This window comes from Ovis aries, chromosome 11 (assembly GCF_016772045.2).
Source record: "Ovis aries strain OAR_USU_Benz2616 breed Rambouillet chromosome 11, ARS-UI_Ramb_v3.0, whole genome shotgun sequence".
NCBI lineage: Eukaryota > Metazoa > Chordata > Mammalia > Artiodactyla > Bovidae > Ovis > Ovis aries.
The window spans coordinates 20,515,873-20,587,798 of record NC_056064.1 but is presented as its reverse complement, the minus strand read 5'-3'; the positions used below and the strand labels follow the sequence as shown (position 1 = coordinate 20,587,798).

The 71,926-nt window shown below is 39.9% G+C and overlaps 2 protein-coding genes and 1 non-coding gene across 5 annotated transcripts; 2 read left to right on the top strand and 1 right to left on the bottom strand.

The window, feature by feature from the left end:
* Positions 1–11,096: 11,096 nt before the first annotated feature.
* Positions 11,097–11,205, top strand: LOC114117036 (U6 spliceosomal RNA). The gene has a single exon (XR_003590831.1). It is a non-coding gene; the product is annotated as a U6 spliceosomal RNA (small nuclear RNA).
* Positions 11,206–21,894: 10,689 nt separating this feature from the next.
* Positions 21,895–49,345, top strand: NUFIP2 (nuclear FMR1 interacting protein 2). Of its 3 annotated transcripts, XR_009595516.1 has the most exons (5): positions 21,895–22,260; positions 26,908–28,632; positions 38,972–39,004; positions 39,969–40,047; positions 40,876–49,345. XR_009595516.1 is itself a non-coding variant. In XM_027975186.3 (4 exons), the coding sequence occupies exons 1-4, from the start codon at positions 21,984–21,986 to the stop codon at positions 40,926–40,928; spliced, it is 2,088 nt and encodes a 695-aa protein (XP_027830987.1). In that variant the 5' UTR covers positions 21,895–21,983; the 3' UTR covers positions 40,929–49,345. The 3 variants fall into 3 exon arrangements, 1 of the variants encoding a protein (XP_027830987.1); XR_009595515.1 differs by having other exon boundaries at positions 38,972–40,719; XM_027975186.3 differs by lacking the exon at positions 39,969–40,047.
* A 617-nt stretch (positions 49,346–49,962) lies between these two features.
* On the bottom strand, positions 49,963–56,998 carry CRYBA1 (crystallin beta A1). Its single transcript, XM_060395296.1, has 6 exons — positions 56,834–56,998; positions 55,174–55,238; positions 54,052–54,170; positions 52,598–52,739; positions 50,705–50,847; positions 49,963–50,243 (listed from the first exon to the last, which is right to left on the bottom strand). The coding sequence occupies exons 1-6, from the start codon at positions 56,862–56,864 to the stop codon at positions 50,096–50,098; spliced, it is 648 nt and encodes a 215-aa protein (XP_060251279.1). The 5' UTR covers positions 56,865–56,998; the 3' UTR covers positions 49,963–50,095.
* Between the last annotated feature and the right edge of the window lie 14,928 nt (positions 56,999–71,926).

Here is a 71,926-nt window from a genome sequence, read left to right as displayed (position 1 = left end):
GAGCAAGATGACATCAAATAACAGCTATTTAGAAGTGTGGTAGACCCTGTTTGTTGGCTACCCAACTGTAGTTACCTTTTTCGATTCTTCCTTGCTAAGAGAACCCCAGTTTTATTAAGATATGGATATATAGGTCCTTCATATCTCTAGGATGTGAGTATTTATTGACCTAAGGGAATCATAACTTTAGGCTTGGACATGTAATGAAATTCTAGCTAGTGATACATGAAAACAGGTCTTCTGGGTGCTTTAGGGGAAAGGGGTATGTTTAAGGGAAGATTTTTTTGTAGGAGTGTCATATTATTAACAAGGAAAAACCATTAAGTTTCTAGAAACATCATGTTAAGCTTCATGTGTGAACTAAATAAGTGATCAGTTCACTATCTTCTTTTATGAGCTCAAATTCCACCCAAATTTGTGGAAATAGGGTACATGTAAATCTGTTAAGGCAGAGAGATATTTCTCTTAGGGGAACTAGATCTGCCTTAGAAAATCAGTGGGCTAAAAATTTCTCTTGGCAGACTTTCTCAATTAGGCTGCTTTTGATTACAGGAAACAGAAAACTCCAGCTCAGATTGTTTAAATAAGGAAAATGTATCATCTCACATCATAGGCAAGAGATAGGGTAGTTACTAGGCTGGTTAGTTTAGCAGCAAATAACATTATCAGGGATGGAGGATTTCTGTATTTTTTCCCCCCCTAACTTTCTGCTCTTCAGTGTATTGGTATTTGTCCTCAGGCTTATCTCCTCATGGTTGTTGCAAAATGGCTGCCACGCTTCCAGGGTACCACATGTAGACATAATCACATCAAGTGGTCTATTTAATGCCACATTTTGGCACTTTCTGTTGGTGATTTTCCTACTTAATATGTCCTCCAAGCATATTGCTGAAGTGCTGTCTACTGTTCCTAGGTGCAAGAGGGCTGTCATGAAGGACAGATGGACAAAATAAACATTAGATACAGGCACGAGTTATAAGGTTGTTGGCCATGAGTTCAATGTTAAGGAATCAATAATATATAATAAATATGGCGTCTTTAAACAGAGACACACATAAACCAAGATTATGTATTGATCCATTGATGAAAATATTATGACTAGAGGTTTGAAGTAACCTAACGCTCTGTTTCCATTAGGAGCAATGGTTTGATGGTCATTAATTTGGTGTTTGTGGCCACTTCATAGAATATATCGATAACTAACAAAAAGAATGAGAATTGACACACTGGACTCTCATAGGGTTGATACAGCAGGGCTTAACTGAAAGCTATGGCATGAAACTGTTCAGCATTATGCCCCGCACATTTGGGGTGGGGATGAGACTCTGGATGCATTCTTGTCAGTCTGATTGTGACACTTGTCTAAGTACCATGCAGTTTAAAGCAGGAGTATAGAGGGAAAGACTTGAAGATGTAGAAACTTCACAATAATACTCTAGGCTAAGTCACTGGATTCCCCTTGAGAAAGTTTCAAGTAGACCACCTTCTTGCAAATAACAGTTTACTTTCACAAAAATAGATGACTTAGCTCGTGATCGTCATTAGTCTTCTGGAATTGAATGACAATTGCAAACGAGTATAGTTCTCTCTTCACCTTCGTAAACAGGTGGGTAGCTCCTACTCTTTTTCCTCAGGATGTGCATTTGTAACATCATAAAAATGGCAAGCATTTGACGGATTAAATACAGTGAAATTTAAAAGAGGTTCAGGAAGGAAATCCATTAATTCTCATTTTGAAGATGCTGAAACAAGGTCCAGACATAAGCAGCGAAGTGATAAACCCGACTGAGACCTGAGCTGCTGCCACCTGCGCATGGTCTCATTGCGCTGTGCTCTGTTCTCACTGGAATGAGGAAAAGTGGAGTCTAGACATGCCTTTCCATAAGAGATTGCACTGGTCTTGCAATTACTCCTAAGGCTTCAAGCTTTTTTCTACCTTATGGCGTTTGCATACGCCACTTTCCCTTCCTAGAATACTCCACTCTTCCCCTAACTGTTGCTCATCTTTTGACTGAAATGCCACTTACACTGAGAGGTCAGGTCTGACGACTCTCTTCACCTACCCTGAAACATCTCCTCCCTCAACTCCCTTCTTTAAAAAAAAAAAAAGATTGATTTATTTATTTGGTTGTGGTGTCCGACTCTTTGCTACCCTATGAACTATAGCTTGCCAGGCTTCTCTGTCCTTGGGATTCTCTAAGCAATAATACAGAAGTGGGTTGCCATGCCCTCCTCCAGGGGATCTTCCCAACCCAGGGATCAAATCTGTATCTATTATGTCTCCTGCATTAGCAGGGAGATTCTTTACTACTGACACCAACTGGGAAGCCCTAGTCTCTCTCAATTTGCAGACTGATGTTTGGTACAGATACATGTACCAGAACTGATTCAGTTTGTAGGGTTTCAGGCTTAGAAGTTCTTACTGAAATAAAGTTTGATTTCATATTATTTTGGAGTCACTCCAGGCATTCACCATTCAATGTGAATAATTCAATATTATTCTGGAGTAACTCCAAGGCATTCACCATTCAGAGGAAAAGACATTTGTTTTGTTTTGCTAAAACTGGACCCAAGCTATATGAAAGACACTTCTGTATTTATAGATAACTTTGTGCCTTTTAGGTGTTTAAGAATGGATATTGCTTTTGGACAGTTATATTTTTCTATTTATGTTGATATCCAACAGACTTTTTACTATGTATTTTAATTTTAATTAATCTTTTTTTATGATTGTAAAGCAAGCATATTCTTTGTAGACATTTTGGAAAATGCAAAAAAGCATGGAGAAGAAACATATAAAGAAATTTTTTAAAAATCTGCCTTTTACTACCTAGAGACAACCATAGTTTTTTTTTAATTGAAGTATATTTGATTTACAAAGTTGTTGGTTTTAGCGATAACCATTGTTAACAGTTTGATATAGTTCTTCTTGGCCCTATTTCTATGTGTATGTGTGCATAGGCACACAGCCATATTATAAATATTATACATGACACATACACATATGTATATTTGCAAACATGTTATGTATATTTCATATATATGTACATACATATATGTATAATTTATGTGTATATATATAAATAATATACACAAATATATAATAGTTATTAAGTGGTTATGTCAGATATCTTTATTTCCTTTTATACAGTTTTTCTCTCGTAATCCTTTCAATAGCTTTATGAGAAGATACTATTATTCTTACTTTGCTACTGGTAAGCCACTTCAGTCGTGTCCGACTCTGTGTGACCCCATAGACGGCAGACCACCAGGCTCCCCCATCTCTGGGATTTTCCAGGCAAGAACACTGCAGTGGGTTGCCATTTCCTTCTCCAATGCATGAAAGTGAAAAGTCAAAGTGAAGTCGCTCAGTTGTGTCTGACTCTTAGCGACTCCATGGACTGCAGCCCACCAGGCTCCTCCATCCATGGGATTTTCCAGGCAAGAGTACTTTATAGATGAGTAAATTGAGGCTGAGAGTATTAATTTGTTTGACTAAGGTCATTACTCAGTAAATGGTGCATTTGAGATACAAATCTAGATCCAATTCTAAAGTCTATCACCTTAACCATTATGCTGTATGAATGCCTGTACTTTTCCATGTCTTAAATAAAATTGGAATTGCTATAGAAATAATTTTGATTTTTTTGACCTTTTATTATATTTTCTATATAACATTTCATTATCTTCTACTAACCTAATTTTAATGGCTTTATGATACTCCATAAGATTATTGAAATAATAGCTGAATGAATGAAAATATCATTTATTACGTGCTACTTTGGTAAAGAATGGATTGGGTAGATGCTCTGGTGTTTCAGATTCTTCCTGTCATCTTATTTTCTTAATTTGTTTCATATTCTGCAATGATTTTTTTTGTTTCTCTGTCTCACACTATATGGACTATGTAGGTTTTGCTTTCGAATTTTGTGTCATGCTTTGGAAGTCACACATCCTGTTTTTATTCTCAAAATGCTTACCTCTAGATTAAAGAAAAATACCTTATTTTCAATATCACAGTGAAATAATATCCCTTTATTTCTTTTGATAAAGATGGTGTATTTAGCACAATTTTTTAGCACATTTTTATTTCCCTTCATTTTTTTACATTCCACTCCCTTCCACTCCTCCAGGCTTGTTTTTCATGCAATTTGGCCTTTTTGACTAAGCATCTGAATGCAGAGTTCCAAAGAATTGCAAGGAGAGATGAAGGAAAGCCTTCCTCAGCGATCAATGTGGAGAAATAGAGGAAAACAACAGAATGGGAAAGACTAGAGATCTCTTCAAGAAAATTAGAGATACCAAGGGAACATTTCATGCAAAGATGGGCTCGATAAAGGACAGAAATGGTATGGACCTAATAGAAGCAGAAGATATTAAGAAGAGGTGGCAAGAATACACAGAAGAACTGTACAAAAGAGATCTTCATGACCCAGATAATCACAATGGTGTGATCACTCACCTAGAGCCAGACATCCTGGAATGTGAAGTCAAGTGGGCCTTAGAAAGCATCACTACGAACAAAGCTAGTGGAGGTGATGGCATTCCAGTTGAGCTATTTCAAATCCTGAAAGATAATGCTGTGAAAGTGCTGCATTCAATATGCCAGCAAATTTGGAAAAGTCAGCAGTGGCCACAGGACTGGAAAAGGTCAGTTTTCATTCCAATCCCAAAGAAAGGCAATGCCAAAGAATGCTCAAACTACCGCACAATTGCACTCATCTCACACGCTAGTAAAGTAATGCTCAAAATTCTCCAAGCCAGGCTTCAGCAGTACATGAACTGTGAACTTCAGATGTTCAAGCTGGTTTTAGAAAAGGCAGAGGAACCAGAGATCAAATTGCCAACATCTGCTGAATCATGGAAAAAGCAAGAGAGTTCCAGGGAAACATCTATTTCTGCTTTATTGACTGTGCCAAAGCCTTTGACTGTGTGGATCACAAGAAACTGTGGAAAATTCCGAAAGAGATGGGAATACCAGACCACATGACCTGCCTCTTGAGAAATCTGTATGCAGGTCAGGAAGCAAGTTAGAACTGGACATGGAACAACAGACTGGTTCCAAATAGGAAAAGGAGTACATCAAGGCTGTATATTGTCACCCTGCTTATTTAACTTCTATGCAGAGTACATCATGAGAAACGCTGGGCTGGAAGAAGCACAAGCTGGAATCAAGATTGCCAGGAGAAACGTCAATAACTTCAGATATGCAGATGACACCACCCTTATGGTAGAAAGTGAAGAGGAACTAAGAAGCCTCTTGATGAAAGTGAAAGAGGAGAGCAAAAAGTTGGCTTAAAGCTCAACATTCAGAAAACGAAGATCATGGCATCTGGTCCCATCACTTCATGGGAAATAGTTGGGGAACCAGTGGAAACAGTGTCAGACTTTATTTTTTGGGGCTCCAAAATCACAGCAGATGGTGACTGCAGCCATGAAATTAAAAGACGCTTTCTCCTTGGAAGGAAAGTTATGACCAACCTAGATGGCCTATTCAAAAGCAGAGACATTACTTTTCCAACAAAGGTCTGTCTAGTCAAGGCTATGGTTTTCCCAGTGGTTATGTATGGATGTGAGAGTTGGACTGTGAAGAAGGCTGAGCGCCGAAGAATTGATGCTTTTGAACTGTGGTGCTGGAGAAGACTCTTGAGAGTCCCTTGGACTGCAAGGAGATCCAAGCAGTCCATTCTGAAGGAGATCTGGGATTTCTTTGGAAAGAATGATGCTAAAGCTGAAACTCCAGTACTTTGGCCACCTCATGCGAAGAGTGACTCATTGGAAAAGACTCTGATGCTGGGAGGGATTGGGGGCAGGAGGAGAAGGGGACGACGGAGGATGAGACGGCTGGATGGCATCACCTACTGGATCGGTGTGAGTCTGAGTGAACTCCGGGAGTTGGTGATGGACAGGCAGGCCTGGTGTGCTGCGATTCATTGGGTTGCACAGAGTCAGACACGACTGAGCGACTGAACTGAACTGAACTGATCCCTCTTGGAAAAAGAAATTTCTTTCCTACATTATGTACTTTCTCTTATGAGAGTTATTTTAGACATTTAAATAAAGTTCTTTTATGCAGAAGTTTTTATGCTCTGACTCTTTCTTCCTCCTTATTCTTTTTTTGGCTGCACCACATGGAATGTGAGATCTTAGTTCCCTGACCCAGGATCGAAGCCACAACACCTGCATTGGAAATATGGAGTCTCAACCACTGGGCTGCCAGGGAAGTCCCTCTTCTTCCTTATTATGACTTTTCATTCAGTAGTACATGTTTGAGAAGTTTTTTCTTTCAGAGCAGGTAACTGGGTAGTGTCATTTTTGAGCACTTTGTATCTTAGTACTTATTCCCAGATGACTCAGTGGTAAAGAATCCTCCTGCAAGTGTAGGAGACATCAGAGACATGGGTTTGATCCCTGAGTCGGGAAGATACCCTGGAGGAGGAAATGGCAATCGACTCTAGTATTCTTGCTGGGAAAATCCCCGGGACAGAAGAGCCTGGCAGGCTACAGTCCACGGGATAGGAAAGAATTGGCCATGACTGAGTGTGCGCCTGCGTGCGCGCGCGCACACACGCACTTATTTAAGAGGCCTTCACAACTTTATAACAACTTTGCTGAGTGTAGAATTCTAAAATCATAAACATTTACCCTCAGAATTCTGTCGGATGTGCTTTATTGATTTGTGTCTTAGAGTGCACAATTCTGAGGCCAGTTTGAATTTAGTACCTTTGGAGATAATCTGCTCCCTTCCAAATTCCCTCCTCCTTTCCCAGCCTAAATTCTTGAAGGCTTTTTTCTTTACCCCAGAAATATTTTAAAATGTCACCTGGCTGGTCTAGGTGTTGATTTTGTTTCATTCATTTTGCCAGCAGGTTTAAGTCTTAGGAAAATTATTTAATTATTGCTCCTATTCCTATTCTCTTTCCTCCTTCTGAGACATTCAGTCAATTTACTCAGTAACTATTCTGTGCTAGACACTAATTTGGGTACTGGGGATGTATCACCAGGGAACATAAATGCTTACATTTTTGTTGTTTGGAACTCCTGACTCTGTTGTCTATACCAACCACCTTTGTTCTGATTTTTCAAGGAGACCTCATCCTTTGAGCTGAAGCATATTTTTGCAGTCCTATGGGTTTTTTCCATTTGCACATCTTAACATGGAGAGGTCTATATGTGTCCAGCTTTGGTTAATATTTAAGTGGAAATTGCTGAGGGTTCTGTCAGAGACTGAAGCGAATCTGAGTATATGCACCGCCTTGCTCTCCATCTGCTTTCATCTAGCCTTCAACCTTGAGTAAGAGGTTGTTCATGGAATTCTATTGGGGTGATAATATATTTTACAGAAGTGGAATATTGAACTGACCATTCCTCCTAATTGAGCCCTCCTACATTCTAACTAGAAGACAGTCCTCCAAGTTTCTGGCATATGGAAGGTTTTCCCTCTATTTTTATTCCTTTGATCTTTTCTATGTGAATTTAGAATGAGGCAATTTAGAAGTCTGTCCTCACAAAGACATTTTTATTTAAAAACCACAAAGTAATATTTTTTCCTCTGTGTTAAGAGGGTTAGAAGAAAATGTTCACGACTGATAATTATATGTAGTTTTGAATTTTTTCATAAAGGGTCTTAAACCCCTTGGGAAACTACATGGCCTAGAGAAGTCGGGGGAATGGAGTCTGACTGTGGTATGTAATTTCACTGTGGCTTTGAATAAACTATCTGAACCCCAGGTTCTCTAATCTCAGACCTTCTTACATCATAGCATGACAGGGAAAGTACTAGAAAAAAATAAATGTGGAAGCTGTTTGAACTCTTCAAAGATAGAAACTAAGGAAATCTGAGGACGTTTTGTTGTTTGAATGCTATTATAGCTTTGAGCACTTTCTAGCTAGCCTGAAGAGTATCTGCTGGGGGCATAACAAATGAGGTCTGGTTGCTGGGAAGCCTAGGTATGCAAAGCAGTTCTGAAGTACAGCCAGGAAGCCGCACTGCTTTGCACGCTGTCACGTCATGTAAGATCCAAGAGGGTGTTAAATGTGGACCCATTTTTCTGTTAGGTCAAATAACTATGCCTGGTTAATGTGAAATTAGTTTGTTTCTCCTCTTCACGGAAATGAAGGCTTCTGGGTGGGTGAATCATGCCTTAATAAACAACTTTTGTACTTCTGGCCAGCACAGGCAGCAGATGTTGTCTATCTTTGTGAGATGACTTGGAAGAGCACAAAAAGAAACATCTGTATGGTGGTTTCCGAAGCTTAAAGAAAATATCTTACTGCCTTCGGGCCAAACTTTTCAGGTTCTACCGCTTCCTACTATGAATCCTTTCTGTATTTTATGACTCAATTTCTTTATGAAACTCCTGTAAGATTCAGTATTAAATTTCCCTAATCGTGGGAAAAAATATTGCCTATATTAAGGTCCATGACACTGCAGCTGTTTTGGCACTATGGAGATAAATGGCTATGTCATTAGTCTCAGACAAGTGACTTTTTTTTTTAAATAATGGACATGAAATGGAAGAATAAGAATTTTTCCCTCCTAAGCAACATTGTGCGAATACATTATACTTGTATCACATAGACCAAGACAGAATAAGGTGCCTTAATTTAGTCAACAACTGATTAATCGCCTGGTGTGTGCCAGACACGACACTAGGGGCTAGATATACCTTAGTGAACAAGACACAGTTCCTGCCCTCAGTTCAGTTCAGTTCAGTTCAGTCGCTCGGTCGTGTCCGACTCTTTGCGACCCCATGAATCGCAGCATGCCAGGCCTCCCCGTCCATCACCAACTCCCGGAGTCCTGCCCTCACGTTGCCTCAAATCTAGTAGAGAAGATCAATCAAAATATATTAATTGGGATAAAGTGCTATGAAGAAACTATGTAGGATACAATAAATGCAAATAAGAGTAGGAGAGGAGATGAGCAATTATATACCTAAGAATTGGACAACTTATAAGAAATGGACACGTTTCTAGAAACGTACAAGCCACCAAAACTGAATCATGAAGAAACAGATATTTGAACAGACCAATCCCTAGAAGTGAAATAGAATCTGTAATTTTAAAACTCCCTGCAAAAACAAAAGGCTATGACCAGATGGTTTCACTAGGGAATTCTATCAAACATACAAAGAACTTATACTGATCCTTCTCAAACTCTTCCAAAAGACTGATGAGGAGGGAACACTACTAAAGACTCCACACAAAAACTACGAGAATGTATAAGCGAATTCAGCCAGGTAGCAGGATACAAGATTAACATAAGAAATTGGCTGCATTTCTCTTTTTTTTAATTAATTTATTTTTTAATGGAAGGACAATTGCTTTACAGAATTTGGTTGTTTTCTGTCAAACCTCAACATGAATCAGCCATAACTATACATATATCCCCTCCCTTTTGAACCTCCCTCCCATCTCCTTCCCCATCCCACCCGTCTAGGTTGATACAGAGCCCCTGTTTGAGTTTCCAGAGCCATACAGCAAATTCCCTTTGGCTATCTATTTCACATATAGTAAGTTTCCATGTTACTCTCTCCGTACATCTCACCCTCTCCTCACTTCTCCCCAAGTCCATAAGTCTATTTTCTGTGTCTTTTTCTCGCTGTCCTGTAAATAAATTCTTTAGTACCATTTTTCTAGATTCTGTATATATGCATTAGAATACGATATTTTTCTTCCTCTTTCTGACTTACTTCACTCTGTATAATAGGCTCTAGGTTCATCCACCTCATTAGAACTGACTCAAGTGCATTCCTTCTTATAGTTGAGTAATATTCCATTGTGTATATGTACCACAACTTCGTTATCCATTCATCTGTTGATGGACATCTAGGTTGCTTCCCTGTTTTAGGTATTGTAAATGTGCTCCAATGAACAGTGGGATACATGTGTCTTTTTTGATTTTTGTTTCCTCAGGGTATATGTCTAGGAGTGGGATTGCTGGGTCATATGGTGGTTTTATTCCTAATTTTTTAAGCAATCTCCATACTGTCTTCCATAGTGGCTGCATCAATTTACATTCCCACCAACAGTGCAAGAGCGTTCCCTTTTCTCCACACCCTCTCCAGCATTTATTTTTTGTAGACTTTTTGATGACGGCCATTGTGAATGGTGTGAGGCGGTATCTCATTGTAGTTTTGATTTGCATGTTTCTAATAATGAGTGATGTTAAGCATCTGCTCATGTGTTTGTTAGCCATCTGTATGTCTTTGGAGAAATTTCTGTTTAGGTCTTTTTCTCACTTTTTGATTGAGTTGTTTGTTTTCCTGGTATTGAGTTGTAAGAGCTGCTTATATATTTTGGAAATTAATCCTTTGTCAGTTGTTTCATTTGCTATTATTTTATCCCATTCTGAGGGTTGTCTTTTCACCTTGCTTATAGTTTCCTTTGCTGTGCAAAAGCTTTTAAGTTTAATCGGGTCCCACTTGTTTACTTTTGTTTTTATTTTCATTACTCTTGGAGGTGGGTCATAGAGGATATTGCTTTATGTCATTGAGTGTTCTGCCTATGTTTTCCTCTAAGAGGTTTACAGTTTCTGGTCTTACATTTAGATCTTTAATCCATTTTGAGTTTATCTTTGTGTATGGTGTTAGGAAGGCTGCATTTCTTTATATTCACAATGAAATATCAGAAAGGAAAAGTATAAAAATAATCTTTTAAAATTGCATCCCCCCAAAAAAACTTACCAATAAACCTGACCAAGAAGATGAAATACTTATATGCTCAGAACTATAAAACACTGATAAAGAAAACTGAAGATGAATTAAATAAGTAGAAAGATATCCTATGCTCTTGGATTGGAAGAATTAATATGTTAATAATGGCCATACTACCCAAAGCAATCTACAGATTTAATGCAATCCCTATCAAATTACCCATAACATTTTTCACAGAACTGGAACAAATAATCCTAAAATTTATATAAAACCATCAGTTCAGTCGCTCAGTCATGTCCAACTCTTTGCGACCCTGTGAACCGTAAAGACCCACAATTGCCAAAGTGACCCTGAGGAAAATGAATGGAACTGGAGGCATAACCCACCCAGACTTCAAACAATACTACAAAGCTACAGAAATCAAAACAGGGTGGTATTGTGCTTGCTTTGGCAGCACATATACTAAAATTGGAATAATACAGAGAAGATTAGCATGGTCCCTATGCAAGGATAACAAACAAACAAACAAAAAAAACAGTGTGGTATTGGCACAAAAACAGATATATGGATCAATGGAACAGAATAGAGAGCCCAGGAATAAACCCACATGTACAGTCAATCTTCAACAAAGAAGGCAAGAATATACATAGAAAAATGACAGTCTTTTCAGCTAGTAATGTTGGGAAAGCTGGATAGTCACATGTAAAACAATGCAATTGAACACTCCCTCACACCATATGTAAAAATAAACTCAAAATTGCTTAAACACTTAAATATAAGGCATGGTATCATGAAACTCCTAGAAGAGAACATAGACAAAATATTCAGACATATACCAATATTTTCTTAGGTCAGTCTCCTAAGGCAATAGAAATAAAAGCAAAAATAAACAAATAGTACCTAATTAAACTTACAAGCTTTTGCACAGAAAAGGAAACAATAAACAAAATGAAAAGACAACCTATGGACTGAGAGAAAATATTTGCAAATTATGTGACCAACCAGGTTTAATTTCCAAAATACACAAACAGTTCATACAACTAAAAAAAAAGATAGACATTTCTCTAAATAGGCATATGAAAAGATGTTCAACATTGCTAATTATTAGAGAAATGTAAATCAAAACTTCAAAGAGGTACCACCTCACATCAGTCAAAATGGCCATCATTAAGAAGTCTACCAATAAATGCTGGACGTATGATCCTGCAGTCCTACTCTTGGGTATATATCTGGAGAAAACTCTAATTTGAAAAGGTACACGCAGCCCAATGTTCATAGCTGCACTCAGTCGAGACATGGAAGCAACCTAAATGACTACAGACAGATGAATGGATAAAGATATGGGGTGACCCCCTGGAGAAGGGCATGGCAACCCACTCCAGTATTCTTGCTTGGAGAATCCCATGGATAGAGGAGCCTGGCAGGCCACAGTCCATGGGGTTGCAAACAGCCAGACCCAACTGAAGTGACTTAACATGCATGCACATGTGATAAATTTGAAATGCCTGTGATGTTTCTAAGATAGAACAGAAGGCAGCTGAGAGTCTAGAGCACAGAGGAGAGGATTAGGGACATGTTTTAGAAATAACACTGTAGGGATAAGATTTTAGACTTGGAGATGGGTGAGATCTCCTAGGAAGAAAGAGTAAAGGGAGAAGAAAGGAGAGCTAGAGGTTGAGCCTGGAGAACTAGCCAGGTGTAGAGCTATGCCACTAAAAGAAATGTTGAAGGCAGTTAAGAGGAGCATGTGGTTTGGAGAGGTTTCCCCAGTGGCTCAGCAGTAAAGGATCAGCCTGCAATGCAGGAGCCATAGGAGATGCAGGTTCAATTGCTGGGTCGGGAAGATCCCCTGGAGGAGGAAAATGGCAACCCATTCCAATATTCTTGCCTGGAGAATCCCATGGACAGAGGAGCCTGGCAGACTACAGTCCATAGGGTCACAAAGAGTCGGACATGACTGAAGCAACTTAGCACTCACACATGCGTGGTTTGGAAGAGAAACTGATGATTTATATCTGGAACTTGCTAAGTTTGAGGTGGACACTAGAGTCTTGTTATTTCTAGTGTCATGCCTGGGCAAAATGCGTAGGTCCCCTTCAGAATGTGAATGCCATATTTATATTTTACTTTGTGATTTGGTCTTATGATATCTCTGTGAATTTTCAAAATAAAACATTACTAGTCATGTTCATGATGGAGTTTGGAGCAGTAGAAACAATTCTGCTAAGATCCATGACACTGCAGCTGTTTCTGAATTATAGAGATAAATAATTTTCTATGTCATCAGTCCTAAACAATAAGTGGCTATTTCATTTTGAGTAATGGACAGGAGATGAAGAAAGAAGAATTGTCCAACATTGAGCCAATGTGCTTTACAGGAAGAACACAAGCTGGGAATGCAATTAAAATACATATATATTGAACATTCACCATGTGCCAGGTTCTGTGCTGGGTTTTGGGGATAACTCAGGGAACAAGACATAAAAGTCTTATATTTTAAAAATAAGTAAGGGAGATGGGAAAAATTAACCTGCAAATAAAATAACCACCATGTGTGGCAAATGCTGTGAAAGAAACAAACAGATACAGGAAATGCATGGGAGAGGTGGTATGGCACTTTGACTCTAGAGAGAGTCTTTAGAGAAATTTTCCTTGGGTAAGTTTATTTAAGTCGATTTCTGAAGGATGAGGGGTCATATCAAGATGTGGGGACATGGTTTGCTATTGATAAATCACCAAATTGTTTGTTTGCAGAATTTGTCCCTGAAAAGTTATAGCAGGCTGAAGAGCTCATACTAGAATACGGGCAGTATGGGCACACTAAGGGTGGGGGAAGCTGTTGGAAATGCCTCCACGGGTAGTATCTTATCATTGACATTGTTTAAAATTGTGTGCACAGGGTGAAAACAAAAAGTAGACTGACACTTAGTCAATTTTACTATTATTTAAAAATTTTTTTACAGACAACGGCCCCATCATGGGCTGAATGATGGCCCTCAAAAAGCTGTGTCTATATTCCAATTACTAGAACCTGTGAATATTACCTTACATAGTTAAAGAGTAAATATTACCTTATATAAAAAGATGTGATTAAGGATTTTGAGAACATGTATCAGATTATCCTTTCATAAGCTGAATGCAGATATTAGATCGAAAAATTAAGCTACCCAGTTCTTAAAATAAATAGATACATGTTTTAATAGAGTTATCACTGTAGAATTCAATGCCATGTTGGGAGAAATGCTTTTTTTTTAAATTTGGCTGCACTGGGTCTTAACTGCAGCATGTGGGATTTAGTTCCCCAATCAGGGATTGAACCTGTCTTCCCTGCATTGAGAGCACAGAGTCTTAACCACTGGACCACCAGGAAGTCCCCAGGGAGAAATGTTTCTTACATACAGGTTTGCTTATGGCCAAGTTACTTAACCCAAGTTAACTTGCCTGGCCATGTAGGCATTTTTCTTCGTTTGTTTGTTTTTAATATTTATTTATTTAGTTGTGCCAAGTCTTCATTGCAGCATGTGGGATCTTTAATTGGGGCATGTGAATTCATAGTTGTGGCATTGTGGGATCTAGTTCCCTGGCCAGGGATTGAACAATGACCCCCTGCATTAGGAGCATGGAGTCTAAGCCACTGGACCACCAGGGAAGCCCCCATGTAGGTGTTTTATATTGTCATTCCTATTGGAGAAGGAGGCCTCCTGATAGCTCAGGTGGGCCCTCTCAAAGCAGGACTACACTCCTGGGCCTGGTCACAAGTTTAGGTTTAGATATTAATACTTATCAGCATTAGGAAGACTGAATCACACTTACCAAACTCACAAGGCCAGCAGGTGACAAAATTCGTGTTTAAAAATATTTACTAATTTAATAAATGACGAGGAACTTCTGTGTGTTATTCAGCGTACTCTCTCTGCTTACAAACAAGTGACATATAAGGTGAGATTACATTTGGAATTATAGCTAGGTGATGACATCAGAGCAAGCAGAGGAAGTTTAATGAATGGTTTTATACCTGCGGTAGGCAGGCTCTGAGATGACCTTCAATAATCTCTTTAATGAAAGTACAGTATTCATGCCCTCCTGTGATCTCCTCCCCTTATGTGTAGGTGTGCACTCACTTCTACTGAATAGAATGCAGCAGAAGGGATGTCACGTCTGAGATTAGGTTACAAGAAGACTATGGCTTCATCTTGAGAGCTCCCTCTTGCTCTATTGCTCACTCTGAGGAGAGACAATTGCAATGTTGTGGTCTGCCCTATAGAGAGGCCTCTGGCTAACGACCAGTGAGGAACTGAGGTCTTCGGCCAACATCTCACAAGGAACTGAATCCTACCATCAACCACATGAGTGACCTTGGAAGCAGATGCTCCCAGCAGTCTCATGAGAGCTTGAGCCAGAGGCACCCAACTAAGTAGCACCCAAATTCCTGACCCTCAAAAGCTGTGAGATGATAAATGTTTGCTGTTTTAAGGCACTAAGGTTTGGGGTAAATTGTTACCCAGCAATAAATAACACAATACCAAACATATAACTTTTGAAGCACTAATTTAAAAATACTAAAAGACAATAAGGAGGGAAATAAAACTGAATAACAACTACAATAGTAGTTTTCATAGATACACTATTTATTTTAATAGTTTCTTAGGCAGTCTAATCACACTGACTAGATTCCCTATTAGTGGTTAATTTCATCCAGTTTATGTTGAGTCTTACTAGTTTTATTCTCAGGGAGTGACATTTTATCCAACTTCTGGATGCATCTAACTACGGACTCCAAAAAACTAAGTATACACACTGATAACTAAATATTTATTGATTCATTCATACATAAATTTATTTTGTCCACTGGAGACTAGAAAAGAATCCAAAATGGCATACTAATTCCCTGGTCTTTTTTAAAATTAACGTTCACAGGGCAGACAGATGTTTAATTCATTTTTTTAAAAAAATATTCTTTTTTAACAAAAGGAATAAATGTTCAATGTGCAACTTTTTAAAAAAATAGAGAAGCAAAGAAGAAGAAAGTGAAAGTTAACTTTGAACCTGGTACTCAGAAAGGACTGTTACTGAATGCACTATTGATTTTAGTTGACAACAGTTGCCTATTCTATTTTTTTAAACATCACAAATAAGACTTATTTGTCACCATTAAATATCTGAATTTTGAACATACTCTTGAACTAGTGACTCATATCCATCATCTCATTCAACTTTAGCATTCAACTAATCCCCAAACTACTAACTTTACTATGAAGGTCCATCAGTTCACCCAATTCAAATTTTTGCTTCTTAGGAGTTTTACTTTTCTAACAAGTAATCATAGAGAGGATAAAATGTTTGGCAAGGCCTTTTCTATATCTTTCTCAATGCTATCTGGAATCAATTTATTGACAACTTTTTTTAAGTTATTTGTCTGCACTTCTCAGGTCATGATTCCAACCATCTTCTTCTGGATTTGGTGAACTTGTTGGTGCTTCCTTAACAGAAGAGGTGTTCCAAATCTGACTATTATGGTTTTTAGTAAAACCAAAACAGAATAGATGAAGCAAATAACCACTGGTAGTCTTGAGATCAACATGAGATTCAATCATGGCCTGCCACTTTTGGAACATTTTGGAACACAGTTTATCACAGCTATGATCCATAGCATGGAAGCTGATTGGCAGTTTTTGCCCTAAACATTCTCAGCACTTAGCTTAGATTTTCTACATGAAACTCCATTATTCTGCAGATTAGCAAAGCTCACTTTTAAAACATGACCCTGACACCATCAGATGCTATTTTGATTCCTTGAGTTTTCCTGACTAATGTTTATTCAGTATTTCATATATTGAACATAGCTGCTACTTTCACATCATACCAATCTTTCCTAGAGAATGGATTAACCACTTTCTTCTTGGCAACCTTTTTGCCACTTTTCAGAAGGCATTTGTTTTTGCCCCCTGCCATGATGCTCTCCGAGAGCCAAAAGGCCTATTTGTTTATGCTTTTACAAATTGGGAAAACATTCTATTCTTGGTTAAGTTGCTAATTGATTTTTCTAAAAGTGTTTCCTTAATGAAATATCATATCTGAAAGTTTAACTTTATATATCTAATATTTAATAACTTAGTATCACTAATATTAATATTTAGTACAACTTACTAACATTATAAACACTTTATTCAACAAATTTACTTACATTATCTAATTTGACTATCATATAACTTGCGAGGTAGGCATTAATATTACTTTCATTTTCAGAAAAGTAAACTAAGGCTTAGAGAGGAAAAATAATTTGCTCACACAGGATCACAAAGCTAAGCAGTTTCAGAATAGATTCCATTTTAGTTCTGTCTGACTACAAAATTTACACTCATACCGTTCTGCTATAGTTTCTCCCTCAAACTTTTCCCCATATTTTTCATTTAAAAAAAGTCATTTAAAAAAACTTTCATATTTAGAAAAGTCGTCATGTCCCAGTTATTAAAAGACTAACCTAATTTACCCATACCTCTGTTCAATTCCTTTGAAAGTTTTTTGAAGTTAGTGTCTCAAGGCAAAAATATCGAGATCTAAAGGAAATATACATGAATAAAATTCTTTCCCTGCTGAAATAAAACAGTGGATGTTGCTAGTGATTTGCCTTGTTTGAAATTGGAACTATCATCAGAGAACCAATTTCCATTTATATAAAACTACATAATTGTGTTTCTGATTACAATTTCTGTAAAGTTATAATCGATTGTTACAGTTGAAAAACTATATTTTTATCAGCTACATTTCTTGCTGCTGTATAGTCCATTATAATGAAATAAAGGGGTAATCTGGAAAGAAAGAGCAGTGATAATGATTGTGGAATGTTAAGAGTGGAAGGCAACTTGCTCATTCTCTTTGCCCATTCTCCAAATTTTGAGAATTCAGAGGTTCAGAGATTCAAATATCTCTGTATCTTTTAAGTGGTCATAGTAGACAAAGGGTAAGAATACAGGTATATGAAAAATGACTTTCATCTGACAATTAAATCAGTGTTGCAAACATATTTACCCAAGTTCCAAACCTCTATCAATAAGAGAAATGAATTAAAAAAAAAAACCCAAATAACAAAAAGCATAAGACCCAGTACATAAAAAGTACCTAATATATATTTGCGAATGAACAAATGAATAAAAAGGTTTTATTGCATTCAAGTTCCCTCAGTCCTTGAATTCACATTTTATATGCAATCATAATGTATACATATAATTTATCTTGCTTTTTGCCCTTGAGTTATAGCATTTTTCCATGTTGTTATAAAACATGACTATAACCTTTTAAAGTACCTATTGAAGTGACAACACCACTGAGTCAGATTCCCAAATGATTGTTAAAAATCACTATTAACAGGGGTGAATCCAGGTTTTGGGGAAGGCCCTTATTAAGGAAAAAATACAAAATGATATTACTTTAAAAAATTTTTACAAAGTAAAATACCTAGCTCTTTCAAGAGATCATTTCTAGGGCCCCTCCAGGGCCTTAGAGGCCCTGCCTCTGTTGATAACCAGATACTACCTTCATGGGGGTTATGATATAGCTTGAATGTTTTTCAGAGGTTACTACAATTTTAGAAATGTATACCACACTTGATAGTGTTAAAAATTCTTTCTATCCATCTGACCTGGAATCTGCTTCAGGCTCCAACATAAACTTGGTGGCTTTTAAATTATAAGCAAGTCTCTTTTAACTTCTTCAGGTCTCGTATGCCTCATCTGTAAAAATGGGCTTAATATCTACCTCAAGGAATTGCACATGAAAACAAAGATAAAATAGTTCAGTTCCTGACACATCATAAATGCTCCATAGGTGTTATGAATATGGTGATATTTAAAACATTAGCCTAACTTATATAGGAACCGCCTGTTTCTCCATTACAACTTCCTACATTGACTGTAGGTAAAATATGGTATAAAATGAATTTTGAAGATTGTGTAGATTCAATTTTTTATTATTTTAATTACTTTTTTGGCCTCAGCATGTAGCATGTGGGATCTCAGTTCCCTGACCAGGAATCAAATAAGGAAAGTCCCTTATTTTAATTTTTAAAAATAATGTTATTATGAAAAGTAGTGACTATATAACAGCACATTTGGAAAATACAAGAAAAAAAATAGCACCCATAATTGCTTCAGACTTATACTACATTTCCTTAATGTTTTTTTTCCTTGATGCAGATTTTATTTAAAATATAAAAATATGCTTGAAGTAAGGAGAACAGTCCTGGGTATTCACTGGAAGGACTGATGTTGAAGCGGAAACTCCAATACTTTGGCCACCTGATGCGAAGAGCTGACTCATTTGAAAAGACCCTGATGCTGGGAAAGATTGAGGGCAGGAGGAGAAGGGGACAACAGAGGATGAGATGGTTGGATGGCATCACCAACTCAATGGACATGAGGTTGGGTGGACTCCAGGAGTTGGTGACGGACAGGGAGGCCTAGCGTGCTGCAGTTCATGGGGTCGCAAAGAGTTGGAGACGACTGATCAACTGAACTGAACTGAAGTAGACCCAATTATTCTCTTTTCAAGGAAGTTTGGTATTATGGCATTATTTTTTTCAAATACATGGCAAATCTTAAAATATGTTTTATACAAAACTATTTCAGAAAAATCAGCAGGAAGAAAAGTTACACATTCTGTTGTTGTTCCATACTTAATTCCTATGAGCTGTGCAGTGTGGCCAAAGTAAACAAAGATTCATGGTTTTTAAGGTTATGATCTTACTGTACATAGAATTTAGTACTCTGCATTTTTTTTTTACATTATATCACGTCTTTCTCCATACTATTGCATACAACTACAGCAACATTCATAGTAACTAGAGCATATGAGAGCAAGGCTTAGTTTCCTAAACTTCATATAAATGTGTGTGAAGACACCAAGGCAGACCAAAGATGTGAAAAGCCAGAAGCTCAGAAAGAGTGTTCTTGGTTTGCCTGTAACTATAATGCAGAAAATGTATTAAGAGAAATTATGACTCAAGGATTCTTGATTTTCAACAGAATGTCCAAATCAGCAAAAGAATATAAAGCCCTATCAACATAATCCTAAATTCCATATATACTTTTATTTCTTTAATAGATGGGAAAGTGGTACAATACTATTCAACAGCAAGGACTTATTTGTCACGACATGTTATTAGGATTTTAGCTCTCAAAATTGGGTAAATATATACCCCTTTTACCCAAAGGGGTCTTTCTTTAAAATTTAGCAAGGCAACACAAATCCTCACTATACAGAACGAGTCAAGATCTGGACATGGTTGTCTGAATTCAGTGACATTTGCTCTTGGAAAAAGAGTTTTATCTTTTAATTATTCTTTTGGGCTGATACCCATTAATTGCAAGTACAACTTTTTTCTTTTAAGCTTTTTTGCTCCTTTAACATGATCCTGCTGTAGGAATTCAAGCCACATCTAAAAAATTGTTAAGATATACACCGAGGAAGCAATCCACCTGTTCATTGCTGAATGAATGGAAAAACAAAATGTGGCATATGCATACAATGGAATATTATTCAGTGTTAAAAAGGAAGGAAATTCTGATACACACCACAACATAAATGAACCTTGAAGACATTATGTTAAGTGAAATAAGCCAAACTTTACAAAAGGACAAATATTGTATGATTCCACTTATATGAAGTATCATAGAAAAAGAAAAGAAAAGAATTGTTATCAGGGCATGGGGTGGGGAAGGAATGGAGAGTTATTGTTTAATGTGTATAGGGTTTCAGTTTATGATGATGAAAAGTTCTGGAAATGGACAGTGGTGATGGATGCATAAAATGTGAGTGTCCTTACCGACACTGGGCTGCATACTGAAAAATGAGTAAAATGGTAAATCTTGTGTATTTTATGGTAAATTTTAAAAAATGCCCCCAATATAACACAGACTGAGAAAAAATGTATAATGTAACATTCATGGGCTTCCCTGGTGGCTCATACCGTAAAGAATTTGCCTGTAATGCAGGAGACCCTGGGTCAGGAAGATACCCTGGAGAAGGGAATTTAGCTACCCATTCCCGTATTCTTGTCTGGAGAATTCCATGGACAGAGGAGCCTGGTGGGCTAGAGTCCATGGGGTATGGACCATAAACAGTCCAACATGACTGAGGGACTCACACTGATGCATACATATTCAGTAAGAAATGATTATACAGCAAATATATCTGTAATCACTATCTAGGTCAAGAAATAAAGACTATCAGAGTGCACCCTCCTGCCCCCATCACAACCCTTTCCTCCTTCCTGAGTAACCACTCTCTTGATTAAACATTTACTTTAAAAAATCAGGCTGTAATGTGATAATGCCGGATAAGTTAAACCAATGTTACACAACGCAATAGAGTATTTCTTTACATTTCAATATTTTCCATATATGCAAAACATTTTTTTAAACTTAACTTCTAAAGTACTCTTTCCCTTTCTCTCTTGAAACTTCGCATTCTAAAACCTTTCTTGAATTCACCGTTGACCTCACCTGCAGAGTTAAAAAAAAAACAACCAAACAACTGCCTCTGTGTAGATTTCTAGATTTTCATTCCTCCCGCTCTCCCTTGCCTCCAACTACAAAGAAACAATGATTTAAACCCTTTGTGCCCTTTTAGAAAATTACACAGATACCCCATTGTGGAATCCTATAATCCCTTCGTGGAAAGGAAGAGATTAGCATATGAATACAAAGCAAAATGAATCCAGAATACAAAATGATCTACTGGATTGTGAAGCTCTTGTATTCTTAAAAATGTATTTATTTCTTCTTTTTGATTTGCCCCTTTAGTGGTCTCAGGGTTAAGGGAATTGAGCTTCCCCTCTGGTTACCCGGAAAAGGATTTAGAAAAAAAAAAAAAGCCAATAGATTCTAGGAGCTGCAAAACCAACAGATGGCTCCCAGAGCCAGTGGAATCGCCAGTGGAATCTGCTACCCTCGACATGAGCTAGCTTGCTGGCGAGGAGTGTAGAAAGTGCTGTTCGCAGACTGCGCGGTGAAGGAGAGAAAGCGACACAAGAGAGAGCCATAGTGCTGACGTTGAAGGCCCGGCCCTGTGAGGTTGCATAGGGTAAGTGGCGTTGGCCAGGAGGCTGTGGCGAAGGGGAAGGAAAGAGGATTTGGGCTAGGGGCGGGGCCAGAGGCGCAGCGTGGCTCCTGATTGCTGGGATGCGGCTGCCAATCTCGCAGAATCGCTCTGTTAACCAGTGCGCTGGCGAGACGCGCTCAGATATACTGAGTGAGCCCTGAGAAGCAGTCTCAGATCCTGACGGTGCAGCAGCCCGCAGCCTCAGCCAGAGAGTCCCAGCCGCTTTCAATGGAGGAGAAGCCCGGCCAGCCACAGTCTCAGCACCATCACAGCCACCACCATCCGCACCATCACCCCCAGCAGCAGCAGCAGCAGCCGCACCACCATCACCATTATTATTTCTACAACCACAGCCACAACCACCATCACCACCACCATCACCAGCAGCCTCACCAATACCTGCAGCATGGAGCCGAGGGCAGCCCCAAGGCCCAGCCAAAGCCGCTGAAACATGAGCAGAAACACGCCCTCCAGCAGCACCAGGAAACGCCGAAGAAGAAAACAGGTCCGGGAGGGAGGACGAGTGGGGGAAGGGGGATGGGGTGGGGGGTGCGGGAGATGGGGGTGGGGCTGGATCGGAAAAGCGCGGAAGGGGTCGGGGTGTGTGTGCCTTGTGTGCCGGTGTCCTGCGGCTGTGGGGAAGCCCCCTTTCATTCTCCGAAAGCTCGGGCTGGGCCTCACGGTTTGCAGCGCCCTCTTCTCCTCAGCATGGGAGAGGCCCAACCAGGCCAGTGTGACCTTCCCGGCCCCCGCCCGGGCTGGAGGGAAACCCGGAGGGTCGGCCTTGGAAGTCTAGCCTTTATATTCCTCTCTCGTTTACCTTCCTGAGGCCCACGAGGGACCCTAATTTGGGGGCCCTGAGTTGGGGGTGAACCCAGCCCCCCGAAATGCTTCGGGGTGTAACTCAGGAAGGCCTAGCGAATCCCGACTCGGGTGGCGTCGCGAGACCCTTTTGCAGGCGGCGGGGAGAGGGTAGTGGGGCAGAGTTGAGGAAGTGTCCTCCCTCACCCGCCACCCCAAGCCCACCTGTGGCCTTGGGGTTCCCCGTCTGGGGGGGCGGTTGGGACCCCTCTTCTCTCGGGTCATTTCCACCCTGAGACGCTCCTTTCGGGCACCGGACCTCTCGGTTTGTCCCTGCGGCTCACTGCGAGGCCGGCGCCCCGGGCCCGCTCCCCCCAGAGCCGGCGCGGCTGGAATGTTCTCTCCTCCTCGCGGGGCCGCTTCCTGTCCGCCATGTTGGAAGCCGATTCCTGTCACCGACTCCGGCCCGCTGAAGCGCGGAGGGGGAAGGGTGTCGAGGGGCGCCCGGCGCGGCCGAGCCGGGTGCCTCGGGATCCCCCCGCGTCAGCCCGCCCCCCGCACTGCGGGGGCGCCGGCGCCCCCGGCCCGCGGCCGCCCCTCCCCCCCGTCGCCGGCCGGGTTGTGTAACCCGGCGGCGGCCGCGCGGCCCCGGGCGGGTCCCTGGGGTGAGGGGCGGGGGCGGTTGGGGTGGGGGAGGGAAGCGGCCACGAGGGGAGCGGCCTGCGCCGGGCCCCGCGCGCCGGCGGCCGCGTTTCCCGCTCCCGGGTGCGGCGGGAGGCGCGGGCGGTCGGGGCGGGGAGCCGGCCTCAAAGCTGACGCGAGGGAGGAGGAGGCCGCGGGCGGCGGCCGCGGGCGCTCCTCTGGGCAGGAGGGCTGGGGGGGCCGGGGGGGGGGATACATTTTGGGTAGAGGCGGTGCCTGAAGGCCGGGTGGGGTACCCAGCGGGAACCAGGCTCCCCGGTCACGAGTTTCTCTGCCACAGGAACCTCGTCTCCTGCCAGGTTCGCTCACGACTCCGCCTCTCAGGCTTTCACTTGGGTCGTTTTCTTCTAGCAGCTCATTTTTACAAAAAGGTTGTTTTATCTTCTTCCAACAACCCCCACTCCCCCCAACATTTACCTTCTGGGCTTGGGCAGTGGTTTTGAGGAATGAGATTAGAAGAGTGTTTGATTGAATGGAAGAGAGGACGAGGTTTTTTTGACCCCTTTTTCTTGCCCTTAGGGGTGAACCGAGGTGGCTCATCCACGAGGTTTGTGCACTACCATCTTGCCTGGGATGAGACTTACTTCATGTTAATAAGGAAAGATGTTTTCCCATTTTAAAACCGATCTGAATCCCCAAACTCTTCTCGTTAACAAATGTTAAATTGAGGGCAAAAGTCATTTTAGAAAACATTTAAGAAGAAAGGAACTTAAAAGTTTGTAACCATGCAGATTTTTAAAAATATTTGTTCTCTTTATAAGTTGAAATTGTAAGAAAATATTAAACCCAGGGTGTCAGATTTGATATAAGCATTTACTGAGAGCTGGAGAAAAACTATTTCTATTACAGACTTAGTAGTACTTGAAGACTGAAATTGAGGTATCAGATTTTCCATTTTGGAGGGTGATAAGGACTGATGGATGATGTGCAGTAGAAATGAACCTTATATTTGTTGAGTGTTTAACCTAAGGGTTTGGAACAGTTTAAGAGCTGTTAGAAACAGTACATCCTATATTTTTTAAAACGTTAAATCTTTTTCAGCTTCAGGTGGAAAAAAATTTTACTATGCTTACTTGGACTATAAGGCAGTATTACAGTTCAGATTGGAAAATTCAGTTTTATCTGTCAGGTATTAGTATACTCCCCGCAGGACTTCTTTCTACTTAACGGAAGCATCCCCTGAGCCGTTCATGGTGACATCCTTCAAATTAGTTTGTCTTATCCTGAAAGGGGATAAATAGGGGAAACTGGGTTTAGCAGTTGAGAGAATGTAAACAGTGTGGGGGGAGCAACTTTTCTTGTGTGTCCTGGCCACATTACTGTTGCTTCAACATGCATAGGTCTAATTTATTAAGAAAGCTTGTGAGGATTTTTGAAATGTGTCTGTAGCGTGTTGAGGGGGGTTTTTATGACCCATTACCCACAAACCTATAAAGAGGAACAGTTTTTCTTTATCCAGAAGAGGGCGCAAGAGAGGGAGAAATGCAAATATATTCGGTAATTTCAGATACTAATCTAGATTTTTCAGGACTCGAGTTTTGCTGAGTCCTTTTGAAGTAGGGTTAGATGCTTTAGCATGGCAACCCTAAATAATGAAAGCACTAGGAGGCCTTTCATTTTTCTCAGTAATTCTATAATGTTTACATTTTTTAATACCTAAATTTAAAACAAAGTCAGACATTTTGCATACCAACAAGGTTACCATGGGATTTTTTTTTGTTTGTTTTGGTGGGAAATTTTAATATAGTCAAATGAGAAATATTTTTTGTCGTTAAAACTTAGAGGTAAAAGTATAGTGGCTTCTGGGTGGTTTTTAAATCGGTGGTTTCTGATATCAGCAACTAAATAGTAAAAATTAAAATGGTGTATGTAGTTCTGGTTAGTCTAGAGTGGTACACCAGTAAACTTATATCTGTTAAGATATAAGAGAGAGTTTGTTGAAATTTCTGATTTTGGGGGGAAAACAAACCTTTTAGAAGCAGCTATCTCTCCTGTTTCATAGTTAGAATTTTTTCACCAAAAGTTTAATTTGATTGGTTATCATGGCTTTTTCTCCCATGGGTGGAGGAGCCTGGTAGGGTGCAGTCCACGGGGTCACAAAGAGTCGGACACTGACTGACTTCACTTTCATTTTTACTTTCATGCATTGGAGAAGGAAATGGCAACCCACTCCAGTGTTCTTGCCTAGAGAATCCCAGGGACGGGGAGCCTGGTGGGCTGCTGTCTATGGGGTCGCACAGAGTCATGGCTTTTTCAGCCAGATGAAAAGTAAAATATAACACTAGCGGAAGTTAAGAACTTTTTACAAATATATTGTTTCATGGAACAGGTTCTGTGCCACTCTTGCTCAAGAATGGTTATGCCTTAAGTATGTTTTCCTGAGTTATTTTCTGAAAGTTAATATAATTTGCTCATTTCACTGATGCAGAGTAAGTAACTTAAAATTATAGTAAACCCTGTTGTGACTCTCCTCAATGTGTTCTGTTTCACATCAATTTTTTTTAAGCAATGGTTCTCAAGCTGTTTTTAAAAAAAAAATCTTACTGTTCTTTATCCTCTGAAAATATATGAAGAGCTAGTCATATGGGTTATGTTTATTGCTGTTTACCATATTGGATAGTAAAATTTGAAAACAAAAATATACAGGCTCATGTGCCTTTTAGCCTTTACGGGCTACAGGCCCAAGAGAATGAATGAAAATGACAAATTATTTAGTATTTCTATTGGAATACTAATACCAAATACTATTGGATTCCCCCCATCCCCCTGTAAAGCTGATTTAAATGAATGAGTGTGTGTGTCTGTGAGTCTTATCCTTAGCTTTTATCTTGTATTTGTTTCTGATGACTTGACCTCACGGTGCTGTAGGGAATGTTTCTTAGTAAGGAAATGAGAAAAGTTGTTGACCCAGTTGAATTATCTGTAATAATAAACTGATTATGGTGATTGAAGTTCTTAAACTTGAATACCTTAACACTTTTAAAAATTAGATACCTTTCATTTGTTAGTATTTTCTCACTGAATCATTTGGTTAGGCAGTATGGTATAATGAAGTGAAAAATGTAGTAAGAGTTGGCACATAGGTGTTCTGGTTTTACACAATGACAGTATGATAGAATGTATGGGATGTGTCGAGTTTAACATCATTTTCAAAAAAGTTCACAAGTGTTAGGTTTTTTTGTTTGACAGAAGGCAATTAGGAACTTCTTATGGTGACCACCAGCCATTTATGGTTTCATAAAAGTACAGTCTTTAGTTTTCCTGTAATACTTAGATTTACTGTATCCATTTAACTTGATTTTGCCCAAAGGGTAGCTCTGTTCTTAATGGTAAAGGAAATTTTATAACAGCCTTGTGAGAATGATGAGAAGGTTGATGCTGTTAGAGAAAAGATATTATGCTTAAGAAGTTATGTTTTCTGACCTTGGACTCTGGTTTGATCTTAGGTCAGTTCTGTCTCTTACTTAGTAAACTTCCTAATCTGTAAATGGGGCTAGCAAGTGTTTTCTCATAGTTATTAAATAGTAAGATAAAGCTGAAGCTCATAGCATAGAGTGTAGCACATTGTAAATATTAAATAGTCCTTAAATGTTAGGTACTACTGTAGTTTACATATTCTAATTTTTTTTTAAACTTTTTTTCCCCCTAGGCTATGGTGAACTAAATGGTAATGCTGGAGAAAGAGAAATATCTTTAAAGAGCCTGGGTTCTGAGGAAGCTACCAACCCTATTTCCAGGGTCCTCAATGGCAACCAACAAGTTGTAGACACTAATCTGAAGCAGACTGTAAAGTCCAGCACCTTTGGGAAAGCAGGAATTAAAACCAGGAATTTTATTCAGAAAAACAGTATGGACAAAAAGAATGGGAAGTCTTATGAAAATAAATCCGGAGAGAACCAATCTATAGACAAGACTGATACTGTAGCAATTCCAAATGGTGTTGTAACAAATAATTCTGGCTATATTACTAATGGTTATATGGGCAAAGGAGCAGATAATGATGGTAGTGGATCTGAGAGCGGATATACCACTCCTAAAAAAAGGAAAGCTAGGCGCAATAGTGCCAAGGGTTGTGAAAACCTTAATTTAGTGCAGGACAAAATAATGCAACAAGAGACCAATGTCCCAACCTTAAAACAGGGACTTGAAACTTTCAAGCCTGACTACAGTGAACAAAAGGGAAGTCGAGTAGATGGTTCAAAGCCTATTTGGAAGTATGAAACTGGGCCTGGAGGAACAAGTCGAGGAAAACCTGCTGTGGGTGATATGCTTCGGAAAAGCTCTGATATTAAGCCTGGTGTGAGCAGCAAAAAGTTTGATGATCGGCCCAAAGGAAAGCATACTTCTGCTGTTGCCTCCAAAGAGGACTCGTGGACCCTGTTTAAACCACCCCCAGTTTTTCCAGTGGACAATAGCAGTGCTAAAATCGTTCCTAAAATAAGTTATGCAAGCAAAGTTAAGGAAAACCTCAACAAAACTGTACAGAACTCTTCTGTGTCACCATCTTCATCTTCATCCTCCTCATCATCTACTGGGGAAACTCAGACCCAAGCTTCAAGTCGATTATCCCAGGTCCCTATGTCAGCGCTGAAATCTGTTACTTCGGCCAGCTTTTCTAATGGGCCAGTTATAGCAGGGACTGATGCAAGTGTGTATTCTCCAGGGGGTCAGCCACTGCTAACTACTGCTGCTAATACTCTAACACCCATCTCTTCTGGGACTGATTCAGTCCTCCAAGACATGAGTCTGACTTCAGCAGCTGTTGAACAAATTAAGTCCGGCCTTTTTATCTACCCTTCAAATATGCAAACTGTGCTGTTGAGCACAGCACAAGTGGATCTACCCTCTCAGACAGATCAGCAAAACCTGGGAGATATCTTCCAGAATCAGTGGGGTTTATCATTTATCAATGAACCCAGTGCTGGCCCTGAAACTGTTACTGGGAAGTCATCAGATCATAAAGTGATGGAGGTGACATTTCAAGGGGAATATCCTGCCACTTTGGTTTCACAGGGTGCTGAAATAATCCCCTCAGGAACTGAGCATCCTGTGTTTCCCAAGGCATATGAGCTGGAAAAACGGACTAGTCCTCAAGTTCTGGGTAGCATTCTAAAATCTGGGACTACTAGTGAGAGTGGAGCCTTATCCTTGGAACCCAGTCATATAGGTGACCTGCAGAAAGCAGACACCAGTAGTCAAGGTGCTTTAGTGTTTCTCTCAAAGGACTATGAGATAGAAAATCAAAATCCTCTGGCGTCTCCTACGAACACTTTGTTAGGCTCCGCCAAAGAACAGAGATACCAGAGAGGCCTAGAAAGGAATGATAGCTGGGGTTCTTTTGACCTGAGGGCTGCTATTGTATATCACACTAAAGGTAACTTGTTTGTTTCCTATATGAAATTTCTTACTGGTCATTTATTAATACATATTTATTGGTTGTTATACTAAGGGTGAATTTTGGAAGCTACTATGAGATTCTTTAAGGATTGCAGAGCTTAGTTGAGAATAACATGGATAAGCAGCTGGTATCAAACAGTTCAGGGTCTTGGAAATAGTATGGCTGAAGTTTAGAAGGAATATTCACTTTTGCAACTTAAAAACATTTCTTTTTATATAAACAAGTTATAATCGAGCTCTTGCCTTTTGTTCAGGGAATAAAGGGGTGGAGGTGCTAAAGGGATGATGTTTTATTTTCTCTTAAACACTCATAAGAGTTCTTTTTAATTTTTTTCTTTGTATAGATGTTGTCTCTCCTTTGCTTTTTATATCATATGCTTATTAGTGAGCTCAATAGTTCTAATTTGCCTAAAATCAATAGGGACAGTGTTTTGGAGAAGTCTAAAAAGTTAAGAGTGTCAGCTAATATGTTTTCTTTCTTTCTTTTTTTTTTTTTAATTTGTTTTCTTATAAGAAGGAGTAATGGGTGCTAAAGGTAACTAGAAAATAAACTACACTTACAGGTACAGTTAGCATTATAGGGACCAGGTTTTGGGGAGTCTGTTTTTCATAGCCCCAAAGCCCATGTCAAAAAGGAACCAGATATCTTTCAAGCTCCATGTTAATAACTTTTTTAGGATATGGTTTATTTGTGCCTTAAAGGAAAATTTGTTTTATGGTGTAAGTAATTTAAATCCTTAAAACAATGTTTTCTTGTTTCTGCATATTCATGTAGTAGTTTTTAAAAAAACTTTTTGAATTGAAGTGTAGTTGAATTAGTGTATTACTGCTCTACAGCAAAGTGACTCGGTTTTACATATCTTTTTCATATTTTCTTTATGGTATATCACAGGATATTGAGTATAGTTCCATAGTTCCCTGTGCTATACAGTAGGACCTTGTTTATTTTTCCACATATATGCCATATCCCATACTCCCAGCAGTGTTTTTTGTTCTGTGAATGATGTTTACAAATGATGTTACAAGCACCTCTTTGCTTTGGAAAACAGTGGTTTTCAGTTTTCCTTCTCTGTTTCCTGTACCCCCCCTGAAAGAAATCCTTACCCCTTGCATGCATGCACACACCTAATATATATTGCACAGCCCCATTTTGAACAGTAGTTCATTTAGGCAATGATTTGCAACTGTAAGGAAGAGGTAACATATCTGATGGTGGTGATGAAGCAATTCATATTTTCCTTAGAAAAATCACTGCCTTATAGATGAATAATAAAGCTATTTATGTGACTTGTAAGCAAATTATCTAGTCTCCATACCTCTCTATCTGCAGATTGTAAAACATTTAGTAAACAGATACCCATTTAAATTTTTCTTCCTTTAAAAAATGGGAATAAATAGAATTGCCTATGGGACTTTATGAGTAGAAATCCTGGCAGATAAGATTAATCTGTCTTCACTTTTCTCCAGCACTGCTCTTTGGAAGTAAATATAAGTTAACTAAGAGCTGGATATTTATAGGAAAACTTAGGGGAAAAAGAAATACTTAGTTTCTTAAGACATTGGCTAATTATAAGTTAAATTCTGCCAGGGTATTTGTAATATTTTCTGTGCCATCTTGCCCTCCAGAGACCACTATACTTAGAAAATCTTTGCCAAACTACTTTACAGCCGTGGTAGTTGTATGAACCTGAGAAGATGTATGGTTGTGCTATGTTCTCCCACAACCTGGAGGAATTCTGGGGCAAGTTGTTCCATTAGGTGCTTGGTTGGTGATATGTCTGATTTTTATTATGGAAAAAATGCAGACCTTTTTAAATGAGAGTATTAATTCTTATTTATTCTTAGGTATTACGTGTATGTATTTGTCCTACAGATGGGCTAAACAGATATGAAATCAGTGATACTTAGATAAACTTAAATAACCATACATAGATGCAGTTATATTTAGTTTTGGTGAAGTTACTGAAAGATGTGCTTTAGTAAAGTGCATCAGTTTGAGTTTTATAGTTGGACATTATTGAGAAGAAATTGGTATTGTTTTTTCCTAAGACAAACAATATTTGGTTCAGTGAGGTCACAAAATGGCAGATTCTTTGAATTTCTGGCAAATGTAGATTGATCCATCAGGTCACTAATTTTTCTTTTATTTGAATTTTCTTTTGTGTCACAACCTTTGAAAGATATGAAGATCTTTTTAAATTAAGGCAAGTTTTCTGAAACTCTAAAAGAGGTTATCAGTGGGGCTTATTGGAATATCCTTTGCAAGAGCCCTTGTCCTTTAAAAGAGTCCTTTAGTATGGTCTTTTCAAGTGTTCAAAAGTAATCTGTAAGTAAAGTTGATTGAAGTTCATCTTCGTTTAGTCACTAAGTGGTGTCTGACTCTTCTGCAACCCCATGGGCTATAGCCCAACATTTCATGTCTCCATGAAATTTCCCAGGCACGAATACTGGAGTGGGTTGCCATTTCCTACTCCAGGGGATCTTCCTGACCCAAGAATCAAACATGTGTCTCCTGCGTTGGCAGGCGGGTTTTTTACCATTGTACGTCCTCAGTCACTTTAATCACGGCTGACTCTTTGTGACCCCATGGACTGTAGCCCACCGGCTCCTCTGTCCATGGTATTCTCTAGGCAAGAACACTGGAGTGGGTTGCCATTCCCTTCTCCAGGGGGTCTTGCTGACCCAGGGATTGAACCTGTGTCTCTTAACATCTCCTGCATTGGCAGGCAGGTTCTTTACCACTGCTGCCAACTGGGAAGCCTCTTGATCTCTGAGCCACCAGGGAAGCGCTGGATGAAGTTAGGAGTCAGCATTTTATTCACTGATACTTTTGAGTATGTTATAGAGTGATGGCTTTTAATGAACATACCCAAGACATAGAACCATTACCGCCTTCAAAGTGGTTACTCAGAGATGCTGATTTGTTGTCAGAGGCTTAAAATTTTAGATTTCTAACTTTCTGAGGTGATGCCATTGATTTTGAAATGGTCTGAACTTATTTAAAGCCACGTCTTCAGAAGTAACATTGATTTGAGTTGTGTTTGGTTATAGTGTTAAACTGGTTAATTTACCTTGCGTGGCTTATATTGCACTAAATGATATCGGGCATTCAAAATGCTGACATTTTGGAGTATTCATTAAATACTTTGATATGGTAAATTTTATCCAGCACATAGAGCTGTAGGGGAGATAAATTTTAATTTTTGATGGTTGGGGTAGGTCAAAATGAAAGTTATCTGGTATAAAATATTCCTGAGGCAATTCTAGGCTATTGCATGAAATTGAAAAAATTTCTGTATTATCTCCACAAGTGGCAGGTTATTGGCATAAGTGGTTTGATCCAGTAGATCTGAGTTGAACCCTGAATTTTAAAAAAAGATTTTAACTCACTGAGTGACACTAATTGCAGACTAGGATTGGAACTTTAGGTCTATAGGGAGGTTTCCTCAGCTTAATCCTTTGTGTGTGTGTGTGTGTGTGTGTGTGTCACAGTTTTCCATACTAGTGAAGAGTTGTACAATAAATTGTGTTTTCCTTTCCCTTGTATTGTACCTTCATAGGCAGAGTACTTTGCTTAGTTATGAAAGACTTGCTTTTTCAGGGTGAATCTTTTCCTTAAAAGAACTTTAGTACAGGAGAAAATAATACACAAATTTTAAGGCACGGATTTTAAATGTTTTAAGAAAGGTACAAATAAGAGATTTTAGTGAAGGGGGAGAGAATTTCTAATGGAGTAAAGGTAGGAAGAGTAAGAAGTGCATGGTATGTTTTCCTGGAGGCAGTGGCATTTAAGCTGGATTTTGATGGATGAAGGAAGACTTTAACTTGAGGAAAATGCAGAGAACAGAAACATAAAGAACAGAAAAGTTGGAAAATGAGAGTGATGTGAATCTTGGAAGGTATCCACTTTGGATGTGGTGAGAGGATATATATGTATATAAAAGAGAAGAAAGGTAAATTACTGTCAAACCATGGAGGTTTATAATTCCCATCGGAGGGCAAGGGGGAGCCTCTGAGTATCGGAGATAGACTGGTAGTATGTAACTTAAACTGACAAAAGACAGGGGTATTAATGCTACTATTCCTGACTCCTGTGTGCCTGGGCAAATCATTTATCATTTTTAAGCCTGGGTTTCATAATATTATAAAGTAAGTATATCAGCCTTTGTTTTCTCTTACCGGATTGTACTCAACTGCTGTAAAAACTGAGTTGCTCTTAAACAGTTGACTTGTAGGTCTGTGTTCAGGTAGATGAATGTGGCACTGATTTGTAGGGTAGATTAGAAGGCATTTTTCTGGTGACTAGAAGTAAAAGATCAGTCAGATTATTGGGATAGTCCAGGCAGAGAAATAACAAAGATTTTCCTCTTGTAAAACAGTCTTGTGAGTGTATTACTTATCCAGAAATAAAACAGACATTTCAAAAAGCTTTTAGATTCGGTAAGGGCAAGAGAGAACTGATAAATATTTCTACATCTACAGGATATGGGAAACAGGATATTGAGGAGACAAGTTATGGTTAATTAAATCGATCCATAAAACTGATGGGAACTGGTCATACAGTTTAGACATTTGTTCATGAATAGATCTGAATGTTCAATTTTCTCTTGTTAACGCAGTGCTTGATAAGCATTTTTAGTGTTTTTTATTTCATTTGCCCCATAATTGTGCCATCAAAGCTATCTTCCTAACAGTCTTATAAAGAAGTACCTGCAGATTTGATTTGGGTTTCAGTCCAAATTGAACATCCTAGATTTGGGAAGACTCCTTTTTTTCTCTCTGTAATATGAGACATAGGAATATATATGACAAGTAATTCTTAAGAAGTGTAAGATCGTGTAAGATCCTTTTTATCAGTGACTTTGCATTTTAACAACCATACTGGGTACTTGATTTCTCATTAATTCTGCTTTATGAGTACACTAGTTACTTTGCTGCTAATCTGGAAGGTAACTTTGAAGGAATTTAATAGAAGATAAAATTTAACTCCCAGATTTTGTTAGCTTAAGTCCTGAGGGAAAGGGAAGTAATTACCCATGCTATAGTAGCAGAAATTGTCTGTTACTGTCATAGCAGCAGTTTCATTCTAAGCAACTTAAATTTTATATTTTACCATTAAAAGTAATAGAATAAGTGCTCCAAGTTCCTATTGTGTGTATTTAGAGGTGGTCCTGACAATTGTGCTGTCTGTGGTGTAGCTCCAAGTTGGGAATATAGGATTGACATTGATCTACTGAAGAGTTAATTTACCATTTACTGAAAAGGTGGTGATTTACAACTACCTTAATCTTGAAAATACTTGAAAATGTACTGTATTTCTGTATGAGTACAGTCAAAATGAAAAAAAGAAAGGGAGAAACTTCTGACAACCAAAAGAATAGGCAGGTAGGTACAAGGACTGGTTGAGAAGTTACAATAACAAAACACAGTGTTGGGATAGCCAGAAATCAATCAAAAGGATGAATAAATCTGAACTAGAAAGAGAAGCAGAATTATAAATTTATGTCACCACCCCTGTAGGATTTTATAGAATTTGATCTAAAATATCTTAAGGGGTGGAAGGCATGATTACTGATAAATTGATCTAGGGGTTCACAGTTGGGGGAGTCAGCTTGTTTTGCCTCATATATGATTTGATCTTTTTGGAGGGTGCCATTATGTACTTAAAATGTTAAGTGTTTTTAAATATGTTCTATTAATTGGGGCAGTAGTATCTTTCAGTTTTAAAGAGAAAAAGTTAAGCTTCTATTTAGTTTTAACCCTCTTAGTTAACCTCAGTCTTTTTCTTTGAAGGGTTTTAGAATTAAAATATGAATCTATATGAAATTGCTTTTTGTAGGTCAAGAGATTGAATAATAGTTTCAAATGGGTTTACCTGAAACATTTTCCGTATTATTACTTCCTTGACTGATTTATGAGTAGTATTCTATTCAAATCAATGTTTTATTTATTGTGCCAAGTACTGTGTGAAGCATTGGTGATAAGTAGATAAAAACAGTGTTCATATTATTAAGAAACTCAGTGTAATGGGAAAGAAATATATCACTAATGTGACTGCTCTGTAGAAAAATGTTTTTGAAATACAGAGAAACCACTAAGGTTGAGTGGGTGGGGTCAGGGGACAAAGGTAGTTAGAATTCTAAGAAGTGAATGTTGGCTTATTGTAGAAGGAGAGTCAGAATATTTTAGATGAAAACGGCATATGTTTGAAGTTTGCCAGTCAGTTTCAGGAAAGGTGAATGGTGCATGTTAAAAATCTTTAATTTATCAAGTTGTTAATGTACCTATTCTAGACATAAATTTTATATCAGACACAGAACTAATCTCCTTGTTGGCAAATGGGAATCCATTGAAATGTTTTGAGCAATATGATCAATTTCAGATTTATATTTTTAAAGAAAGAATTATAACCATGGCATAGAAGATAGAAACTGAGACTCAACTAATGGTCTCTAGATAAAAGACAACTTCGGAAAGCTGCATAAGATACCACTGCTTGAACCAGGGCAATGGCACTGGGCAAGAGAAAGGGGAATGTGTAACTTCTGCCTGCCAGTGCAGGAGGCATGGTTGGATCCCTAGCTTGGGAAGATCCCCTGGAGAAGGAAATGGCAACCCATTTCAGTATTCTTGCCTGGGAAATCCCATGGACAAAGGACCCTGGTGGGCTGTAATCTTAGGGGTCGCAGAGAGTCAACACGACTTAGTGACCAAGTACGCACACATATGCATATGTTGTGGGATGTGGTAGTTGGTAAATTTAGGTAAGAGTTGCAGTTGTGAATACTCCCTACATTCTCTAATTCTGTCTACTCTTTTTACTTTTGTATGTTTGATACAACATTCCTGGTCTTCTTGGTATTCTCATTCTCTCTTTCTCAAATGTTGATATTCCTTCAGTCCCCTTTTCAGGTTTTCAAACTCCTCTGGGTAACTAATCCTGTTTCTGTGAGTTAGTTAAGACTTCTTCAGCTGCTTTTATGCTGAGTTCGGACCACATGTATTCAATTCGATGTCACTCCAGTACTGTGTTTATAAAACTGAATTCATTTTTTCCCCCACAACTGCCCTTTCTTGGCTTCCCCTTTAGTGAATTAACATATGGATCTTCTCCAACGTCTTCATTCTTTTCCATCGCTAATACAACTGCCCTAATTTCTTCACTTTTGCAGTAACATTTTATTGGGCTTTTTCTATTGTCATTTCATCCATTCCTTGCATGTACTATAAAAACTTCATTTCTTCAGTGACTTCCCTTCACCTCTGTGACTAAATAATAAACTTTCTTTCATGAATGCTTTGTGCTCTTTCCCACAAATACCAAAATGTCGTTTTTGTCTGAATCTTTTCTCCGTGGCAACTTTTAGTTCTGTTCCCTGAATGGTAGTGTTCTTTGTCTAAATCTTTTCGTCTTATTGACTTACTAAATTACTTGTGACTGCTGAAGCCTGGGTCAATGAACTTGTTTTATAAAAGATCAGATAGTAAATATCTTAGTCTTTGCGAGCCATAGAGTCTCTGTTGTCATTTGGTTCTGCTTTGTACAAAAGAGCACTGGGTGAGGCTCTATACCAGTAAAATTTTATTTACAAAAACAAGTGGTATGTAGAACCCAGTGGACCGACTGCTGTAAGTTGTCTGCTTTAGGAAATTGAATGTTAAATTTGTTTCATTTGAGCGGCATTACTTGAGGAAATTTAATTTGATGTAAAAATTCAGTTGTATCTGAATTTTTAACATTTTGATACAGTAAAATCTCAAATTTGTATGGTAATGGTCTAAATGACAGAATTTTGGCAAAATTGACTACTAAGTTTGGCCCTGTGGCCATTTCTCAATAAGTGTTTGCATAATTGGATGCTGTGATGCCTGTTGTAAAAGAACTGGGATGTTAAAGACTTGGGTATTTGTGTGTGTATGTGTATGTAGAAGAGGGTAGTATTAAAAGTAAGAAGATTAATTACTGTTGTGATTCTGTATAGTTCTATAGCCTTCTTTATACTGTTCAGCTTCTCTTGTGATATAGTTAAAACAAGGTTATACAGAGAAACTCATTTTATATTTAACATCTGAATCCTAACTTGGAACCTAAAAGAGGGGAAAATATCATTGACTTCTTTCACATGTGCTGTGTATCACTAGCTTCTGGTTAGTCTTTTAGAGTGGTTTAAACATGGCATATAATCATACAAACAGTATTTGATTTATTTCCTCTTTTATATCTTAACTTGGAGTTTCATAGAAACATTGAAAGTCTAATCAAGGAAATCAAGTTGCTACCAGTTAAGAAGTAATATTAAATAGCAGGAAGGGGAATTGCATTCATTTCTTAGTACAACACTTCAGATAATGCTGATTTCCTGACTGGAAGCTAGGCTGGCCCATGACTAATTTTTTAGCTAGGTCAGACCATCCCTTGTCCCTCCTCATGGTCAGAGTCACTACTCCAGAGCTCATTTGAGGGCAATAGGATTTTCTTGCCAGAAATAACTTAAAATGTACAGTATTAGAGTAGAATGTAAAGCTGAGTGTCCTAGTTGAAGTTAAGGAAATATCTTCAATCTGAAGTGTTTGCAAATAGTTATTGTTGTTTTTATTCAAAACATGTATATTTACTCTGCTTTTAAGGTAGTGTGGCTGCTACTGTGACTCTTGAATGTAGTACCCTCCCCATCCCCTAAATAAAGAGTAGGGCAGGGGTAGGTTGAAGATTTCTTTGGTGGGGAAGAGAAAGGAAAATGTTATGGTATAGGTGGGCTATAACACTGGAAAGTTCTATCATTCCTTTCTTCTCTCAACATATAACTAAATATAGATTGATCTTTGCATTAAGTGAATTTTGAATAATGAGCATCAAGGAACCTGTAAATATAGAACACTTCAGGAATTTTTGTTACAAATGTGGTATTGTACTTTAGAAGGGAAAATGTGGTTGGGTTAATGTTCTTGTAGTGATGTTAACCAGGAAAAGGCTTATCTTTGGACTTCTTAAAATTAGCTATTCTGAGATCCAGAAATATATAGATAACAGCTTTAATGACTCTTGCAGCTCCTCCTAATTGTTTGAAACTAAAAGAGTTAGAAATTGTGTTGATGTGACAGTTGACTGCCATGACTAGAAATCCTTTCCTGATACATCTTTTTTTTTTTTTTCCCAGATTAGATCAGTTGCAATTCTCTCTCCTTAGACCTCCTAGGAGATGGGAATTTTCCTGCCAATCTTTTTCCCTGCCCCCATCCATACACATCAAACAAGTAATAATTTTAGATCTGTACACACTGCTTTAGCCCCAGGGAGCCATTATGTTGTACATTAACTATAATTCATGTTTAAAAAAACCCATGTTCAGCTATATCTGATCTTAACGAGCTCCAATTTCATTTTTCTTTAACTATGGTTGATTGCTGATAAGTTACAGAATACAAAACAATTATAGAATACAGACCATCCAGTTATACAGAATAAAAATCACTTTTTTGTCTTTTCAGAATGGTAGTTATCTGGCCATGGAAGAGCATTTATTCTCAGTGTTAGTTACAGGTCATTCCTATTACTCAGTACAGTCCTTTGGTTCTTACGCTGTAATAGTCACCTACTTACTCCTCAAGACTTAAATATCCCTTCTGTGAAGCTTTCTCTATGCTTTCAGGTAGTTTTCCTTGTCCTCTGTCTATACTGTCATTATAGTTTCTTCATGTACATGCTGATTCTAAGATATTAAAGTAGGCATGTTATAAATAATCACATTTGAGTTGAGCAGATAAGGGTTGAATGCTGTTAATAAATGGGCATGCACTGGCATTTTGACCTTTGGGCTTAAATATGAGTAGGTTGGGTTCGGAGGAGAGAACTACTTAAATATAGCAAAGAGTTAAGCAGATTTTTAATAAGGCATTTTAAGGTCTAGTTTGATTAAATTTGATGATGCTTCCTTCAAAAGAGCTAGGCACCTTGTTGAAGGATGTTGGGTTGTTTTTGGTAACTGAGTTTTGTTTTGTTTTTCATCGTTTACCTGTAGCATACATCTGCAAATCTCTGCTGTTTGTGCAGATACAATTGTTCTCTTGGTGGTTTGATTTCAGGTAATAATAGACTTTCTGTAATCAACGTTTCAGACCATCTCAGTGACACTCTCAACAATTAAAGGGAAATATGAGTGTTTTGTCTGGGTTTCTTAGAACTGTTATTTCAACCCTACCTCCAGCCCAGCAATAGTCAGTTTAGGTTTCTTAGGTTTAAAGTGAAAAACTCAGCTTTAAACTTTGCTCTGGAAAATTTAGTATTTAAAAATAATTCTTTTTTTTCTTCTTTGCAGAAATGGAATCTGTTTGGAATTTGCAGAAGCAAGGTAAGAATGGTTAGGTTACCTGAAATGTTAGTACTAAACACTAGTTACAATACATTATTTTTGGGTGGGAATAACATGAATTGTGGCCCACCAAATAACTAGACTTTGTATTTTAAAGTTATTTAATAATAACTACAATCAAAGGACAATAGCTGCCATACCAAGACTCCTAAAGACAGGGTAATATTTTAAGTGAAAAGAATGTATGTTAGTGTAGTTTTTACCTGCTGTGTAAAGAATGTGAATATTATTCCTCCCTGAATGTAAAGATAAGACAGACCAAAAATATTTTTTAATCTAGAAAACCAACATAAGTAAGTGTTTCCACTAATGGCCAATCTTTATCTGTGTTAGAGTTCTCAAAAAACTGAAATTGGTTGTCCTAATTACTGAGTACCTTCTGTCCAAATATAATAAAATATATTTGTTGTGGTATACTTGAAATAGAAGTGAGTTTTAGTTAAGAGAGTTAATCACTGACACTGATAGGTTAATATTGATAGGTTTTGGCTTTCAGAGCTCTGTAACTGAATTGGATCCCACTTTCCATCTACTTTGCTGATTAAAATAAGTGAATTTCAGGCAAATGTGAAAAGTCCTAGATTTTCAGAACTTGAGAGACATTAGAAATTCTATTTTCTTATTACAAATTAGGAAACTGAGGCACAGAGAGGTTACTATGTAAGCTATGTAAACTAGAGTGTAAACTAAAGTGTCCAGACTAAAAAGTAAGTTTCCCTGATTTTCCAACATTGCTCTTATTCTTAGTCCAGATATTTTTTGTCTAACACAGCTGTGGCCTGAAAATAACAAGTTCTTATTTTGTGTTGCTCTCTGTGTACCTTTTTAATTCAAACACAAATTTAAACACGTAGTCTATAAAATATACTCTGCAAAAGTAAACCTATCTGTTTTTCACTTTTAAATGGTCATTAACTATTAAGAATGAATATTATCTTCACAGCAAGTTGCTAGTGGATGTCCCTTGGAGTTCTAGAAAGGATATTGTTTCTGGACAAAATTAGATTGATTCTTAGCCTGAGGTGAGCTTGAGTTTTTTGATATTGTTTTCAGGCCTTTATACTTTTCTGTTAGATAGCAAGTTTTATTGGTTTCCTATTTTTTTACTAAAGCATGTGTATGATTAAAAGTTCTTAGGATAGATAGATGTAGTATGTAATGCAATCTTTGCTCTCCAGAAGAGGGGGGCATACAGATAAATAACGGGAATTTAAAATAACGCTGGAATGTTTGGCCAAACACATTCTGACTCTTTTATACTCGAGCCCAGGATATCCACAGGTTTTTGCCGTTGTTGAGAATAAAGTCTGGAGGTACTGTGGAAAATTAGAAGGAAGAAATAAGTCATAATTAAAACTGAAGTGATAGCTCTGCCAGACTTAAGTTAACCTGAAGTTTTTGGTGTTAGGTGTTAACTTGAACAGTTCTTTACTAGACAATCCACACTGCTTAAAATAAGTTTTGACTTCATTTTGCCAGGAACAAAGGAAAATAAATCTGAGTTTTTATTTAAAGTAATGGATTATTGACGACTTAAATTTTGTCTGCTTTTTTCAAATGTGCTGCTTTTATAGTCAGTAGAAGCACATTGTCCTGGTTAACTGAACTCAACCCTCTAATAGGTCTCCCTCACTGGCAAGAGGACCTTGTTCCTGGGAATCCATTGAAGTGGGTTGAGGAAAAGTGGGTCACAGGTGTGTTAATAGAAAGAGGAAGTGGTCTTTAAATTGTGTTTTCATAAAAGAGGGCAGTTTCATGATGGTTATTGGGATTTATTTTTTGAACATGGGCATTTGGGAATTTCAGACTTTGTTTTTATTTATGTGTTTATGTTTTAACCTTTCCTCCAGATCCCAAAAGGATAATCACTTACAATGAAGCCATGGATAGTCCAGATCAATGAAGGACCAGACTGCCTATTTGTAACCTTTCTGCAGCATTAGAGCCACCGTTCATGGGGGACACAAGGCTTTTATGCTCCTAGATCTTCAACGCAGCAGAGGAACCATAAGTAGAATCACAGGATAATATATACAAATATATATATATATACATTATATATATATAGTTATTTAAAAAAAGGCAACTGAAAGTAATTAGACTTCTTAAGGAAACAAATTTATTTCAAGAGACTACACATGGTTATTTAATCTCCGGTACTGAATAGTTTTGTTTTGTTTTTAGTTTTTGTTTTTAAGTGTGAATGCAAGTGATTAATGAATATGGACTTATTAACAAGCGTGGTTCTAAAGTTCCTGCTGTCATCACCTTGGGCAACTAATGACCCACTGGAAAGGCAAATCCACTTTAAAAGATCTCTGTATCTTGTTCTGTGACTAAAGTATACACTAATATCGGGGAACCCAGAATGATTCAACATTTTCCCCCACTCCTCCCTTGATCTTTTGGTTATACTTTGAACCCTGCGAGAATGCTGGATAAAATGCCTTGAAGTTTGCAGGGGTCTCTCTATTTTTTTTTTTTTTTTTAGCGAATATGATTTGCATGTCTTGCCAGGAATAAGCAGCCTCTGTGGGGTGTTGGGAAATATTTTCTTTGTTTCCTTTTATTTTTTTGTGGGGTGGGGGGATGGGGAGGGCATTGAAGTTCTACAGTTCTGAAATAGTTGGTGGTACATAGTTTCACTTGGCTTTGGTTACCTATTGGACTTTAAAAACTTCATGAGTGTCATTTAAACAAAAGTTACAGAACAAACAATTGGCTTTAGATATTTAATCTGGAAAAATCCTCCTGTGCCCATGTTCTAACATAACTGTGTAAGTGGGAGCAAAAATGTATTCTGCTTTTCAACTGTAGGTGCTCCAGACTTGCTCTCTGTCACTAACACTAAATGTGCTATTTTTCTTGTTTTTCATCAAACATCTGAAGAGAAACTTCTGTACCTTTCTGTAAATTCTTTTTAATTTCTCAGAAATCTAAAAGGGGAAGAAAAAAGTCCATGAAAACTAAAGCTTCATGTTTTTTAGCCAGTGAGGAGGTAATAAACCCTGCCTATAGAAGGTGTGTTTTCATGCAAACTATACTTCTGAGCTTATTAGCTTCTAATTATATCTTAATAAATATATTTTATTACTAGAGCAAATGGGTTTTTTTTTTTTTTTCTTTTTTTAAGGAAAATAATGTGAAATTCTGGAAATTTTCTTTTGGGCAGAGAAGAGCATCAGCCCTGTCTTATCACATTACCATCCTGTTGCACTGCAGCTTGTATATAGCATGCTAAAATAAATTTTTGTGTGTGTGCAGAAACTAAGGGTCCAATATAAGGTTGGGTGATGTTAGTGGCATAAAAACAAGTTCTCTGGCCTGACATAGCATCGCGTCTCACACACACACACAAACACAGAAATTAGTATATCCATGTATGTCAAATACAGGTTAAAATAGCAGGGTATTTATACAGAGAGATGTAGTCTTCTAATAAAAGTAGACTGGATCCCCAGGGTTTTTGGGGGAGGAAGTAGCTACTTTTTGCTCAGCCCTTTTGCTTAAGAAATGTCCAGTTTTGAGCGACTGTAGTATGGATGAGTTTTCTTGTTTTGTTTGATTATTTGAGGCTTTTAACAAGTAGTTTGTCAAAGAAGCTGTTGGACTCAGCATAGAGTAGAGAAAATATCTTTATAGTCTGGATTTCTGCCCTGCTTAGATTTTAAAAGTATAAGCATGGATTGCCAATTCCACTTGATGTAAACAAAACTTTTATATATAATATATATATATATAAGATAACTTATTGTATCAGTCCAGGTTCAGAAACTTGTGGTAGGCCAGTTCCAGATAGTTTCATTTCACCTGTAAACTGTATCACTTTTACGGATATTGTAATTTTCAAATGTATAATATGTTTACAGATGTGCCCTGCATTTAGTCTGCCTTGTTCTATTTTGATTTTTGTTGAGTCTCCTGCCTGCTTGCCAAAAGCTAGGATGCTTCAGGCCCATGTACAATTGAAAGCAGAGGCATCCTTGAGCTTTAAAGCATTGAACAAACTGGAAAATGCATCATACCACATACTGAAGTGAAAGAAGTCTGTGTTTTGTGTTTTTTTTTTTTTTAAAATAAAAATTTTCAAAAGGTTGAAAAAAAAAGATACAAGGTTGATTAAAGGAAAAAAGGCTCCAGTTTGTTTTATAGGTTTTAAAGTTCTGCTGTGTGTTCAATTGCCTTGTGTAACCACTTGTCGCCTTAGGGCCAGATTCTCTCCCTCTTCTCGTCCTCATTCCCCACCCCCCACCCCTTTTTTAAACATCCATTTTGCTTGCCTGGTATTTGAAAGCTCTTCTGTCTCACAACTCACAAGAAACTTTCTGGGTTTGTGATACACAGAGGTTGAATGAATATATATTTTAAAAGGAATTAGAAAAACAGCCCCCATCTGAATTTTTAATTTAGAAGCAACGTTTATCTTTAAAATATCTTTGACAAGCTGTTGTTGCTTTACTACTTCCCTTCCATATCCCTCAGGCCTCCCTGTTTAGAGAAGCCAAAAAGAGAATGTCTCCCTTCTCTATATTTGTCCAAAGGTTTTTGAGTCTCACTTCTAAATGAAACAGTGCTACATTTCACTTTGATTTCCCCCACTGAAATTTCCTTGATTATATGGTTAGAGGTATAGAGTTAGGGATGTCTCTTTACTTTCTGGAACCCTAGCGCCCCATCATATTAACTGTCAGTATTTTGGGGGCATTGGGTTAATGGACTTAACTTGCCTAGGTACAAGCAGGACTTTGGGACATATCTCCTTTGTGCTGTTTGGTAACATTTAACTCTACTTGTCGCAATCTTTCTCCTTAGGTCCTCACACAATTCCTTACAGAGCACTTATTAAAAAAAAAAAATCTTAAAGAGTTGATCTGTTTCCTGATTATTTTGTGTAAGCTTCTAAACTTCAGCTGTGATTAATTTAGCACATTTAAATAACGTTGATGTGTAATTGTTCGGTATAAAGAATTTTTCTTCAACTCAGAGTATTAGTACTGTAGCATAAACCAAATACAGTCTAGAGGGGATTTTTAACATCCCTCCATTATAAAGACTGAAAAGGTGTGTGTCTGTGTGTGTGTTGAGTGCTTGTGTGTGTATGAGAGAAGGAAATATTAAAAATTAGTAAGTGAATGTGTGTAAGACATTATATTAGTATTCAGAGAATGAACTTGTATTTATTTTGTGCCATTTGTTTTCATTACACAGAATAAAGTCAGGTGGTTTTAATCCTTAAAAGGGTAGTATTTGAAAAATGGCACTAAGAATGAAATCATGACCTATTTTTTTAATAGCTATGAAGATACTAATTATGGGTGAAGATTTCTTTTTAAATCTGCCTTGATTGTAGGTGTCTGCGTCACATACCACTCTCGTAGATGTCTTGAATAATTCCCCTTCCCCTCAAAAGACAGGGTGTATTTATCTTTCTCTTCGTTCACCCCACTTTAATGAACTGAAGTTAATTCCATAGCCTTTACTCTGACTTTAGTAATGAGCTTTCACATACAGTGTATTTACAGCATCTATAGTTAGCACTCCTTCTCTACTTTCTAGGAGGGGATAGACAATAACTAGGAATTTGTTAATGCCAGTTTGTTTTTTCTTGAAATAAATGGCTGGAGAGGTTTAGAATTTTGCTGTTTTCCTTAATCATCTGCTTTCCTAATCACAGAATCTTGGTGAAAACTTTATAAAGGAAAAAAAAAGTGCTGCATTTTTTTTTCAAATAACAGTTTCTAGGGGAAATATGGCAAGCCTCAATTATGAGTGTTGTCCACAATACAAAATGTGTTTCTTCAGAAAACATTACATAGCAGCAGTAGTTTCGTGCTTGGTTGTTAGGCTTGTTGCTAACCCACCTGGAGGCATCTTATTTTTTGCTGTAAACTTTTTAAAATACAAAAAAGCCATTTAGTGTGAAATTTGTGATGTACCAAATGGCCACAGTCAAGGAAATTGGGAAGAGAATATTGTTTGATTTTAAACTCCTCTAAGGAGAAAGTCATCATTTCAAGACTTTGTTCCTCAAGTCCTAGAAATAGATTAAAAGTCCACAGTTTCCAAGGATTATGAGTATAGTTCTATCACTGGGCCATATCCTCAAATAACACCTGATCCCTCTTGTATACCTGTGCTGTGTACAGCAGACTATAGTGGAACAAATACATGGGATCAGGTTCGTTAATGCTGTACCAGTTGTAGATTCTGATCAGGCAGTGTCTTTCAGTAGTCCTACCCATAATTTTACTGTTGAATTTTTTAAAGAAAGGGTAGAATTTTCTCATCTTCCCCCCCACCCAAAGTGTTACTTGTTTAAGGGGAGGGGCCAGAGGATAAGACTAGGAGAAAAGCTGCTTTGTTTGCAGAGACGCTTTAGGTTATTAGTTCTTAATAAGAATGTTATTTTCATTAACTAATTGATAGAGCACCAGGATTCTTTTATAGTGAGAAAGTTGGGCTTCTAATTATCTTAAATTTTTTTTTTTAAATGTACCTCAATCTGTTCAGATGTGTGAGAACAAGGACCACCATGGGTTGGTTTAAAGAAGGATGAGTCAGTCATTGGCTTCATTCAAAAGCAAAATTTCACATCACTCAAAGTTTACTGGGTTTTAATTAAATTTCACACCATTCTGCTACTCAAGATGGAGCTTACAAGTAGAAGTTTTAAATTGTCTGCACAACAAAAACACCCAGTGAAGTATGAATGGTATGTTGCTTTCGCGTTACTGGGAGAGTCAAATAGTAATTCCGGGTTAGAAATATATGAAACAGCCGTCCTCACAAATGGGATTGCTGGTTCGTATTTCCCTATAAAGTTTTGTTTATGTCCAGAGTTCTAAAGCCATTTTATAATACCGCAGTATCCCTTTTCTACAGCCTTATTAAAATAGCTGCAAACATTTATTTTCCAGTCCAGTTTCACTTTGATTGCATATTGAAATTTTATTCTTAAAGACCAACAAACCAACTTGAGGTAAATTATAGCTTTCCATATACCCTCTCCTCAGGTGCTAAACTAGGCTCCAAAAATGGATACTGCTTTAGTAATGTCTGCTTTATCCTTAAATGTTACTATTGCTAGGTGTAAAGATTTGGTGTTAACAAAAGTGGTTTTAATATGTAAATATGAATGAATGCCTTTAGTTTGCCCCTGTTTGTCTTATTAATCTGTTTCATTTATCCTCCATGGAGGAAGATCCTTTCATGATATTGAATACATTTCATTAGGTATTGTTGCATTTTAGGATGAAAATAACAACTATTTTCTGTCTTGGAATAATCCTGCTGCTGCTATGAGAAACTGAAAAATCAAGAATGTGATGCACTTTTTACGTGACTATATACCATATCTTTATAGGTTGCTTTGATACCTTTCCTGTAGCACAGCCACTAGCAAAAGTGATTGGATTTAAAAATTCCCTTTGGGAGGAGATCAGTACAAAAAGTTTTTTATGGCATTGGCCTGTGAAGGATATTAACTTAGGAAAAATACATATTCTGTTAGTATTACACATTTTGGCCTTAAAATGTCTTCTACTACTGAAAATCTTAATTTTGCTTCTGTCATTCCCTCTGCCTCAAAAAGAGAAGTTGGGAAGAATGGCTTAAAGGAAATAGTAGTATTGGTTTGTTGCTGACCTTTTAGAAAGAAAACAATTGTCTGCTATATATATTGGGGAGTGAGTTTTGTTTGTATACAAAGGAGAAGTAATATTGCCCCAAGCCAATCCGATTTAGTTTAGTCAAATCAATCAAAACCAACTATTCTGCTTCTCTAGTGTATTTTTACTTAGGAAAGATAAACTTACGCTACTTGACATGAGGAAAAGTCATTTCTCAAGCACATACTTGAAGGAGATTGAACCCAATTATGATGGAGGAATAACACCAAATGGGGTGGAGGAATATGAGAAAGATACGTGGTCCAAAGCTATCTGATTATATTTTGATGTTGCCAATATTGCAAAGCCAAAATTTTAATTTGCTTATTTAATATATTTGTTGGCCAGAGATCTATTTTTATATCAATGTGCCTTGCATGTATATTTAAAAAATAATAATAAAATTGGAAAGGCCATGTTACAATGCCTGAGCTAGTTGATGGTTCTTAACCACCTCACTAATTTTTATGCAGTATGAGATGTTCATTCTATTGCCCAACTGGTGCTCTCTGTTTCAAGTTATAGATCTTGTCACAAACTGGAACTGTTTTATAAACTGGGAAGTGATTTAAGTTACATTTTTGGTTGTTTCTTTTTTCATTTTGTTCTTAGTCTGTTAGTGGCTGTTCTGTAGTGGGAAAAAGTAAAAAGATTCTTCCCTTCCCTCCCCACTCAGCACCTTCTTCAAGTAATGTGATGACACCACTTCTTGTGTGCTTTGAAAAAAAAAGTTTCAGCTTGCTGTTTCCTTTAGTGTTATAAAGTGTTATAAAAAGCATTGTTTGCAAAATCTATGGAGATAAGAGTCCACTTTAATTTGGAATTCTATGTGAGCTATGATCCAAGTTATTGGCTCTTCCCAACTTTAAAATTTTTTATTGTTAAAGCACCTTGCTTAGAAAATTTTAAATATTTATGTCTGCAACAATTGTCTCAAAATAATGAACTGTGCAATTCTTGTCATTAAAAAAAGAAAAGATCTGAACTCTCCCTACTGTGGCTTGTTAGTTTCTCTGTATTTTCTGCCAGTGTAAATGTGAAAAGCTTTGCTTGCATTACGTTTTAGAAATGCATTTTGCACACTCGAATTTTGCTGAAGCTCCATGAAAAGGTTAGATCTAAGTAGATGAATAAAGCTATGCACATGTTTTGAAAGTTTAATTTGTGTGTCATTACCAAAAGTGACCTATCCTTATTACTTTGCTGCTCTTAGCTTTACCATCTGTAGAAACATGGCTCAAAGTTAGAGTTCTGGGTTAGTTCATCATTGGAACTAGAAGAGAGAAAAATTGGCACCTATTTTAATAACAGTTTTAAAATGAGAGCTTGACTCGTGTCTGCTAAAGGGCTTTTTTTTTTAAACAGGGCAGTTTTATCAGCTTTACGAACTGTTGGCTACTCCAATGAAATTTTGGTTTATTTGATCAAGTAGAAATTAAAAGTGGTTGAAACTGAAATGAAGGAAGGACCTTTGCCACATGGAGTTTTGTGACAGTTTTATGTCTTAAACCTGGTTTAAAGGTAGGATGAGCTTTTTACCTTTGCTTTAGCATAAATTTTGGTTTACTGAATGATTGACTTGAGATTTAGAATCATTCAGTTGTTTAAAGATCAAAGCACAAGTTAAAGATGTGTATCTCTTTAAAACTGCCCGAGCTGATTAGAACAAGTTTAGAAACTGAGCTGATTTGATTTCATTGCTGCAGTCTGCATGTACTAAATAGCTTTATTTCACATGTTTGTGTACTTAAGGGATTGTGTAGATGTACTGGCCAGGTTTTGTCAAATCATCTTTTAAAAGATCGTTTTTTATTTTCTTCTGGACCTTCGTAGAAGAGGCTAATATGTTTAAGTAGAGATAATACTAATGGTATTTTCCCCTTGCTCCTAGATATAAAAGAAATATTTCCGTTTTATGTTTTTCCTATGTGTAGAAGAGGATTACCTTCTCTATCATCAAGTATGCTCTTAATGTATGTTGACTGAAAACACAGCAAGCCCGCCCTTCTGTGTCTTGCCTGGAAGTGACAGTTAAAAATGAAGTCTAGTAGTCAGAATGCAAAAGGTGGCCCATAATGCATGGCCGTAAAAGGCGTGAATGCAGGAGTATAGCATCATCTCTGATGGTCATGGCTACTCCTTAGCGTCTGTCAGTAGTTCACATGTTCAGTCTTGGAATGTATTGGAGGAGCGCAGTAATTTCTGTGTGTTGTGTGCGTTAGCACTTAGGAGCTGTTACCTCTTAATCTGGGGGAAAGGACAATTGGGCTACAAGTATATGAGAGGATTTTTTCGTTTCCTTCTGTCTCCCAATTTAAAAAATGTTCTTTCAGTGTTTGTTTTGCCCAGTCAAAAAGATAGGCCTTTTCTAGATATAAGAACAGTGGCCAGAGATTTCCTCTTTTGCTAAATGCTTAGGTATTTGCCATAGCTGTTTTTGATGTCATGGATTCTAAGGAAGTGTCAGTTACGTGATGATCTTCCTTTATTGATGTCTTACTTCATGTTCAGTGTTTTAAAAATATAAATTACAAGCACTCTACATCCATACCCAGATTGACTTATTTTATCAGAAAAAAAAAACTTGAGAAATTTGTAGATCAAATTAAGAGACAATAAGTGTACATTGTTGAATAAAAAATTTTAAAGTTTCCAAGGTGTTTGTGTTATCATCTTTTGTGTGCTTTAATTCAAAAAAAATCTACTGAGCACTAAGGTAAGATTGTGACATGGGTAGTATTTTTCAAATGGGTCAAATGTACAAATAATTTAAGGCTTAAATATAGCATGGTCATAAGTTCCTAATCAGGTTATTAAGGTGCTTAGAATTGGCATATGCTTGGAAAAATCACCTCTGTGAGAACAGCTGTGCTGTGTTTTGTCATGACACCGAGCCTTACGTTCTTACAGTTGAAATAAGCCAAAATTGAGCTAAACAATGTGACAATTGGAGAAGCTTCCTAAGTTTGTTTAGCAGTGATCTGTCACAGGTGAAAAAATAGCATCAATGTTAGAATGGGAGTAAGGAGAAAAAGAAAAGATGCAAAAACAGTTACCAAAAATGTGTCTCTCACTATATAGACTGATAGATTTGGGTTATATGTTTTTAATGTTCTTTGAAATAGAGGATCATCATCCTTGGTCTGGCAATGACTTACTTGCAAGGACATCAAAGGGAACTTGGGGTTTTATGGAAGCTTGTCTTTAAAGATTCTTAGCCATGTAAATGTGATTTCTATAAAGCATTCAGTCTACAAAGTTGTTGGGGTTTTTTCTTTTAATGACATTTATTGTGGATTTCAGCAGCTAACATTTGGAAGCGATATCAGCAGAAGATATTTTATTCTAGATTGTTTAGGAAGGTCTCATGCTTGAGGAATTCTTACTTGGAGCTTTTAATCCACTACTGTTGGATACGGCGAATGGATTGAATCTGGGAAGTCTGGGCATGAGAACCCCACTCTCTCCAGTGCTTGTAGTCTCCTCCGTGATGGTCACATTCCAAGATATACTGATAGCCACGGTACCCAGGATACTGGTAGCAAACCCAGCTGGAAAACCCAGAGGATATCAGGTTATTATAACTAGCCAGAGATCTGGTAAACAGCCCCCAAACCTGAACCTCTGGTTTTCCTAACGCAATAGTATTTAGCTTAAATACTATTAAATAGTAATAGCTTTTAGGCTTAAAAATTAATAGCAATCCTAAATATACCAGGCAGCATGTATGAACAGGTGCCTACAACCAGCTGAAAGTTGTGGAAAAGAGCTATGAGAGTAGTCAACGTAAGTCCTGTAGTGGAATGTTTGGGAAAGAAAAAGCTGAGGTTAAGTGTTAGTGGTACCAAAACCTTGAGATTGGGAGTTCTGATAGCTAGAATGTAACAGTCATACCAGTGGGACATCAGTGTGTGAATTCAGATAATACATGACCATTGATACGTTAACATTCATAAGGTTTACAACTGCAAGAGTTTTTGAAATGTGCTCCAACCCTGTTTTTTGCACTTACGCTCCACATTGTATCTTCATGGAGCCAACTTCGTTGTTGAGCCAACCCATGGCTTGCAAGGAGGGGTAGTCGTCAGAGATTTCCCATTGGCGTCCAATGAAATTTTCTTTCTCAAAAATGGTAATTTTAGACTCCTTATGATTCTGTAATACAGAAGTTTCAGTTTAGCACCAGTGTTAAGGCTTGTCATCATAATTCTCTGCCACATTTGTCAAACTCAAAATGCGCCTGGTTTACAGAAGAAAGTTCATGTAAAAACATTTCATGCAATACAGAGATTTTAAAAACTACCTGTAATCCTGTATAATCCAGTTTAATACTATGACATTAAAAATGTACAAATAACTGGTATAGTTTGGAACCACAAGAGACCAGTGAAAGAAAATATGACAGCAGGAAAAAATACTTGAGACAGCCAACCAAGGATTAATACTAATGTGGAAAAGGTTCTACAAGTTGAGAGGAAAAGTAAGTCTGTGTGTTGAGGGTGGGGTGCGTACACGCACACAGCATTGGAAAAAACGTGTCTGGTAGGGGACATGACAACTACACAAGCATTAAGAAGACAGAGACTAACCTTTAGGAAGTTCTGAAACAGGCAAAATTAGCCCTAGTCATAGTGGAAAGGAGCAATTGGAAAGGGACACCAGGTAATTTTATGAGGCAATGGAATTGTTCTGTATGATCAGGGTGTTATGTGGGTATGGATATTTTTCAAAACTCAAGAATATACAGTTAGAATTTGTGCATTTTACTATGTGTAAAGTATACATTTGAGGTGGGGGGGGGGGTAAGAAATCGGGAGTTAAAATGAAAACACACCCAGATAGGGAAATACTTTTTAGTTCTAGAGGTGTTTAGCATCTCCACTGCTTGAATTTTGGTAGGACTTTAAGATGAGATTGTTAACTAAAATCATGAGAAAAATCACATGATACAGATGAGTATTTGAAAAGGTTTTAGCCCAGCCTTATTCCCAGTATAGGGATCATTTTTCAACACACCCCTGAAGATCACCCTGCTTGTGCTTGAGTTCTCCACAGAGGAGAAGCATCCCATTCTGATGCATAATTGATAATGCTTAGTGTATGACTTCCCTGGTGGCTCAGACCGTAAAGCGTCTACAATGTGGGAGACCCGGCTTCAATCCCTGGGTTGGGAAGATCTGGAGAAAGAAATGACAACTCACTCCAGTATTCTTGTCTGGAAAATCCCATGGATGGAGGAGCGTGGTAGACTACAGTCCATGGGGTTGCAAAGAGTCGGACATGACTGAGCGACTTCACTTTAGTGTTGGAAACAAGAAAGTTATGAATCAAAGATAAGAGGTACTGGAAGTCTTGCCTATTTTTTCAGTCGTCCCACACACTAAAGAGTTACTTCACCTTTTCCCTGTTTCTAGGTAAAATAGTATATAGATTGAAATTTAACTGTTCAAGGATTTACTACATGCCAAGTGCTGTAATCATCCTATTGCACTTCTGAAGATCTGAGTATCTGCTTCCTGCCACCTCTAAGAAGGCCCTTTGTTGTTTAGTTGCTAAGTTGTAGCCCACCAGGCTCCTCTGTCCATGGGATTTTCCCAGGCAAGAACCCTGGTATGGGCTGCCATTTCCTTCTCCAGAGGATCTTCCCGACCCAGGGCCTGCGTTGACAGGCGAATTCTTTACTGTCTGAGCCCCCAGGGAAGCCCAGGAAGGCCTGCCCTTTTGGCTTAATGAAAATATCTAGGAGAGAAAAAATAAAATGGCAGACTTGTGTTTTTCTCTTTATACTTTTATCTTCTTCCTGCCACATTTCAGCATAACCAACTGATGGGAAATAAGTCAGTCCATGTGCACCCTCTGTTATCCATCCCCCACATGCACAGACATGAAAATCTCAAGGACTCACAGCTGAACAGATGGGGCGGAAGGACATGAGGCGCTCGATGTGATAGGCATTACTCCCGCTCCAGGCATCCCAGCGAGGGTACTCTCCTCTCTCCAGGACAAACTGTTGCCCACAGAAGCTGGTATGCTCATAACCAACCCAGCTGCCAAAGACAAGTAATGGTGTTTGTTCATGGTGTTCAGAGCTTACATGGCCGCAAGGAGAAAGCATCTTTGTTTTAGATGTTAACAGTGGGTGAAATACCCAGTTCCAACAGAGCCGTACAAAGTCATACATTTATCGCAAGAGGTGGGGAATGAGCTGGCAGCTGCACTGTGCAGGTTTGTAAATATATTTGTTTTGGGATTGTCTACTGAAGAGGTCTACTTCAGTGGCTTGAGTAATGAGTACTGGCAAAGTCATTCTGAAATTATATTTCCTTTCTCCTCAAGGTGCTATATTCTCTACTCAGAGCTCCAGGTTCAGGATCTAGTGACTAGGGCATTCAGTTCAGTTCAGTCACTCAGTCGTGACCATCTCTTTGTGACCCCAGACTATGGCATTGGCTCCAGCCAAACCTATTGGCTTCTAAGGAAGCAAAGACATGAATAAGAAGCATATGGATGACTTAAGTCTTGTTTCCTTATAACTTTGTGGGTTCTTTCTCCTGCAGACCTCTGTATGCCTGATTTATTTATTTTGCCTTATTTATTAAAACAGATCAGATTGACCTTTTTCAACCAGGTCTTAGTTACTGATGACACCTTAAAGTATTTCACTTTGAGGGTTGAAGAGCTCTAAGTTGGGGGTGAACAACTTGTAGAAGCCTATTTACGTATACAGCCAGTTCTGCCTAGACCTAGCCTTTGTGTTTTCAGGCTCAGTGAAATGTTTTCAGATGATCAAGGACTCAATTAACTTGCCAAGAGCAGGAAGACAAAACCAGAGAGGATCTTCCTTGCCAAGGAAACTAATCACCACCAAAAAACTCCTGAAAGACTATCTAGAAACTATTTGAGTTCCTTTGTATATAGAGAAATTAGCTCAGTGTCTGCTCTGGGACATAGAAGGGGAGTTAGCTGTGAAGAGGCTGTAGCTTGGTAGTTTCCTCTCTATTTTGTGTAGGCAAGAAAAACTCAAGGGGCCTGTGGCTTGTTTTGAGAGAACCCCAGGCAGAAGCCTATGGGCTCCAGAAGCACAGAGCTGGTTACCTTCACTGCCCCACTCCATGAGATGTATTTCTTTAATCTCCCCCAGATCCAATTCCAAGCCATGAACAATCTCATGTTCCTTCTAGCTTTGAGTTAATTGCACACGTAATAAAAATTCTTTGAGATTATTTAAGTATGGACTCTTCTCTCCCAGAAATGATTAGAGTCTGGGGGAACATCTTTCTTCTCTGATCTCCATCTTTATGGTTGCGTGTCTGAAGGGATCAGAAATAGGCCTGAGATTCTGCTGAGGTTGATACTCACGCGCCACATTCCACCTTGAGAGACCGGACGTTGTCAAAATTGCGCTCAGATACATTTGGGCAGGAGCTGGTGAATTCCATTCTCTTGCCCTGGAAGTTCTCCTGGTCATAGATGGTTATCTGAAATGGGATTAAATGGGAGAATAGAGCTAGAGCGGTCCATCAGGAAGAACAGAGGCCCAGGCCAACATCTTAACCTGCGTCTGATCCAATGTTTTTCATCACTAGCTGCAGCCAAGGAGGCCTGATGAGGTCTCTTCCAGTGTAGACAGGGTAAGAAGGGGTTTGAAATAGTATCACTGGTTGGCAGTGTTCACGTGCCCATAGGGATGAGGTGTGGGGCCAGGTTTCTGATAGGAATCGTCTGCTGGGGATGATAGGTAGCCCTGTGGACATACCAAGGATTTGTGGACTCATTCCAACATGCTTTCTGCATAAGTGTGGCCCAAAAGCCAGGATTCTGGAAGCTCCAGGGGCTCCCTGTGAATTAACTTTTAGCTTATTCGGCCATACCTGCTATAGAAACCTAATGTGTTAAGGGAGAGTTGTGATAAACCCCTTTCATAGAACTAGAAATTGACTCTTGAACCTGGCTAGAGAACAGCTCCCAAAACTGTGAACCAGACTTAAGAGTTGATCCACTGAGGAGGTTAAGGGTGCTGAGGGAAACAGTGGCTGAGGATCGGCCACTTCAGACAGTGGTTACAGTCAGCCTCATGCTGAGGTCAGGAGGAGACCATGATCCAATCATTGATTTGGGATCTGATGGCAAGTCTATCCTCATTTCTGGGCCCTCAGTTTCTCCACATCATAATCCACTTGGGCTGCTCTATTTTAAGATAACTTTAGCAGTATGGAGGAGAGTTGACCTAGAAAACTAGGTAACATCTCCCACCCAACAAGGATTTCCAGGATCATCCTTCTGTCCAAATGGGAGCATCCTGAGAGAGCCTTCCTGAGACAGCATCTAGACTTTGGTTGGACCCTTCCCTTACAAACTGATGTTTTACTGGCTGGTCACTGTCCCATGGAAAAGCATAGCTTTGGGTCCTACTCTGAGGTTGTATCACAACCCCTGCCCTGATGGATTCCTCAATTTTCCATGTGATGGAGAGGGGCTTACCTTCCATGGCCCCACAGACCCCGGCATGGGGTTAGTTTGAGCCATCTTGGTGGTTGGAAGGGATTCTGGAAGACAGAATACACACCAGTGTCATGGCCTCTGGGGTGAGGGATGAAGGGCACGCGTGAAAGTGAAAGAGGCTTGAAGTCCAATAAACGGACTTTGGGTGGGGTGCAGACTCTGCCTCTCACTAGCTGAGCCTCAGTTGTTTTGCATCAGTAAAACTTCAATGCGCAGAGTTATTATAAGGATGAGAAGCAATGATGCAGATAAACCACTGCACAGATACCAGGACCACTTAATAAACGTGGCTCTCATTCTCTTGCCTGCCTCCAGGCGCCCGCGATAGCCTTGCCTCATTCTCACATACCCCAATATAGACCCCTTGGCAACCACCTGGTCCAGACCCCTCATATCACCAAGACGTGGTCTCACTCTGATCTGGCTCTGCCTAGCCCTCAAACTGACCAGCTGTCCACGGCCATGCTCCCATTCCCTCCCTGCCTCTCTGTCTTCTAGACCTACCCAGCCTCGATCTTGCTTCCCGAGACTTTGCTGCTTTCCCCAGCCTATGGCAACTTGCTTTCTTTCCTCCTTTCCCTGCACTCATCACAGCACTGATCCGTGTTCCTATTGAATATGTCCTGGGTGAACATCTCAGGAGCAGGGACTGACTGGGTCTCCGGAGTGATTGATGGAGGACCACACTGAACCCGTGTTGGGATGGTGAGGGTTGGAGGAGTGGGACAGGTGGCATCGAAAGACTTATTGAAGGAAAGTGAGGAAGAAAAGAGGATGATAATAATAGCTAACATTTAACCATGGCTCAGGGTTTCCCTGGTGGCTCAGATGGTAAAGAATCCGTCTGCCATGCAGGAGACTTGGGTTCGATCTCTGGGTCGGGAAGATTCCCTGGAGAAGGGAATGGTTACCCACTCCAGTATTCTTGCCTGGAAAATTCCATGGCCAGAGGAGCCTGGTGGGCTATAGTCCTTGGGGTCCCAAAGAGTTGGACACAACTGAGCAACTAACACACACACAACCATGGTTCACTCTGTGCCAGGTCTTGTTCTTTATGCTTTACCTGCCTGAATACATTTAATCTTCACAGTGAACCTATGAGGTAAGCCCTGTCATTATCCCTATTTTACAGATGAGGATATTGAGGCTCATAGAGGCAAGGTAGACAGAAAAGATGATAGGAAGAGTAAAGGAAGGAAGGACAGTGGGGAGGGGACAAGGAGAGAGGGAAGAAAGACAGACACATATGCATCAGTTTTCTTAACTCAAAACAGCTATTCATGGCTTTTCCCTCTGATTGCTATTGGCCCTGGGACGAATGCATGTAAACTCTGTGATGTATCTTTCCATTCTGAACCTCTGAACAAGCATCTCCTACCTCTGCCCATTCCCCAACTTCCCTCCGTGCCCCATTTCTGGGGCCCCCAAGTCCCCCTCCCAGCCGTGGTGGCTAGGGCAGTGGTTATGGTCATGTAAGTGACTCCTTTGGGGTGGCAAGAGAAGTCTGCTTCCCCACAGAGTCCCCCAATCTTCTCCAGCCATCCTGAGAGGCTCTGACCACAAGGCAGGAAGATGGGGCCCTAGTCCTGGGCAGGGGGAGGAAAGGAAAGACCAGAGCACCCCTCAGGGCCTTACTCACCCAGCTCCTGCTGCACAGTCTGGGTCTCCATCTGGTGCCGCTTCCTCGGTGGCTCCCGTTCTTTATAGCCCCGTGGCCAGCGGCCTCTGGCCCTGTCAGCACTCTGCTTTCCCTTGGCTTTTGTTCCACCTGATCCCGGAGCTTTGGTGGCTCAGCCTGCTGGGCGGGCATCCCCCAGGGCTTTGTTTAAACCTGGGATACAGAAATCCAGGGAGGCCCCGCTGCTGTGGGCCAGGCTGTCAGTGCAGGCCCTGCTGCTGCGGACTTGCTCTCAGAGCAGATGGGATGTGAGGACAGGTCTGCGTGAGTTCTTGTCCCCTGCTCTTCTCCAGGTTCCTCTTGCCACCCCAGGATCTTCCTAAGACCTCATATCATATCAACACATCAAAATGCACCTCCCTTCTCATACGGGGTATACATTTGTTATCGATGTTTAAAAATTAAGGATTATGACAATTCTGAACTCTATTTTTTTTAAGTGGTTCACCAAAAAAGAAAGAAAGAAAGAAAGAAAATAGCTCACTGTGTGCTCAGAAATCTTTATTATATCATATTTATATGTACTGAGTTGGACAAAAATTTTGAGTTTTTCCATAAGATGGTACGGAAAAACCAGATGAAGCTTTTGCCCAACCCAATATAACTATGTAAGAGTTGAATTCAATTATATAGTCACCTAGAAGACATGAAGCTCCCTATAGCTGTGCTCTTTTAATATTTATTCATTTTAATTTTGCAATTTTCTTTTTAAAATTTGGAGCCAAAAAGTTTGGGGTTTTTTTTTTTTTGGTGTTTGTTTTACTATTGATATACTGCTTTTGGCCCTTAGCAGTCTCTCAAACCCAAGACACACTAACAGGTAAAATGATTTCTCCCTGGAAGTTCAGGGCTCCTGGTGAGAGTAGTGTGGGGTAATTGGGGGGCCTGCCCAGAAGGAGTGGAGGGTGTCTTGTAGAAGGGGAGGATGTCTTGTTCAGGCCTCGTAGCTGCTGTGAGGAGCAGGACGATGCCGTGAGTGAGGAGGGCTCTGAGCCTGGCAGATGTGAGTTCCAATCCTAAACCCCCTGGGTGGGTGACCAGGCAAGTCATTCAGCCTTCTCTCAACACCGCCCCCCTCCCTCCAAAAATGGAGACTATCTGCCTGACGCATTGTAGGCTTATTATTACGTATCACCCTACTCTTTTGCTGGTGATGAATACTATAAAAAATCTCAGCAGCTTGGGAAGAGGAAGAAGCTCTTCCTAGTAAAGTTCTCTTAATCCCTCTGCCAATCTCTCCAGCCTGTGACTTGGGTTTGTCTGAGCCCTCTTTTCTCAGAACCAAAAATCCATTTGCAGATTTAATGGAACATTCCCAGTGGACAGGTCTGATGCTAACACAATGTGCCACCCTAGGATGTTTCTGCTGCGTGATTAGCTGATGGCATCTGGATCAATGGCTGGCAAAGGATAGAGTGGCCTTGAGCATCGTAGCAAGTGCTGGCTGGCTGTCGGCTGTGCAAGGGCTTAAGGCACCAGCTGTTCGTGGCTGGAGGTTCTTCCTCAGCTTCCCTTTGCTTCCTCCTCAGAGTTGAGGATCCTAGGGAAACACTTATTTGTTCATTCTGCCTTTCTTTCCTTAACCCCTGGACTGGCTTGGGTACCCCCATCAAGTGCTCTCATGGCACCCTGTACTTACTGATTATTGCATGGGTTTCAATAACCAATTATTCAAGAACTCAAGAGGAGCTTGAATTGTGTGGGATTATTGCACGCTTGGAAACTGCTTTAGAAACCAGAAATACTGGGCTCCAAGGACAGAAACAAGACACAGCTTGGGGCTTGGATATAGGATAAAACTTTTCATAGTATACTTTGCTGTATTTTTCAAGTTTTGAACAATGTGGACATATTTTCTATAAAAACAAGGCTATTTTTGAAAATAAACTGATTGCTTAATTATCTGCTTCTTCCTCTAGACACCATCCTTTATCAGGGTAAGAGCTCTGACTTGTTCACTGTTGCATCTTCAGCCTTGAACAAAAATCTTGGCTCAATAAATATGTTCTGAATAAATGAATGAATGAATGACATCCAATGACAGGGTTACATGACTCTGGGGGCAGAGATGAAACTGACATATAGTCCTTACCAGTTCTAGCCACAACTGACATGCTTGTGTTGTCTTTGTGCTTCACACACTCTCAGCATCTCCATTTGGGAGCTTTACACTCTATTGAAGTGTTAGAACCATAAAGAAAGATGATGCTGTGAAAGTGCTGCACTCAATATGCCAGCAAATTTGGAAAACACAGCAGTGGCCACAGGACTGGAAAAGGTCAGTTTTCATTCCAATCCCAAAGAAAGGCAATGCCAAAGAATGCTCAAACTAACGCACAATTGCACTCATCTCACACGCTAGTAAAGTAATGCTTAAAATTCTCCAAGCCAGGCTTCAGCAATACGTAAACGGTGAACTTCCAGATGTTCAAGCTGGTTTTAGTAAAGGCAGAGGAACCAGAGATCAAATTGCCAACATCTGCTGGATCATGGAAAAAGCAAGAGAGTTCCAGAAAAACATCTATTTCTGCTTTATTGACTATGCCAAAGGCTTTGACTGTGTGGATCACAAGAAACTGTGGAAAATTCTGAAAGAGATGGCAATACCAGACCACATGGCCTGCCTCTTGAGAAATCTGTATGCAGGTCAGGAAACAACAGTTACAACAGGACATGGAACAACAGACTGGTTCCAAATAGGAAAAGGAGTACATCAAGGCTGTATATTGTCACCCTGCTTATTTAACTTATATGCAGAGTACATTATGAGAAACGCTGGGCTGGAGGAAGCACAGGTTGGAATCAAGATTGCCAGGAGAAATATCAATAACCTCAGATATGCAGATGACACCACCCTTATGGGAGAAAGTGAAGAAGAACTAAAGAGCCTCTTGATGAAAGTGAAAGAGGAAAGTGAAAAAGTTGGCTTAAAGCTCAACATTCAGAAAATGAAGATCATGGCATCTGGTCCCATCACTTCATGGGAAATAGATGGGGAACCAGTGGAAACAGTGTCAGACTTTTATTTTGGAGGGCTCCAAAATCACTGCAGATAGTGATTGCAGCCATGAAATTAAAAGATGCTTACTCCTTGGAAGGAAAGTTATGACCAACCTAGACAGCACATTAAAAAGCAGAGACATTACTTTACCAACAAAGTCCATCTAGTCAAGGCTATGTGGTCATGTATGGATGTGAGAGTTGGACTATAAAGAAAGCTGAGTGCCGATGAATTGATGCTTTTGAACTGTGGTGCTGGAGAAGACTCTTGAGAGTCCCTTGGACTGCAAGGAGATCCAACCAGTCCATCCTAAAGGAGATCAGTCCTGGGTATTCATTGGAAGGACTGATGTTGAAGCCGAAATTCCAATACTTTGGCCACCTGATGCGAAAAGCTGACTCATTTGAAAAGACCCTGATGCTGGGAAAGATTGAGGGCAGGAGGAGAAGGGGATGACAGAGGATGAGATGGTTGGATGGCATCACTGACTCGATGGACATGGGTTTGAGTGAACTCTGGGAGTTGGTGATGGACAGGGAGGCCTGGCGCGCTGCAGTTCATGGAGTCTCAAAGAGTCAGACATGACTGAGCGACTGAACTGAACTAAACTGAACACCGATTTGAAGTGTTAGAACCATGAAGACTGATGAAATCAATTTTTTTAGCCCATTTTTAATTTTTGAAGAAAAAATGGAGCATTTATGTTTGAGTGAAAAGTCCAAACACATGAACAAAAATATTGTGAGAGGGATGATGAGGGTCACTGTGCAAACAATTTAAACAAAAATAATTGTGAGAGGGATGATGCGGGTCACTGTGCAAACAATTTACAAATATCCATCCAATTTTCCTACAGTTATAAGTATCCCCAGCCTGTCTTCCATCCGTTTTCCTCAATTATCCTAAGTTCAAGGAAGCCAGAGAAGGATCACCCACCTCCAGGGCTACCACCATACTTTGCAAATAGCATCTGAATATGGTTTTTAACCAAGTTCTATAGGATGCACCCTCTGATATTGTCTGAAGCTGGTGCTTCCCTAGTCCCCTGATGATTATGGCCTCCAAGCTCCAATTACCTCTGCCATCTCTTTCCAGGAAAGTCAGGGCAGACCGACTCCAAGAGTGGGAATGAAGGGAGCAAACCAGCTTGTATCCCTTTCTCCCAAACTGAGCTTGGGTCTCTCTTCTTCATCTTTAATAACAATAACTACAACTTCTGAAGCATTTACTGTGAACCAGACACTGCCTCCTTTATCCTCACAACAACCCCGTGAAGTAGGTCATTATGATACCCATTTTACTGATGAGTTAATTGAGGTTCTGAGGAGCCAAGTTCTGGGCCAGGGAACTCAACAGGGTCTTGAATGTATGTCTATCTGCTCCAAAAGCTGTAATCTTTCCTCTGGGCAACCCTGCCTCTCTGACATTAAGTCAGATTATAATTCTTACTTGACCCATTGCTGTCAGATGAAGGGAAATGAAGGCAGTGATTGAGGGCAGTGATGGGACCCAGTGCCATCAATAAATGGTAACTATATTATTGATTGTTCCAAATCAGACGGAATCTTGTGCCAGATTCTCACAAAGATTAGTGGGAGCAAGCAGCAAAGATTTTAGAGATGTTTATCAGGTAAAAAATATTTCCTTTGGGGAATTTCTGGACAGCCAGTGGGGCTGGTTGGGACTCTGTGATTTCACTGCCGTGGCCTGGGTCCCTGGCTGGGGAGCTAAGATCCTGCAAACTGCGAGGCATGGCCAAAAAACAAAATTTTTTCCTTTGAATTTGGAAATGACCACGTGTGTGCATTTTTTTTCCCCAATATTTTTCTCTATTCCATGTTAACAGCACCTGGTGGCTCAGACAGTAAAGAATCCCCCTGTAATGCTGGACCTGGGTTCGATCCCTGGGTTGGGAAGATCCCCTGGAGAAGGAAATGGCAACCCACTCCAGTATTCTTGTCTGAGAATTCCATGGACAGAGAAGCCTGTTGGACTACAGTCCATGAGGTCGTAAAGAGACGGACACACCTGAGCGACTAATGTTTTCACTCTTCTGTGTTATTTTCTGTGCACTGTTGATCTATGGCAGACATGGATTGTGAAATCTGTTCTAAGTCCACGCACTCATTGCATGAACAGGTGGGGTAACTGTCTGCCCAGTGGGATGGGCTTTAAGATTTGGAGGTGATAAAAGACATTAAGGGACTTCCCAGGTGGCACAGTGGTAAAGAGTCTGCCTGCCAACGTAGGAGACGCAAGAGATGTGGGTTCAATCCCTGGGTTGGGAAGATGCCCTGGAGGAGGAATTGGCAACCCTCTCCGGTATTCTTGACTGGAGATCCCATGGACAGAAGAGGGTGGCGGGCTACAGTGCAAAGGGTCCCAAAGAGTCAGACACGACTTAGCCACTGAACACACATACACACCAGACATTAAGGAGAATGAGACCACCCCCAAATGTAATGTGGTTGATTTGAACCTTGAATTTCTCGACACTAGGGCTACGTGCCAGGCATGATAGAGGCTCAGTAGAACTTTATGAATGGCTTGGATCCCCTGGCCTTGCCTCTGGGCCCAGGGAGCCTCACAGGATGAGGCCCAGGGCGGGAGGGGTGAGGTCATGGGGCCAGGGTGGCCCCTGGACTCAGCACTTTCTGGCAAGAGCATAATGGGGCTGACCAGGCGGCTGAGCAGCACTTCTGTTGTTTGGGAATAAGCAGGCTGAGTACAAAGCAAAGGGCCCAGTCAGCGTTCAGCCAGCACCTACCTCCCCCATGAGGGGCTGCTCCTGGGGGATCTTTTTTGCCCTAGTCCTTGCTACACCTTTCAACAAGTAGGAAAGCCAGGGCCTGGCTGGGCCTGAGAAGGCTTGAGTACAGGGAGAGAATTTGGGAGGCATCTCAAGCCTCCAGATCTTTCTGAGCTCTCTGCATTCATCCATCCCTCTGCTTCCAGGCAAAAATGGATGCCTGCCTGCCTGCAAGGGACTGCTGCTGTCCTAAGGGGTCGGGCTCCCAGCCCACTTCTTATGTGTTTAGCTAGCTGGAGGACATCTCAATTCCATTCAATCTTACTGAATTTCTCAGTTGTTGTGGAGTTGCTAAGTCGTTTCCAACTCTTTGCAACCTCATGACTGCAGCACGCCAGGCTTCTGTCTTCCACTTTCTCCTGGAGTTTGCTCAAATACATGTCCACTGAGTCAGTGATATTACCCAACCATCTAATCTTCTGTCGCCCCCTTGTCCTTTTGCCTTCAATCTTTCCAGCATCAGGGTCTATCCAATGAGTCGGCTCTTCACATCAGGTGGCCAAAGTATTGGAGTTTCAGCTTCAGCATCAATCCTTCCAATGAATATTCAGGATTGATTTCCTTTAGGATTGACTGGTTTGATCTCTTTGCAGCCCAAGGGATTCTTAAGAGTCTTCTCCAGCACAATTCAAAAGCATCAGTTCTTCAATGCTCAGCCTTCTTTATGGTCCAGCTCTCACATCTGTACATGACTATTGGAAAAACTTTCTCAGTACTGCAGCTTAAAGTAATTTCCTCTCAGCTGGAACCCTGTGAAGCTATTAGAAAAATAGGTACCAATAACAATAGAAAAACAGGTATCATATTGCAAGGCACTCAGCCCACTCTCTCAAACACAACCAAGTACCTCAATTCTCTCTCCCTCTTAGTTCCCTGACCAGGGATTGAACCCGTGGCCCCTGCAGTGGAAGCATGGTGTCTCAACCACTAGACCACTAGGGAAGTCTGTTTCATTTAAAGCAGCCAGGTTTAGCAAATAAAGATGTAGGACACCCAGGTAAATTTGAATTCCAGATAAATGATTACTATTTCGAAGCATAAATAGGACCCAAACATTTTTTATGTTGTTTTTGTTGTCTATCTTTTGACCTCACCACACAGCATGTGGAATCTTAGTTCCCTGACCAGGGATCAAACCCACACTCCCTGTGTTCAGTGCAGAGTCTTAACCACTGGACCACTAGGGAAGCCCCCCAACATCTTTTATGCTAAAACGTTCAGTTCAGTTCAGTCGTTCTGTCGTGTCTGACTCTTTGAGACCCCATGAACCGCAGCACACCAGGCCTCCCTGTCCATCACCAACTCCCGGAGTCCACCCAAACCCATGTCCATTGAGTCAGTGATACCATCCAACCATCTCATCCTCTGTCATCCCCTTCTCCTCCTGCCCTCAATCTTTCCCAGCATCAGGGTCTTTTCAAATGAGTCAGCTTTTCGCATCAGGTGGCCAAAGTATTGGAATTTCAGCTTCAACATCAGTCCTTCCAATGAACACCCAGGACTGATCTCCTTTAGAATGGACTGGTTGGATCTCCTTGCAGTCCAAGGGACTCTTACCTGTTGTTTATCTGAACTGAGCTTCCCTGGTGGCTCAGCTGGTAAAGAATCCGCCTGCAATGTGGGAGACCTGGGTTCGATCCCTGAGTTGGGAAGATCTCCTGGAGAAGGGAATGGCTACCCACTCCAATATTCTGGCCTGGAGAATTCCATGGACTATTCCAGGGGGTCTTTAAGAGTAGGACACAGCTCAGTGACCACCCACTCCAGTACTCTTACCTTGAAAATCCCATGGACGGAGGAGCTTGGTGCAGGCCACTATCCATGGGGTTGCAAAGAGTCGGGCACGAATGAGCGACTTCACTTTCACTTTCTGTCTATACTTATGTGAAATTCGAACTGAACGGGATGTCCTGCATTTTATCTGCCAACACCAGTCTCCTTTCACCTATATCTGGAGCACCCTATGATACTCCTCAGCCAATCCACTTTTCTTTTTCCCTTTGGAGAAGACAGTGTGAAAAAAAAGTCACCATTCTCATGATCATTTTCCTGGCATACCCTGTCCCACCAACCACCCTACAAGCATCCTTTGATAAAATGGAGAATGGGAGGACATCTGGATGTTTTAAAGTATTTTCCCAAATGTTATCTTATTTAATCCTCCCAAGTAACCCTGAGAGATATGTTGTGTGTTAGTTGCTCAGTGGTGTTCGACTCTTTGTGACTCCATGGCCTGTAGCCCGCCAGGCTCCTCTGTCCATGGAATTCTCCTGGCAAGAATACTGGAGTGGGTTGCCATTTCCTCCTCCAGGGGATATTCCCAACCCAAGGATCGAACCCATGTCTGCTGTGTCTTCCATGTGAGCCACCAGGGAAGCCTGAGAGATCTGCTTTAATTAACCCCATTTTACAGTAGAAACTTCAGACTCAGAAAGCCTGTGTTACTTACCCAAGGTCACAATGCTGGGAAGTGGCAGAACCAGATCTCAAACTCAATTCGCTTTGGTTCCAAAATCTATATTCTTTAGCATGCTGTTTACAGGAATCCCTCGCCCTTCATTTGTTTAAACAGGCATGACTCATGGTGAGTAGCCATGAAAGCAAATTTATTTTCATCTCCTCTGCCTCGTTATGTTTTTCTATTGTGGCTAATTTCTTTCCTTTGCCTTGGATATAAACCTGGGCAGTCCCATGACTTTCTGTGGCCATTTTTAGGTAATTAAAAAGTTGGATGGTACTTTGAAGAATAAAAGACAGTCTTAATTTAAAATGAGAATGTTCAATCCATCATCAAAATGTCAATCTCCATTCGAAGGTAAGTCTCCTCCCTGCTACCTCAGATAAGACCTGGATTAGGCAGAAAGCCTGCACCCAGGTTAAGGGCACACTTTTTTTCTCTCTCCTGCTTACTCACTGACTTCTGATCCTTCAAAGATTGGAGGGAATAGGAGAGAAAGGAGAGCAGGACATTCCTTACTCAATGGTTCTGTGATAAGATGGCTTCACACTCTATGCCCAGCAACTCTTTACAGCTGCCTGTCTCGTGGGCACTTCCTGGTTCTTGGGAGAGTCCCACCTACAGTAACCTTGACCCAGGTCTGTGCCTCTCCGCTCTGCCTATTGTTCCTTTTACAGCCCCAAGGCACCTGGTGGTTCACCTCTAGTTTTACTCTATGGAGGACCCCTCCATCCTTGGAATTCTGCTGGACTAAATCTGCTCCAGCCCCGTTCCAGTTCCTTCTGAGGCATGATGCACCTCAGAAATCCAGACCTACATGGGAAACACTCACACGTGCTTTGCCTCAGCAAATTCTGGAATGCAGGCTGATTGTTACTTAGGCTCCTTGCTTTGCTTCATTCCTCAGCAATTGCCCAGCCCAACTTCTGATTTTTAGATTTCTCACTACAGGGACACATAACCAGTTTTCTAAGTGGAGCCCTTGGAGCCTTCACCTGAAGCTCTTTCACTCCTGCCCTGAAGGATGGTGGGGTTCCCAGCACGATGTCCCAGAAAAACTCCACAGTCGGTCTCGAATCTCTCCAACTTGATAACCTCAGCATCCGAAGGAAAGGTTGAGAGCCATCAAATCAGTTCTCAAACACCTCCTTTGAAATTTTATGCAGCATAGTGTTCTGCTGCGTAACTCACTTTGATTTCTAATATCTACCACTTTAATGCCCACGTTCACATCCTGTGACATGCTGTGTTACTTCACTGCTCTCCACACTGCTCACCCACCTGGGCTCCCTTTACTCCCGGCAGGAGACCTTACATCCTGTTTCATCAGACCTGGATTTCCTCAACTTCCTGCCCCTGGAACCTACCATACCTGCAACACGATTTCCACATCCACCTCTTCCCCTCCTGTCCCAGATGTTTACCACTTCCTGTCCTGGGTAACATACCATTATGTCCTCTTAGGAACTTTGTTTAATTCATTAGCCCTCTCTTGAGGACTTCCCTGGTGATTCAATAGCTAAGACTCCACGTTCCCAATGCTGAGAGTCTGGGTTCCATCCCTGGTCAGGGAACTAGATCCTGCATGCCACAGCTAAGACCTGATGCTGCCAAAATACATAAACAAGTAAATATTAAAAACATTTTTAATATTGAAACAAATGTTTAAAATACTCTCTCATCTAGTATTTAAAAAGATAATTTCTACATTTTATTACAAAATTATATGTGGCTTAAGTCATATATTTTTAAAATGTGCACAATAGATAGTTTTTACAAACTCAGAAGCCCTGCTTCTCATAGGTTACCATTTTCAACTCTTTTAGCTTCTCCTTTGGTATTCACTGATTTCAGACATTACATGCTGATTTCTTATTTGGCAGATAGAATTTTAGCTCTCTTGCCCTTCCCACCCTTCTGTAGATCTATTACAAATTTTGCTTAAATCCATAATCATTGTATTAGCTTCTACGACTTTGTAAATGTTATTTACTACTGGTCCAAGTAATGCATGATAATGTCTTTTTTCTTGAACCATGTTTTGTTTTCCCTGGGGTTAAACATTTCCTAGTTTTGTCATGTGTTCAGTTTTTCTGCATCTTCATGAAAAGTAAGAGTGAAAGTCTTAGTCATTGACTCTCTGCAACCCCATGGACTGTAGCCCGCCAGTCTCCTCTGTCTCTGGAATTCTCCAGGCAAGAATACTGGAGTGGGTTGCCATTCCCTTCTCCAAGGCATCTTCCCGGCCCAGGGATCGAACCCTGGTCTCCTGCATCACAGGCAGATTCTTTACCATCTGAGCCATCAGGAAAAACCTCTTAATACAATATTCATGAATTTTACTAATATGCTATTATTTATTATAAATATTATTTACTTATAGTATTCATTAATCATTATTTTATATTTTATCAATATGTTACTGATGATATTTTAAATTATTTTATTAATGATTTTATCAGTAAAATTATTTAATAATTGTATTTCTATTGTATTAAGAGCCTTTCATGAATATTCATGAAATGCCTCTTAACACAATATTCTACATAGTCAACCCATCAGAGCACGTATCAGCTCCATTTTTCCCCTTGGAGATTTCCATCTGGATGCCTCTGTTCTCTTGCTCCAGGCTGAAGAAGTTTCGTCTATGCTGCTGCATAGGTATCGTCTAGAGACCTCTCTTGGCTGATATCCTAGAAACTCCCTTGGCAGTGCTCCAGGGTTGAATCTGTATCTTCATTCATAATTTACCTTTTTGTGTTAGTAAAATATATTCTGTAATAGTGTCCTAAGAAATGGCAAATGGACGTCATTTTTTAAGGTCAAAATATCTAAAGATGTATTTTGCTGTGGTCACATTTGATTGATGGTTTGGCTGGGTATAGAGTTGCTAGTACCTATGAACTGGGAAGGCAGCTCCCCATTGTCTTCTGTGTGCAATGTTGCTGTTGAGACATATATTATCACTTTGATTCTTGATCCTTTGTATGAGTTTTTTTTCTTTCTAAAAGCTTATTTTAAAGGAAAAATTCCCAGTGATCTAAATTTCCTGAGGCTGTGCTTTTGTAAAAATCTTTCTTTATTTCTCTGGGTATTTAGTAGCCTCTTTCAAAAGTATGTCCTTCAATTCTCTGAAATGTTCTTATATTATTTCTTTGATCATTTTCTCACCTCTGTTTAATATGTTTCTTTCTCTGCAACTTTTATTCTCTGAATGTTGGACCTCCTGAACTGATACTCTAGTTTTTTATATTCCTATCTTACTTTTACATCTCTTTGTCTTTCTGTTCTGACAGTTGAGAGATTTCCTTGATTAAAAAAATACATATTTATTTTTGACAGTGCTGGGTCTTTGTTGTTGTGTGTAGGCGTTCTAGTTGCGGTGAGCAGGGGCTGCTGTCTAGTCGTGGTGCCTTCTTCTTGTTGTGGAGCAGGGGCTCTAGGTGCATAGGCCTCAGTAGTTGCGGCATTGTGGGCTCAACAGTTGCAATGAGTGGGCTCCAGAGCATGAACTCAATAGTTGTGGCGCACGGGCTTTGTTGTCCCTCGGCAGGTGGCTCTTCCTAGACCAGGGATTAAAACGGTGTCCCCTGCATTTGCAAGGCCACTTCTAAACCACTGAACCACCAGGGAAGCCTGAGAGTTCCTTGATTTTAGCTTTTAATTCTGTATTAGTCTCCTATTGCTACTATAGCGAATTACTACCACAAACACAGTGACTTCCATTTCTGGAGGCAGGACTGCATTCTTTCTGGAGGCTCTTGGGGAGGATCTGTTTCTTTGCCTTTTCCAGCTTCTAGAGGCTGGCTGCCTGCATTTCTTGTCCAGTGGCCCCTTCCTTCAACTTCAAAGCCAATAGCATAGCATCTTTGAATCTGTCTCTGACTCTGGTCTTCCTGACTGCCTCCCTCAGAAGGACCTTGTAATTATTAAGCCAGATAACCCACCATAATCTCCCCCAACTCAAATTCCTTAATCATATCTGCAAAGCCCTTTGCCAGGTACGATCATCTTCACAAGCTGTGTAGACATCTTTGGAGGGCTGTTATTCTGTCTGCCACAAACTTTTTGCTAAATTTGTTATTTTAACGGTCACATTTTTAATGTCCAAGAGTCCAGTTTTGTTTCCTCTGATTGTTTCATTTTTAAAGCATCCTGGTCTTATTTCAGAGACACAGCATTTTCTTTTATCTCTCTGAGGGTGTGTTTGCTTCTTTGAAGTTTTCTTCCTCTCCCTACATAATCTTCACTCTCTTCAGATTCCTTTACTTCTGTTTATTATTATTATTTTATGTTGGAGACATTTCCCAACTGTGTCATGATCTGTGGATTCCATCCCTATGAAAGAAAAAGAGACTGGGAAAAACTGTTTGGAAATTTTGGATGGCTGGGTAAGTTAGTGTTAGTCGCTCAGTCGTACCCGACTCTTTGCGACCCCATGGACTGCAGCCCACCAGGCTCCTCTGTCCATGAGATTTTCCAGGCAAGGATACTGGAGTGGGTTGCCATTTCCTTCTCCAGGGTATCTTCCCAACCCAGGGATCACACCCAGGTCTCCTGCACTGCAGGCAGATTCCTTACCGACTGAGCTACAAGGGGATGGCTGGGTGTCAGCTTTAGATTTCATTATATGGCAAAGGGTGGTCAGTCAGCCTTTTTTTTTTTGTTGGCGATTATTAAAAACCAGTGATGTTTTGCTTGGGTTGGTTTCCCCTTCTGGATGTCATACTGCACTCTTTGGGTCATTGTGAACAGCCCAAACACAGGGACTGGTGAGTTATACTCCACCTCCTTAAAGGACCCTTGTTCACTTTTTGTTTTATTTATTTTAAAATATTTATTTGGCCTAAACAGTTCTGAGCTGTGGCACATGGGATCGTTAGCTGCTGCATGTGAACTCTAAGTTGCAGCATGTGGGTTCTAGATTTCTGACCAGGGATTGAACCCAGGCCCCCTGCACTGGGAGCACAGAGTCTTGGCCAGTGGACCACCAGGGAAGTTCTTGACTTTTGTTTTAAAGATCTGCTTGGAAGTTGCATATGTCTCTAGTCTCATCAGTGAGGGAGTTTGTGTTTCTGTTTTTTGGTTTCTGTGTCATGTTCCTGTAATTTTTAATCTCTCTGACTTTTTCCTCAGCCTGTAAACATGCATAAGCCTCCCTCATTTCAAAAACAAAACCCCAATCTACCCCCTCCCCCAACCTCTGCTTCCCCTTCTGGACGTCACCCACCCCCTCTGCCTTTATAACCACAGGCCTTAAAAAATTTAGTAACTATTTCAACTTCCTCACCTCCCTCTCACGCTTCAAAAACAGCAGTCTTATTTCTGTCCTTGCCTTTCTTCCAAGACTGCTTTGGCCCAGAAGACCAGTGATTTCCATATTGCCACACCCAACTGACCCTTTTTATTTTCTCTATGATATTTGGCCCATTGAACATGTCCTTCTTCACAAACACTCTCTTCCCTTGACCTCCATCCAAGTGACCTCTCTGCTGCTCCTCTTCAATCTTCTTCATCTATTCCTTTTCCTCTTCCTGCTCCTTCCACTTCACTTTTCCTGAGTCTGTTCTTGGCCTCCTTTCTCTTCTCATTCTAGACTGTCCTTAGATAATCTCATCTACTCCCAAGACCTCAACCACCACTTGCTTTATGGTGATAACTCTCAAAGCTAAATTTCAAATTCAGACATCTCTCTTTGTATTCATTTCCTAGGACTACTATATAAATAACCACAAACTTGGCTTAAGTGAAAATGAAGTCGCTCAGTCGTGTCCAACTCTTTGTGACCCCATGGACTGTAGCCTATCAGGCTCCTTTGTCCATGGGATTTTCTAGGCAAGAGTGCTGGAGTGCATTGCCATTTCCTTCTCCAGGGGATCTTCCCGACCCAGGAATTGAACCCAAGTCTCCCGCATTTTGCTGCTGCTGCTGCTGCTAAGTCGCTTCAGTTGTGTTTGACTCTGTGCGACCCTACAGATGGTAGACCACCAGGCTCCACCATCCCCGGGATTCTTAAGGCAAGAACACTGGAGTGGGTTGCCATTTCCTTCTCCAATGCATGAAAGTGAAAAGTGAAAGTGAAGTCTCTCAGTAAGTGTCCGACTCTTCGTGACCCCATGGACTACAGCCTACCAGGCTCCTCCGTCCATGGGATTTTCCAGGCAAGAGTACTGGAGTGGGGTGCCATTGCCTTCTCCGTCCCACATTGTAGGCAGACGCTTTAACATCTGAGCCCCCAGGGAAGCTCTAACTTGGCCTAAAGCAATGGGAACTTATTTTCCGACAGCTCCTTTGGCTGCGCGTTTTACTCATGGTGTCAGCGTGGTCAGTTCCTTCTGGAGGTTCTGGGGCAGAAACTGTCCCCATGCCGCTCTCGTAGCTCCTGGCAAGTGAAGTCGCTCAGTCGTGTCCGACTGTTTGCGACCCCATGGGCTGTAGCCCACCACGCTTCTCCATCCATGGGATTTTCCAGGCAAGAGTACTGGAGTCGGTTGCCATTTCCTTCTCCAGAGGATCTTCCTGACCCAGGGATCGAACCCAGCTCTCCTGCTTTGTAAGCAAGACGCTTTACCGTCTGAGCCACCAGGGACGTCCTTTCGTAGGGAGTTGTTGGCAATTCTTAGCCTTCCTCGGCTTGTAGGTTTATCACTCCGGTCTCTGCCGTTATCTTCACATGCTGTTCTCCCCAGGTGGCTCTCTGTGTCTTCACATTTCTGATAAGGACACCGATCATTGGATTTAGGGCCCACTCTAATCCAGTAAAAAAATCTGCCTGTGATTCAGGAG

Coding starts and splice junctions, on each gene's coding strand:
- NUFIP2 (XM_027975186.3), top strand. CDS start 21,984: ATGGAGGAGAAGCCCGGCCAGCCACAGTCTCAGCACCATCACAGCCAC. Junction 22,261..26,907: donor AACGCCGAAGAAGAAAACAG/GTCCGGGAGGGA, acceptor TTTTCCCCCTAG/GCTATGGTGAACTAAATGGT. Junction 28,633..38,971: donor TATTGTATATCACACTAAAG/GTAACTTGTTTG, acceptor TCTTCTTTGCAG/AAATGGAATCTGTTTGGAAT.
- CRYBA1 (XM_060395296.1), bottom strand. CDS start 56,864: ATGGAGACCCAGACTGTGCAGCAGGAGCTGG. Junction 54,171..55,173: donor GGTCTGTGGGGCCATGGAAG/GTAAGCCCCTCT, acceptor ATCCCATTTCAG/ATAACCATCTATGACCAGGA. Junction 50,244..50,704: donor ATGAAGATACAATGTGGAGC/GTAAGTGCAAAA, acceptor TGGGTTTTCCAG/CTGGGTTTGCTACCAGTATC.